The 72,089-nt window shown below is 42.8% G+C and overlaps 1 protein-coding gene across 1 annotated transcript; it reads left to right on the forward strand.

Moving 5' to 3' along the window:
- The first annotated feature begins 22,099 nt into the window (after positions 1–22,099).
- Positions 22,100–34,228, forward strand: Sub1 (SUB1 regulator of transcription). The gene is made up of 5 exons (XM_055601062.1): positions 22,100–22,184; positions 24,304–24,376; positions 26,987–27,109; positions 31,426–31,534; positions 33,897–34,228. The coding sequence occupies exons 2-5, from the start codon at positions 24,305–24,307 to the stop codon at positions 33,974–33,976; spliced, it is 384 nt and encodes a 127-aa protein (XP_055457037.1). The 5' UTR covers positions 22,100–22,184; position 24,304; the 3' UTR covers positions 33,977–34,228.
- The last annotated feature ends 37,861 nt before the right edge of the window (positions 34,229–72,089 follow it).

Consider the following 72,089-nt stretch of genomic DNA (forward strand, 5'->3'; position numbering starts at 1 on the left):
CTGGGAACCGGCAGAGGAGGGGGTGGGGCTTGAGGAGGGGAGAAGCCTGGGCCCGGCACTCTGCATATCCTTTCAGGAGGCAGAGGCAGTAAAGGACCCTGGTTTTTGTTGTTGTTGTTTTGTTTCTCTGTAGCTATCCGTGGGTGCAGGATGCATCAGAAAAAGGGGCCAATCACTTCCTACTTTGTCATGGGCATCCTGTGTCAGAGCATTTAAAGCTACACGACGCCCCATTTCATTCCTGTTTCCCACACCTACAAAACAGCAGCAACTCTAGTTAGTTGGTTTGAAAGACCCCCGCCTCACCCCAAGTTAAACATAGCTATGAAAAACTCTGTAGGCTAGGTGGGGAACTGGAAAATTACTAAGAAACCCCCAGCTGTGTCACCCACTTGGGATATCTGCGGTCAGGCTGCCCCAGTCAAACTAAAAACAGTTTGTGTTAATCACCCTCATGGATATCTGTGAGACTGTTCCAGTTAAGATAAGGGTCCTAAGGAAAACAACAGGTGGCGGGCCAAGTTAAGGGGGTCATCATGACTGTTTGACCACCCAGTTCCTGAAATCTTGGTGTCTCTGCCAAACTTTGACGCAAACCGTGGTCTCATGTAAACGTACCAATCAGCCCCCTGTAACCATGCCTCTCACTTCTGTACCAGCGCTTCTGCTCTAAAACCCTATAAAAACCCCAGCTTTCCACCCTGGGGGGCGCGCAAAGTCCTCCGAGTGACTCTGCTGCCCCGGGTACCCGTGTATCAAAATAAAAGCCTCTTGCTGTTTGCATCCGAATGGCCTCGTTGTTCCTTGGGAGGGGGTCTCTCAGACGGAAGATACCCTCTGGGGATCTTTCAGGTTAGTTGTGTGAAATGATTATGTCTTAGAAATTGATAAAAGCCAGCTTTTCCTTTCATGTGTTCAGGTAAGGCTCAGCCCTTAAAAAATAATTTAACTGATAGCACTGTTGAAATTTCCTAAACGACACAATTTAGACAGGTTGCAGCTGCTGGCATCGTTTTCTGACAAGGAGGGCAGAGTGAAGGAACATCTGCAGGTAAGCTCTGGGGTATGGGGTGGTGCCTGCTATTTTAGAGGTCTCTGTGAGGAGTGTAGCTGGTCTCTCCTATTTCTCACCGATCAGCTTCCATATACTAAAAAAAAGCAGTTGTAATGTGTGTTTGGAGAATGATCTAAGGTAACAGGAACAAAAGGTTGCTGTTCTGTGTCTGGCCAGCTAGAGGAGTTATAACTGTCTCACTCACAGTCATTCTATGATGTTCTGGAAAGTTCCCAGGAGCTGAAGCAATGGCAATTCTCAGAAGCTGTGGTTTGGGTCAAGGACCGCTTCCCTCCAACCCCAGGGGTATTTGGTAATGTTTGGAGACCATTTTGGTCAGTACTGGGGTTGGGGTGTGTGACACTGGCGTCCGGTGAATAAAGCTAAGGATGCCACCAATTATCTTAACACTAGTGGCCCCTACAGCCAAGAGTGACCTTACTCAAAACGCAACAGTGTTGAGGTAGAGGAACCCAGCCCGAGAAAAGCCTGCCATCCTCCAGGCCCCTCTTTCTGTTATAAGAATGGTTAAAAGTCCACACAACAGATCTTGTATGAAGGAGATCTATTGTGGGAAAGGGGGATGTGGGGAGAAAAGGAGAGGGCACCCATGACAGAGGAACAGACAAAGGGAGAGAAACAGAGAGAGGGCCTAAGAAGCCTAAGAGGGGACCTTTTTAATGACACACATCTGACAGAGGCAGGTGATGATGTCAGAGGCTGTTAAGCCCCTAAAAGGCAGACTAGTGGGAACACCTGTACCCTAACTCTTTGTACTCCATGTGTGGAACCTGAGCTTAAAGTAGACTCATCAACCATCTCTGGCTTGTTTTTTTTTTTTTTTTTTTTTTCTTGGGTTTTTGCATCCCTTTTGAAATTTCTTGTCTAGAAGATCCCCAGCCACCGCCGCTGCATTTTAAATGAAGAAGAACAAACATTTCTGTTTAGACATTGGTGCCTTTATTATTTTTTCACATCCTGCTTCATTTCACAACCAAACCAGTGAATGAGTCATGCAGGGGCATCGTTAGGATCAAGGTCTTGCTAGGGTTTGAGGCCTCCTAGCTGCCGCCTCCCTTGGTCTCCAAAGAGCCTTGCTCAGGGAGTACCTTGCAGCAGGGAGAAATCCTGTTGGTTGATGTTATATGTTTAAAAATGATGTCATGCACACAGAAGATTTTATGTGAAAGATGTTTATTTGATGGAGGTGGAGAGAGAAAGGAAAAAGGAGAGAGAGAGAGAGAGAGAGAGAGAGAGAGAGAGAGAGAGAGAAAGAGAGAGAGATGGTGGGGCCCTCAGGAAAGAATGCAAGGCCGAGAGGGAACAAGAGAGGAGAGAGCAAGGAGGGGAGGAGAGTGGGTAGGAGTGACAAACCAGTTATGTCTAAAGCAGCTGGCCCAGCTGTTGTCATAGGACACAGGTAGCGACGGGACATTGTCAGGCCTCTAAAGGCCCCTAAGGGCAGGCCAGTTGAGTTGCTTGCACAACATAGCAGTTGAGGCTCCTTTCCTATCTGCTTAAGGCTCTGGAGCTTCCAGGTCCTGAAAGTTAACTTTTATCAAATGGTGGGAGGCATTTGGCCTTTGAGAGCGCCCCTGGGGGAAGGGTGTCTTGCTCCATTGAAATTGTCTAGACTGAGGAATAAAGGTGCCCACTGAGGTTACAAAGGCGACTCATAAAGTAGGCAGTTAAAATGTCCTTCCTCAGGACTGAGGATGCGGTTTGGTTGGTATAGCACCTGTTTAGCATGTTTAGCCTTGGATTTTGGCCACAGCACCAACCACATAAACTAGGCATCATGGTGTGAGTCTGTAATCCCTGAATCTGGGAGGTTGAGGCAGGAGGACCCTAAGTTCAAAGTCATCCTCAGCTACATTGAAAATTATATGCTAGCCTGAGCTCTACTACATTGTCTTTACAAAAAATCCTTCTTCAGATTGTTCAGCATTGCTACAGTTTGCATCTGAGGAGGTCAGTCCTGTTTGAACGCTGCCGAGGAGCAGTTGACTGGAGACGGGTCTTAGAATTTTATGTCTGCCTCTGGTTCTGGCCTGCATTCTCTGCTCCATGTTTCTGCCATGTGTTCCCACCTGAACAAGCAGAACCATCCTGGTGTCATGCCAGACAACTGAACCCTTCTGAAACTGAGCCAGAATAAACCTTCCCTTCAGCTAGTTGCTTCTATCTAGTGTTTTGTTACAGCTGATGAGGATAACAAATGAACAAACCAACACACACACACACACACACACACACACACACACACACACACACCCCACACACAAAGGCTTAGTATGTCCTTCAAGGAGATGTCATTAATATATGAGTTTCTCAGAACTGGGAATTGGTGAAGAGAAAGAGAGATGGCATGAGCACAGTTTTAGGACAGGGGAGGCCCTCACTCTCAGGGTGCTCCATGCTCCGGTCAGCACGGTCATCAGCTCTGCGGGGCCTTGGGGTCTCTCTTGTCTTACTTGATGCAAGCATCCTGTTCTTGTTGCACCCAGCCCTCATGAAGAACCAGAGTTGTTTTTTTTTTTTTTTTTTTTTTGTCATGGAGTAGGACACAGTAGGATACAAAATGCTTAGATGATTAGACAATGTGTTCAAGCTTATGTGTACTCTTGCATCTCCTTGTCTCACTGTGGAGATAAGTCCTAACCAGCCCACTCTTACTTCAGGGTTGTTTCCCTAGTACTCTCTGCTGTTGTGTTGTTTTCCTAGTTCCAGACAGTTTATTTTCCTTTATCTGACTGTCTGCACAGTGTTTCTCTGCCCTCCAGATCTCTATGGTTCTCACTCCCTTTTTTCTTGTCCTTAATAATGCAATAAGTCAAATAATATTCATGTAATTCAGTTAAATGTTGGACATGGTGAGATTTTTCCTGACTTAGCCAAAAGGACCCTAAAAATATAATCACAAATATATATAATCTTTTTTTCCCCTTAAATGTGTGTGTGGAGGCCAGAAGAATGTGACAGATTTCCTGGAGATGGATTAACAGGTGGTTGTCAGTCACTCAACATGAGTGCTGGGGAACTGAATGCATCTGGTCCTCTGCAAAAGCAGCAAGCCTTCTTCACCAGCTCCACGGAAATCTTTAAAAGAGAAGGGCTATGGTGGTTTGGATGAGAATGGACCGCACATGCTCATATAACTGCACACTTAGCCCCCAGTTGGTGAACTCTTTGGGAAAGCTTAGAAGGATTAGGAAGTGTTGCCTTGTTGGAAGAAGTGTGTCACAGAGGGCTGGCTTTGAGGCTTCATAGCAACAAGAAGTAAGCTTCTGTGTGGAGCCACAAAGAACTTGGGTTACATTTGATGTAATGCCTGGAACTACTTGCCCTAACTAATAGACCAGAGCTTTTGAACTCCACTGCACTCTTTCACTGTTACCTACTGGTCATGTAAATCTAAATAGACAATACACCAGAATACTGGAATCAAAATAGAAATCAGTAACCTCCTTACACTTAAAGTTTAAAGGTATAAGAGCTAGTTGGGAACAAGCCAAAGCTAAGGCCAAGCTTTCATAATTAATAATTTAAAAAAATTCTCCATGTCATTATTCAAGACCCAAAAAAAGTCCAACACAGGGGTCTTTTTTGAGACTGGTATCCAATCAAAGACCATGCATGAAGATAATCTAGAACTCCTACTCAGATGTAGCCCTTAGCTGCTTGAGTGTCCAAGTGGATTCCCTAGTAATGGGAACAGGCACTGTCTGACATGAACTCAGTGGCTGACTCTAATCACCTCCCCCTGAGTGGGTGGGGGTAGGGGACAGCCTTACCAGGCCACAGAGGAAGACAATGCAGCCAGTCCTGATGAGACCTGATAGGCTAGGGTCAGAGGGAAGGGGAGGAGGACCTGCCCTATCAGTGGACTTGGGGAGGAGCATGGGAGGAGAAGAGGGAGGAAGAGTGGGAGGGGATGAGGGAGGGGGCTACAGCTGGGATACAAAGTGAATAAACTGTAATAAAAAATAAACAAGTAGAAAAATAATTGGTGCCCAAATATCAGAGTAGACATGTCAACAAATGTCTCTCACAGGGATTTGAACCCATGCCTCCTGACTGAGTCAGTATGATTAACTCCAGGGTATGCTGACTCCTAAAAACATTATGTAGTCTAAAAACTATACATTTAAGCTAATACATCACAAGAAGAATACAGTTTCTTCTTCTTATGCCATGTTGACACAAACTTTATACCTCTAAATGGCATGAATTAATTGCCTGGTGTTCTAGTTTGCGTTTCTGTTGCTGTGATCGAACAGTGACCAGAAGTAACTTGAGGAAGGACGAATTTATTTCATCTTACCCTTCTAGGTGTCTGGATATTGGATCCAGATACAAAATATGTAGATTTTGACTCATGATCTTTTCTTTAATTATTCCAGCTCTTTCTGTTTGTGTCACCTCTGCTTTTGTCGTCAACTCTTCCTCTGTCTTTGTCTCTGTTATTGTTCTATTATTGTGAAGAGACACCAAGGCATCTCTTATAAAAGAAGGCATTTAACTGAGAGGCTTGGTTGCAGTTTCAAAGCACTAGTCCATTACCATCATGGCAGAAAGAAGCTAGGCATGTGTAGCTCAGAGCTACACAGTCTGACCTCTGCAATGGAGAAAATGGACACACATTCCCAGTTAGGTGGAGCCATAAGAAAGGGGTGATACTTGAGCTGGGTATGATGGTGAAAACTTCTGTAATCACAGTGCTTCAGAGGGAGAGGCAAGACGACCTTAAGTTTGAGGATAGCTTGGGCTACATACTAAGACTGTTTCAAAAAACCCAAAATATCCTGCCTGGTGGGTCAGGCTTGTATTCTCAGTTACTCGAAGAGCGGAGGCCAGCGGACTGCAGATTCGAGGTTTACTTGGGAGAGGTCTGGGGTTTACATAGAGAGTTCAGGGGTAGCTTGGGTTCTTAGTGAGATCTTGTCTCAAAACAAACAAACAAATGGTGTATGTGTGGAGCCAATTTAGCTCAGTGGCAAAACTTGTGAGAGGTTGCAGGTTCAGTCCCTACTGTCAAACCAACCAGCCAGGTAGCCAATTAACCAAACAACCACCCAGGTGGCTAACTAACCAACCGACCGACCGACCAACCTACAAACTGATGACATTTGACCACAAAACCACTGTAAAATGGCAGATTCATATGATTTGATTTAGTCTCACAGGTGTGATTTTGAGCAAGGGGCTCTGTAAATCTGTCCCTCATCTTTAAGTAAGGCCGCAGGCCTCTCTTAAGAGAGTCAGAGAATATCTTCAAAACTCGGGACCAAGTCTGACACATAGTAAATGACTCAAAAGGGCTAGCTTCAAATTATTATTATTATTATTTTAATCCACAGCCTAGTACAGATTCCTGGCACATACTAGCCACTTTTAAATTATCTTCTTGTTAAAATATAGGCCTATGTCTCATAGAGCATACGTTCAGCCTCTTAAATAGTACGTGATTTGGAGGGTTTTAGTAGGTTTACACAATTGTGTCACTACACAATGGATCTGGCCCAGTTTTCCTTGCTGGGGAAAGAAACTTCACATCTGTTGGCAGTCTCTTTGCTTTTGTCTCCAAATGGCTGGTACAGTACCTTTCCAGGTCAGTGAGCCTCAGGAGTTACTGACTTTACCTTACAGAGTTAAAGAAACAGTTCCTGTTTACTCAGTGTGCACTTTCTACACCGTAACGAGAAAGACACCACCACCAGCAGCAGCAGCAGCACTATTGCTGATAAAGACACTGGCATCATCGTGTCCCAAGCCTGTGGTTTGCCTCTGTAGGAGAATTTGAAGCAAAGTTGGGCAAGGGTGGCTGTTGCCTCCGCATTCTTGCATGCACTTCTTCCTCGCTGAATGAGCAGAAGCTGAGCCAATGCTCAGGGAATTGCCTCGAAAGCACCTTTATTGTATTAACCTTTTGATTTTAGAAACTTTTATAAATAGTGTTATTTTGGTCACGCACCAACGAGGGTGAGTCAAAGTGAAAACGGCCTAGTTCTCCTTCTTAGCTAAGAGGGCCCATTTTTCACACCTGCCAGACTGCACAGGGTGTGTCATCTGGGATGATGACGTTTGTTGAGGTTCAGTCACAGTAGAAGGAGGAAATGCTTTTTTAACTATTGTAAATCCCCATCCCCCTCAGAGGAAAATCTGTTATTTTTCCTTACATTCCCTTAGCAATCTTTTCCCCTGACATTCTACTTTTTTCACTTTCACTTCTTTTAGTGTTTTAAGAGTTACTTTTATTATTGTAGGTGTGTGTCTGTGTGCGGATGCTTGAGTGTAGATGTCTGTGGCAGCCAGAGGACGGAACTGGATCTGCAGGGCTGGAGTTATAGTGGATTCTTGTGAGCCGCCTGAGGTGGGGGCTGGGAACTGAATTCTGGTACTTTGAAAAAGAGGCAAATACTCCTAACCATTGAGCAATCTCTCCAGCCCCCCTTTTAAAAAAACAGAAAAACATGAACTGCATGTGGAAGTCAGCATCGGTTCACCTCCTTTCGTGTGGGTTGGGCTGAACTCAGGTTGTCAGCCATAGTGGCAAATGCTTTTAACACTGAACCATCTCACTGGCCCTAATTTAATTAAGTGTTTACTTTTTATTTATTTTTTTTTAATTTTATTTGTTTAGTTTTTATTTTTTTATTTTTCTTTATTAATTACACTTTACTCACTTTGTATTCCCCCGTCCTCCCATCCCAATCCCTCCCTTCCTTTACCCTCTGCCTGCATGCCCCTCCCCAAGTCCACTGATAGGGGAGGACTTCTTTTCCTGCCTTCTGATCCTAGCCAATTAGGTTTCATCAGGAGGGGCTGCATTGTCTTCTTCTGTGGCCTGATAATGCTGCTTCCCCCTCAGGGGGAGGTAATTAAAGAGCAGGCCAATCAGTTCATGTCAGAGACAGTCCCTGTTCCTATCACAATGGAACCCATTTGGACACTGAACTGCCATGGGCTACATCTGTGCAGGGGTCTTGGGTTATCTCCATGCACAGTCCTTGGTTGGAATAGCAGTCTCAGGAAAGACCCCTGTGCTCAGATTTTTTTGGTTCTGTTGCTCTCCTTGTGGAGTTCTTGTCCTCTCCAGATCTTACTGTTTCCCTAAGATTCCCTGCACTCTGCTCAAAGGTTGCCCATAAGTCTCAGTATCTACATTGATAGTCTGCAGGGCAGACATTTTCAGAGGTCCTCTGTGTCAGGCTCCTGACTTGTTCCCTCTTTTCTCCTTCTTCTGATGTCCAGCCTCTTTGCCTTTCTGAATAAGGATTGAACATTTTAGCAAGAGTCCTCCCTCTTGATTAGTTTCTTTAGGTGTACAGATTTTAGTAGGTTTATCCTATATTACATGTCTATATGAGTGAGTATATACCATGTGCATCTTTCTGCTTCTGGGATAGCTCACTCAGGATCATCTCTTCCAGATCCCACCATTTACCTGCAAATTTCATGATTTCCTTGTTTTTTATTGCTGAGTAATATTCCATTGTGTAGATATACCACAATTTGTGCATCCATTCCTCCACTGAGGGGCATCTGGGCTGTTTCCAGCTTCTGGCTATTACAAATAAGGCTGCATGTTTACTGTTTATTGAAACGTATTGTCACTAGGTAGCCCTAACTATCATGGAATCTGGTATGTAGACCTGGTGGCCTTGAGTTTGTAGAGATCTGCTTGATTTTGCCCCCACCCCCTCCAAGCGCTGGGATTAAAGGCAGGCATGCACCACCATGCCTAATCTTTAATTTAAATTTTAAATAATTAAAAATTCTTAAATTGGCATACAAAATATCATACAGCCTTTTCAAACAATGTATGTTTTAGTAGCTTCTCTCTCTAGCCCCTCCCCCTCCCTACCACCCCTATTCCCCAGATAACCTCCTTCTGCCCCTTCTTCTTTTATGTTCTGTGTGTCCACCCTTCATTCTACCTCATCACCTATTTTTTTACTCTCTTGGTCTCCTTTACGGCTTTGGATTTTACCATAATTTACACACACACACACACACACACACACACACGTGTGTGTGTGTGTGTGTGTGTGTGTGTGTGTGCATGAGCTAGATGCTGCATATGGGAGAGAACATGTGGCTTTTGAATTTTTGATTTTGAGCAGTATTTTGCTTTATATTATACTTTGTAAATCTACCCACTTTCCTGCAAATTTCATTTTTTTTCTCTATAGATGAAGAAATTTCCATTGTGATTCTGTACCTCCATCAATTGATGGGTATCAAGACTGGTTCCATTTCCTTGCTATTTCTTTTTTTTTTTTTTAACTCTATGAATGATTTTAAGCCTTTGTATATTTCTTTTTTTAATTAAATTTTTAATTTTTATATTAATTACAGTTTATTCACTTTGTATCCCAGCTGTAGCCTTCTCTCTCATTCCCTCCCAATCCCTCCTTCCCTCTTCTCCTCCCAACCCCCTCTCCAAGTCCACTGATAGGGGAAATCCTCCTCCCTTCTATCTGACCCTAGTTTATCAGGTCTCATCAGGACTGGCTGCATTGTCCTCCTCTGTGGCCTGGCAAGGCTGCCCCCCCCAGGGGGTGGGTCAAAGAGCCCGACACTGAGTTTATGTCAGAGACAGTCCCTGTTCACCTTAATAAGGAACCCACATGGATGCTGAGCTGCCATGGGCTACATCTGAGCAGGGGTTCTAGGTTATATCTTGGTTGGAGTATCAGTCTCAGAAAAGACCCCTGTGCCCAGATATTTTGGTTCTGTTCCTCTCCTTGTGGAGCTCCTGCCCTCTCCAGGTCCCACTATCTCCCCCTTCTTTCATATGATTCCCTGTACTCTGCCCAAAGTTTGGTTATGAGTCTCAGCATCTGCTTTGATACATTGCTGGGTAGAGTCTTTCAGAGGCCCTGTGTGGTAGGCTCCTGTCCTGTTTCCTGTTTTCTTCCTCTTCCAATGTCCATCCCATTTGTCTTTCTGAGTGAGGATTGATCATCTTACTCAGGGACCTCCTTCTTGCTTAGCTTCTTTAGGCGTACAGATTTTAGTATGTTTATCCTGTATTATAGGTCTAGTATCCACTTATAACTGAATGTATACCGTGTGTGTCTTTCTGCTTCTGGGATACCTCACTCAGGATAATCTTTCCTAGATCCCACCATTTCCCTGAAAATTTCATGATTTCCTTGTTTTCATTGCTGAGTAGTATTCCATTGTGTAAATGTACCACAATTTCTGTATTCCTTCTCAATTGAGGGACATCCGGGTTGTAGAGCAGAAATAAGCCCAGATGTCAAGTATGTGTCTGGTAAGGATATGGAGTCCTTGGGTAGATGCCCAAGAGCTGTACAGGGTATCAGATGATAGCTCTATTTTTACTTTTTTTGAGAAAGCTCCATACTAATTTCCATAGTAGTTATACTATTTTGCACTCATACCACTGGCGAGAGCTCCTTTGGTTCCTCTTTCTCCACATCCTTACCAGTGTTTGTGATCACATTTCTTGATAATAGCCGTTCCCATTGGGATGAGGTGGTATCTTAAAGTAGTTTAAGTTTTCTTTTTGTTTGTTTATTTTTTTTAAAGATTATTATTAGATCTTTTGAAGAAATGTCATCATGGAAATTAAACCAGTTTAGTCTTGACATTACTCTGCATGGTTGATGGTTTCAAAATGCTAATAGCTACGGGGACGGTTCATTGCTCTTGATTTTGAAATAGCCCCATTCTCTTTTGAACCAGCTGTGGCCACAGGGGCACTGCTCTAGCCCTTGCCTTCTTTCTGCCCTCTTTCTAGCCTTTGAAAGTATGAGCAGCTGTCTACTGAGAAGGAGGAACAACAGTATTGTCTGCAGTTTCTTTCTTTGGACAACAGAATGTATTGTCATTTCAAGGTCCTGCATCTTTTTTAAGTCTTGACATTCAAGCAGCTATAGCCAAGGAACAGGGATGTTTATTCAAAGTGTTACCTGAAGAGCAGAGCTTGCTAAAGAGAGAGGCACCAGTGTGCGTGTCTGTCTTGGTTCATTAATCACACTAAAACTGCAAAACGGAAAGTGATAAAGAATGCTGCTTCAAAGCGACAAACACGTTTACTGAAAACAGAGCAGAGCGTTCAAAATGTGATCAAATGGCATTATAGCCTTGACCTGGCTGTTCCTTCCTTCCATAATTTGAGTTGAGCTTCCCATTCAGCTGTTTAGAGCTCTTAGGATCCCAGAGGTATTGTTGCCCAACTGTAGTCTATTTGGATGTGTTAGTATAGGTGTCACTCAGGTGTATTTCTGGTCAATGAATTTGCAGGGCCTATAGCAGTACATCAAGTTGTTATTTAAGCTGAAACCATGATGGTGTTGGCCATTATTCAGTCACTATTGCAGATCCCGTTCTTGTCCTTGCTGGAGGCATGACTGCCCAGTTCTAGCTTAGCCTTGGGTCCCAGCTAAAGAGGGGTGAACTCAGGTTGGGTTTTTTTCAGCCGGTTCCACCGGTACAAGCATTGCAGTATGGTATGCGGGTTAAATATCAAGAACAGTGAAAATTTAACCCACGTAATAAATACTACATACAAACCTTCTTCCTACTGTTCTTTTTGAAAGGTTGTGCATTTATTTAGACACCATTCCCATGTTTGAACAGTCAAAAAAATGTTAGTGGGTCAATTAGTGGTCCTCATAACTTCATCATTTTATGAATGTCATCACTCACATTACTTATCTGATTTCTGGAAAACACGTTAGTGCTTTACAAGTAGTAAGTAGCCTCAGAAGTTCCACATTTCTTGTTTCAGGGACTTATAAAAGATGATGCTTCAAGCCAGTTACATTCTCAAAGAAGGGTTCTAGAAATTAACCCTGACCAATGTCAGAATCACTGTGGTGATTGTTCAGCCTCCAAGATGACTCTTGAAGGAGAAAGCACTTTCAGGTGTGAGTTATGGCATATTTACTAGAAACTAATTACCCTATTTTATAGCACATTAAATAAAGCAGGTGTTGCTCATAGGAGACGGGCACTCTTTGCCCACTCAAAATGGTATACACAGTATTTGCTGTGATAAAGTGCATTCTTCTATAAAAAGTGATACTGTATTTCTAAGAGAAGTTGGAACTAAGAAAGGCTTTGGTACCAAGTTCACAAAGGTCACCTTAGGAAGAAAACGCTCAGCAGTTTGAGATCTAAATGCTTCCCTAATATAGTTTCTGTTACTCCTTGCATATGACCTTCATACAACACAAGCTTATTTGTAATTACTTGCGAAAGGAGCACTGAACCTTAGGAATGATAAATTTTCTATAGTGCACTATGAAAGTTATGATTTAAGAGCAGATTAAATAGGAGTCTGTAGCAGCTTGTTTGAGACAATTTTATTAAGCGATGTGTGGTCTGCCTATTGGGGAGCAAAGAGATTTTCTTTTTCCTCTCCTTACTTCTCTCAAAACTGTCTTCCTTAGATCCAGATGACGAGCATTGCCTATAGCAGCTGGCAGAGTGTTGCATGAGCTTTTCTAGGGGAAATGATCGTTACTTTCCCCCAGATATGGTACCAAAGGAATGATTCCACTCAAATGTAGATTGATGAACCCACAGGTGAAATTATGGTGACTAATAGGGCAAGGAGGTTTAGCATGGTGAGGGTTTATTTTCAGGAACATGGGACTTCTGAGTGCTTAGACCACTGAAGAAAATGTCTTCCCGATCTCCTGGTAATCACAAACTATCAACATCCTCAGGGGGGCAGGGCGAGTGGGTGGGGTGAAGCCTCTTTTTCCCATCTCCCAGCAACTGTTAAGTGCCTGTGAAACCTTTGGGCTCTACAGTGGCGCATGAATGTGCTCAGTTCTGTTCAGTTCCTGCGCTGGTAATCACACCTTTGAGGAGTTTAAAAGGGCGATGGTCATGTCATGCCCAGAGGACAGTGTTTCACAGTGCAGAGCAAGTGTTGCTGTCTTGGTTTTTGATTGCTGCCGACTTTCTGGCATGGAAATAGCCTATCAAACCTGAACCTATACAACACTAGGTGAACATATAGCGCTTGCTGGATGCTCCTTCCTCTGTGTCAGGTTGTAATTTTCTAGTGTCTCGGTAGATAAGACAGAGAAGTGTGGTGGTTTGGATGAGAATGTCCTCTGTAGGCTCATGTGTTTACACACTCAATCCCCAGTTGGTGGCGCTATTTGAGAAGGCTGAGGAGGTGCAGCCTTGGAGGAGAAAATAGGCTATTGGAGGCAGGCCTCATGCCCTTTCCAGTTTGACCGCTGTTTCACACTGATTAGGAGATGAATTCTCAGCTTCTTGCTCTGGCTACCTAATTATCTCCCAAAGCCTTCCTTCTAATATCACTGGCTGGGATTTTAATGACTGAGAGGGCATAAACATTCAATCCGCAACAACTCTCTCAGTTGTACCCTCTTTCTTCCCAGTTCTTCAGAATGGCTGACTGGAGGATGCCCAGGGATCCCTTTCATTTGTCTTTTTTTCTTCTTCTGAATGATCCAGGTGACCCCATCCTGAGTGTCTCCACGACCCCCAGACATCCAGAGATGCCACATCCTTTCAGATACAACAGATCCTTTGGTGCTACCATTCCTTGTACTCTGTGACCTTCGGTATCCTTGCTAAGTTTTCCCCAAGGTTTTCGGGAGGAACTTACACTCCTCCAGTCCATTTGTGCTGAGATCTGCTTTTCTGCTTTGGTCTGGAGGCTGAAGGGGAGGCTGCTGAGCTTCATCTGTGTGCACTGAGGTTCCTGGCAGAAACACTGCTCTTCTCCCTACATTGCTCACATCTTCCTCTTTGTGCACAGCTGGTATGACTCCTTGCTACAAAGCTAAACTCTCAGAAATTGTGACTACCTTGAGTTTTTCTACGACTGTGATTAACAATCACTGTTTTAGTTAGTGTTGGAAATTTATTATTAGCTAATTTCGGGTCAAGCTCATGACTCTTTCCCTTCTTTTTTCCCTTCTAAATCCTGCATCTAGAGATGGGCAGACTGCCATGATGTCAGAGTATTAGGTGTGTTCACTTTGTGTCCTTGCTGTTCTTAAGAGTGCAGGTCATGAGAGAGCCATCGTGGGTTAGTGTGGAAAGAAGCACATGGCGGGTACGGATGGAGGAAGACGCTCAGATGAGAGAATAATGCTTCATGTTCTGGCTGCTGAAGTTCTGTTTTCTTCAGTGGGTGAAAACAGTGCCCGCATGGCAAATCCAGTAGCTCACAGAGTCCTGAGAAGTACCAGTTAGCTGGAAAATGATTCCTGCATAAACAACTATATTGACGTTGAGCCAGAGGTCAAATGCTGGAAACTTGGGGGCAATTGTTTGCTCTTCATATGCATCTATTTCTTCATTTGTAAAGTAAGCTAGCAAGCACACGTCTGTCATTTTGCAACTATAAGAACAAGTGTTTATGTGAAACACTTGATTCCTATTATTTTGAAAAAAATTATATTTGTCCTTATTCCATTATTCATTTACAAAAGTCCATCTGTAATAACCCCTTATATTTAAGTCCACATACTAACCCAAGAATAAATTAAAGGACATGTATTTTTAGGTTGAATGAAATCTGCTAAGGCTAAGAACACAGAAACTATAGAGGCCATAAACTGTATTAAATAAAAATCAATTTGAAGTATTAAAAAAACAACAACAACAACAAACAACAACGCATGTTGCATTACTTCTTGGCTTTTTGGCTAAAATCAAGCAAAAAGTGCATGTCGCCTGGTTTCTTGTATTTTTCTTCACACTGGCACTTATTCAGGTGCCTTTATTCTGCCCACTCTATGCAGGTTGGTGAGGTCTTGATTTGACTGTAAAGCCTTCTTTGTACTCCTTGCAAGGTTCTGGGTCTCAGTGAACCCGCCCAGTCCTTCTACCCCACAGACACATTCCTACCTGCAGTCTTTAGGTACAGAGGCCCTCTGCAAGCCTGAGGAGCTGTAGAACAAAGCATTGGCTTGCTTTGCTCTCAGACCCCTGAATGAGATTATGTCAAACTGAATCACTTGAGGAAATATAACTTTAAAAATGGTTATTTGATTTGTCTTTCCTTTCAAGCAGAAAGCCATATGATTCTTTTGGGAGAGATATTTTTCACATATCAAGGTCTGAAAATAGCCTCCATCACTGGAGACTAGTAATTGGGGTTATAGTGATTTGAATAAATGAATCTTTGAAGCCGCTCTTATCTTTCACTAGCTCTGTATCTCCCACCACAGGTATTTCTTAGAAATATCCCCAGAATTAATGATTCTAGTTCAAACAGCCATTCTCCATTATTCCTCAACAATTTTCTTTGTCTAAGAGCAGCATGCTTTGACCATTTCTTCTGATATCACTGTCTTGTAGAGCCCCCGGTACATGTAAATTGAATAAAAACTTTTATGTTTTTCTCTTGTTAATCAGATTCAGTATTAATTGGGTCCCTAGATCCAGCCACAAAGCCTGCCTGAGAATCAATAGAGGTTGGAGGGGAACTCTCTTCTCTAATCCCCAAACTGTCTTTGGACTCAAGGTTTCTTCCTCCTGTGAGCCGTTCTGTGTAAACAGAGTGTGCTACTTTTCAAAGCTATGGAGAGGAATCTTCCCTTCTGACCCTTTCACAGTATCAGGAACTTCTAAGAGGAGTGGGGGTGGGGACTAAGAACATTTTAAGTTTATCATTTATGCCTGAAATTCTAATAGCTTAAGGATCCAAAGCTGACTCCTGTGCTCTATTGTAACATGCTAACAAAATAGTACGGGGAGGGTAAGGCTCAGAAAGCAGTGGCAGGCAGAGAGAGTGCTTCACGCTGTTGGCTAGAGCAGCCTCTTAACTGTGGTCAGGGTCTGGGCTAAGGGCTTCTATGTTCTTACCCTCTTATTTGAGGCATTAAGATAAAAGTGAACACAAATAAGTAAAATAAATAAAGTAAAATAACATGGAATGTGCAAAGTAACAAAGAAACTTTTCAAAAATGAAGTGATACTGCAGTTTAGAAAGAAATACTCTGTCAAGAGTGACAGCAGGATGTGGGAGTGAGAATACTCCTTATCGTTTGAGGCTTCCTTTCAGCTGTTTAAAAAAGGAGGAGTTTGGTTACTGGGCATGACTTGGGTGATTTCCTATTTTGATCAACACTTTTCAAGTTGCACAACCTTTTATCTACTGAGCAAGTCCTGACCTGTAATATATCTGATTTTATTTATGCTCATGCTCCAGTATGACTATGGATAAGCTATGGATAAGATGGTAAGTAGAAGGCTCTCTCTAAAAGTTCACTTAGAAGACGGTTTTTCTTATTGTGCGTGAATGCAAAAGCAGTCCAGACCCTCCTATCGAGATGTGGTAGAAGCACAATTGAATAGAATATGGGTAAGTTTGATGGTTGTGAAGGGGAAGAGAAACGTATTCCATGGCTCAGAGTGAGGGTGTGCATGCTAAGTGCTGCGGGAGTCTCTTCTAAAAATTTATTGTTTGTGTTCGGGTGTTTCACTGTTTTCAAAAATGAAGTGGTACTACAGTTTAGAAAGAAATGCTCTGTCAAGAGTGACAGCATGGGTGAGGATACTCACAATCTGGTGTGTGTGTATGGTGTATGGGTGTATGTGTGTATGTGTACCATATGCATTCAGTACCTATGGAGGCTGAAAGAGGGCCTTACATCTTTTGGAACTGGAGTTACAAATGTTTGTAGCCACCATAGGGGTGCTGGGAATCAAACCTGAGTCCTCTGGAAGAGCAGTCAGTACTCTTAACTGCTGAGTCATCTCTCCAGCCCACAGGTGGGAGTCTAAGTTGCCAGGCTAATGGAGATGAGCATGTGCCTAGGGCATATAAGAGACTTAGGCTGTCAAATGCACTATTATAAGCAAGTGCATAGTCCAAGCAAGGTGGAGTTCCCAGGATGCTAAGCTACTCCTTATGCCTGCCTACTCAGAAAGAGTTCTTTTTTAATTTTTTAAAAATGTATTACAATTTATTCACTTTGTACCCCTTCTCTCATTCCCTCCCAATCCCACTCTCCCTCCCTATCTTCTCCCATGCCCCTCTTCAAGTCCACTGATAGGGGAGGACCTCCTCCCCTTCTATCTGATCCTGGTCTATCAGGTCTCATCAGGACTAGCTGCATTGTTTCCTCTGTGGCCTGGTAAGGCTGCTTCCCCCTCAGGGGAAGGTGATCAAAGAGCCAGCCACTGAGTTCATGTCAGAGACAGCCTCTGTTCCCAATATGAGGGTACCCACTTGGAGACTGAGCTGCCATGGGCTACATCTGTGGAGGGGTTCTAGTTTATCTCCATGAGTGGTCTTTCGTTGGAGTATCAGTCTCAGAAAAGACCTCTGTGACCAGATATTTTGGTTCTGTTGCTCTCCTTGTGGAGCTGCTGTCCCCTCCAGGTCTTTCTATCTCCTCATCCCCATTCTTTCATAAGATTCCGTGCATTCTGCCCAAAGTTTGGCTATGAGTCTCAGCATCTGCTTTAATACCCTGCTTGGTAAAGTCTCATAGAGTTCTTTTATGAGACCTCTACTCACATGAAAGAAGAAACAAGAATCTTGGGTTATGCCACAGAAAAAGAGTTAAGGACAAGTGGATATGAAGCAAACTTAGAGCTTCTTAATAAAAGGTGGACCTAGAGAGGTGGTTCAGCAGTTATGTCCTCTGTTCTTGCAGAGGACCCAAGTTCAGCTCCCAGCATCCATGTTGGGTAGCTTACAACTGATATCTGTTGGAATTCCAGCTCTGATACCTCTGGCCTCTACAACTACCTGTGCTCATGTACTCACACATTTCTACCTGCCCATGGGCATAGTTAAAAATAAAATAAATCCTAAAAAAATAAGGGGCGGTGTTTAGAGTGGAGAGATGGCCCAGTGTTTAAGAACACTCACTGCTCTTTCAGAAGAGCAGGCTTGGATTCCAGCATCCCAGTGGTGGCTCACAATTGTTTGTAACTCCAGTACCAGGGGAATCAAATGCCATCTTCTGGCCTGAAGTGGTTTTAAACTCACAGTAATCCCCCTGCTTCAACTTCCTAAGTGACGGGATTACAAACATGTATCACCATACTTAGAAATTTTAGGTGTTATTGACATAAGTTATAAATATGAGGCAGGTGGCTTTCGAAGTTACATATTTCAAGGACTTTAAAATATTAAGGGCTAGAGAATTGGTTGGGGATATAATCAGGTACATCTTTTGCAGAGGAACAGAGCTTGATTCTCAGCACCGACAATGGGTAGCTTCAACTCTACCTGTCACTCCAGCTCCAACAGATCATCTCTAACCTCATCTGGCATTTTTGATGTCAGTGTTAATTTGTGTGTGTGTGTTGTATGTGTGAGTACACACTTGTGTGCATGTGTGCTCACTGTGTGTGTCTGTGTAAGAGCTGGAGGTTGTTTTTGGATGGCTTCCTCTATTTCTCTTCATCTTGGTTTTTTTGAGAAAGGGTCTTTTGGTGAACATGGAGCTCTCACTCAGCCCGTCTGGTTGGTGTGACACCAGGCACTTTTCTATCTACCCTCCACATCCTCTGGTGCTCCTCCCTTGTGCTAATGTTTCAGATGAGAGAGGCCATGCCCAGCTGTGGGTGCTGGGGACCCTAACCAAAGGCCCCAGACGTACACACTAAGTGCTCTGCCCACTGAACCGTCTCCCCAGCCCCGTCAGGGTTAAGATTAGATGCTTCACAAGATATATCTTAAAGAACCTGTTTGCATTGTTGTCTGCACCTAATTTTTTTATAAGTCAAGTAGTTCTGAAAAGATTCAGAGAGGGATGCTCACACAAGACTATGACTCAGTCTACTCTTCTGGGTGCCTTTCGCTCCCTTAACATACACCGTTCCATCCATCTATTCTATCTTCCCAGCTCCCCACAGAGCACAGCATTCCTCTTCTGTGAGCGTGGAATGAGAATGGGCAGGAGTCAAAGGAATGGTCACTCCTTATGTAGAAGACTCAGATTTTTTTTCTTTTCTTTTTTCTTTTTTTTTGAGACCGGTTTCTTTGTGTAGCTCTGGAAGTCCTGGAACTCACTCTGTAGACCAGGCTGGCCTGGAATTCACAGAGATCCACCTGCCTCTGCCCTCTGAGCTCTGAGATTAAAGGTGTGCACCACCCCTGCCCCCCTTACTCCCCCAGGTTTTACTCCCACCCTTGAACTCACAGAGATCCACCTGCCTCTGCCCTCTGAGCTCTGGGATTAAGAGCTCAGATTATTGAGACTCCTGCCTCCCTTACTCCCTCAGGTTTTACTATCACCCTTGCTTTGCCTTGTCTGGCGCGTTTGGTCTGCAACAGGGCCTCTCCTCTGGAGTGGTTCTCCTTCCCTTTTCTTTCTATCTGGCTCTAATTCCCTTTTGTCCCACATTCTAAATCCCAAAGGTGCTAACTGCTAAGTAATGTTGCCTTAGATTTACAGAACCCAAAATGATGACTTTAATCATCTCCTCCCCCCTTTAGTCTTCAGTTCTGTCAGTTGCTATAAAATTTAACTTGAAGAAAAGTAGTTAAGCTGAGATCAGGCTGGCCTCATTTGAGCCCTCTTTAGCCTCTACAGTTGCTACAATTATAGTCTCCGTGACAGGTTACATTCCAATTTTTAACACCTTTGGTTTTTTGTTTGTTTGTTTGTTTTAATGTTTATTGGTCTTTACCGTGTAAAAGCACAAATTGTAAGTGAAACTTTGTATCTGCGTATTTCTGTGTAAGCAGAGTCTAAACCAAGATATTTCAGCACCAGGCAGATTCCTCCATATTGCCCCCAGTGACCTCCAAGTCAACCTACCCATATGCTTGCCTATGTTTAGAGCTTCACGGGCACGGAATCCTCCCTTGTTTCGTTTTTCGACAGTGTTGCTCCAGTTGACCCTGCGCTCAGTAGGGGTGGTCTGGGGCCCTTCCTTAGGTTGAGTAGGTAGCAGTGTGAGTCAGCTCAGGGTTTGAATCACGTGTTAACTTTTGTAGCTGTGTGACATGGAGTTAACGGTCATTTCAACTCTTGAAAATGTTAGGAGGATCAATGTCTGTGAAATGCCTCATGTAAATCTTTCGATAAACGGAACTCTGTATTCATCTTTGGCTACAGTAGGAAGTTGTTGGGTCTGAGGGTCGCGCATATAATGAGGAACAGACCACCAAAGTCTAAGTAAATCAGAATGCAACTTTATTCACGTCAATCGGCTAGGGTCTGAGCCCAGGCAACAGCTGTAACTGCGGCCCTGAGGGGACAGGGCAGCCTCCTTTTAAAGCAAAAAAGCCATGGACTGGTGTTAGGATACGGTTAGAAGAGAACGTATTCTCCAAATTGATGGGTCTGTCTTTGGGCACCGGCCGGTTCAGGATGTGGTAACAGGTTAAAGTCGCGCCTCTGCATTTGTGATAGCGGGCGACCAGCACTTGCGATAGCGAGGAGCTCATGGGAAGGGAACGGCATCCATTCCAGCCTATGTATTTTTTATATTAACTTAATGAGTCAGCGCAGGTTTTTCCTGTAACTGGGAGGAATCGAGGGTAGAAGGCTCCCAGCAAAACAGGAGTGGCATGGAGATACTCTGACTCCTCTCAGAAATGATCAAATCTTAATCTTAATAAGCTTGTGGTTATTTTGCTGGTCGAATGGTTTTCTGTTAGACAAAGGGATGACGATTCAGTTCAGTTCCCAGTTTTCGATCTACAGTACTTAGCACCTGTTATTTCTAGGGTGGTTACCATGTCCATGGTAAACACCAAGTCCATGGTAAACTCTGGAGGAGAAAGCTGCAGAAAGAAAGGGAATACAGAACAGGCCTGGGAAAAAGATAGCACTCAAGGACACACCCTGGACCTCTTCTAACAGGCTCTACATCTTACTTTTTACCACCTAGTAATCATGCCATCATATATGACTATATCAGGCCATTAATTCACAGATTAGGGCAGAGCCCTCAAAATTCTGAAAAGGCCAGGAGCCTACCACAGAGGGCCTCTGAAAGGCTCTGCCCTGCAGGGTATTGAGGCTGATGATGTGACTCATAGCCAAACTTTGGGCAGAATGCAGGGAATCTTATGAAAGAAGGGGGAGATGAAAAAGACCTGGAGAGGGCAGGAGCTCCACAAGGAGAGCAACAGATCCAAAAAGTCTGGGCACAGGGGTCTTTTCTGAAACTGATATTCCAACCAAGGATCATTCATGGAGATAACCTAGAACCCCTGCACCGAGGTAGCTCATGGCAGTTCGGTGTCCAAGTTGGTTCCATAGTAATGGGAACAGGGACTGTCTCTGACAGGAACTGATTGGCCTGCTCTTTGATCACCTTCCCCTGAGGGGGGAGCAGCCTTACCAGGCCACAGAGGAAGACAATGCAGCTAGTCCTGATGAGACCTGATAGACAAGGATCAGAAAGAAGGGGAGGAGGATCTCCCCTATCAGTGGACTAGGGGAGGGGCATGGGTGGGGAAAAGGAGGGAAGGTGGGATTGGGAGAGGAGGAGAGAGGAGGGAACTATGGGGGGGTACAAAGTGAATAAACTAATTAATAAAAATAAAAAAAAGATTCTGAAAAGGCTATCAGCTGACAACCAAGTCCCCAATAAATGAGCCCACAGGGGCATTTGATGGTCAAACCACAATTACTTTGCATCCCCAGAACTTCATTTTAGAAATAAAAGTTTCCATGGCTCAGGACATCTGCAAGATTTCTTGGACTATTTGGAATTAAACAGAGCGCTTCCCTGGCTTGCTTCCTTTAGATTTTTAGCAGCCTGGGTCAGATATTAAAGGTGGAACAGGAGGATCATTTGTGGGCAAGTGGGTCGGCACATTGTTTTTTCTCCGTATAGCTGCTTCATTTCAGTACAGCATTTGGACAGCAAGCGCAAAGCTTCGTGCTTGGTCATTCATGTTTCATTTGCACCTCATTCTCTTTCAGGGCAGGGTCCAAGCAGTGTAGCATCTCACTGTGGCGCCATCTCCCTTTTAGGAGCATCCATTTCAGGATCTGTGGCGGTCCCTTTAAGGCCCTGGAAAGGGCCGGTTGTCGGTTGGGTGGCGAGGCCACGCCCCGTCACGTGTCCTTTCTGCCATGGGGCGGGGCCAGAGCCTCTAAGTTGCCGTCACTTCCGGCTCTCTGTCAGTCCGGAGCGAGCGAGCGAGCTAGCGGCTGTTGGACGGCAGGAGCGTAGCGTAAGTGCGCGGGCCACCGGGCCCCACTCCTCGAGGCCGCGGCCGGGCCGACCCCAGGTTCTCCGCCGGGGGGCCGCGGCCCCTTCCCTCCCCTCGCCCGCCACGGCTGCGAGAACCGGCAGCCCCAGCGGGCCTCCGCTCTCGTCCCTGCCCCCGCGCCGCGGGCCTCATGTGGCGGCCGCTCCGGGAGCCGAGCCGAGCGGAGGCGGTGGGCGCGTGCGGCCGGGCGAGGAGCGGGCGAGGGCCGCGCGGCCCTCGGACAATGTGGCGCGGCTCCGGGCGGAGGCGCTCTCGGCCTCGGCCTCGGGGCCGTGCTCCCCGACCCCCAGCCCCGACCCCCAGGCTCGGGAAGGTACCGGGGCGCCGCGGCCCCGCCGGATTGAGGGGCGGGGGCCGCGCCTCGGCGAGCACGGCCGGGCTCCCGGGAGAGGATAAGATGGCGCTGGCGCAAGGCCCTCCTCTCCCGAACGCCCTCGGCGCCCCACGCCCCCTTCCTGAGCGCGGCCCTCGCCCCAGCCCCGGGGCTTTCTGGAGCTGCCTGGCCGGGACCCCCACCGCGCCCCGCGCCTTCTCACCCCCTAGTAGTGCCTCGCGCTCTGGGATGTCTTCACCTCTCCTCCCCCACGAAAGTCTCCGAGCGATCCGAGTAAACTCTACGGTCACCCCTTTAGCTACCATTTGCTCGATTACGAAGCTCTCCTCCCCACCCCCAAAGAAACCGCCCCAGGAAAAGCCTCATTAGAGTTAAAAGTCAAAATCCAGGGAAATGTCTGGCTTAAGTTACCATGACATTGTTTTCTTATTGGGCAGGTTTAGGTTAGATAATGATGTGGTTGTTTGAAATAATTTTAGTTCCCTAGACAGCTCTTCTTAATGGAGGATAGATATGGCTGGTTGTTTGCAAGAGAAAAATTGTTTATGTTCAAGTTAATTCTCTCTTAAAGACAGGTTTTAGGTAGTTGCGTGTGAACTGCTAGCATGGAAAACTAACTTGATTTCTGAGATTAGGTTGTGAAATAAGAGGAAAAGCAAATGAAACTGGTTATGAGCCTTGTGTTTATTATCTTTGCTGGACTAACCATTTGTGCTCCTTCCTGGCTTCATTTGAATAATGGTCAGGCTTTGGATAGCCCAGTTTTGCCTTGACCTCTTATTTTGGAACATGGAACTCCAGTTTGGTCTGTAGAGAGCTGGGTTTTATATATATATAAATATATATATATATATATATTTACGTGGGAGGGGGAAATTGAAGTCTTTAACATTTACAGAGTGTTTATTAGGCCCTTTAAGCCATACAGAACTTAATAGTTTATTGAAATGGAGAGGGCAAAAGATAGTTCCGTAAGTTTTAGCTTTTTGCTACCTTGGTATTAACCACCATCTTGAAAAGGAGTTCGGACATGCCTTAGGATTCACTGAAACTTGGGTTACCTGAGATGGTCTGCCCTTTATTTTCTGCTTGGGCACTAAGTGAACAGCAAACGCTGTGCTGCGTGCCTGTCTGCTGAGTTTTGCCCGACACATGAAGCCTTCAAATTTTACTTACATCCGAAAGAAGAAAATCATTGCAAAATGCTGAGAATGGTGCATAACATTTGAGAACTCTTGATTGTTGCCTGTTATTTTGATAGTGTGGTCACAAAGTAAAAATTAGTGTATACAAAGCAGGTAAAGGATGATGTATAAGCGCAAAATTAATTAGGTTTCATACTTTCCTAGACAAGCTGTTTTATGTTGGATCTTGTCCTCTCATGATAAGATCATGATTTTAATTTTTTGATTTTAAAATAATTGTTCTCAGCTGTTTTATTGCAGTCTACCCCATAAGCTTTATAACCTCTAAAATCAATTCTTAAAAAGACCCATTGACTTGGAGAAAAGCGAAGGAATGTGCACATGGCTTTTGTTTCTTTGTCCTAACTGGGTTCAGAATATTTGGCTGTGCTTGTTATTTGCTATCTAGACCTGTGTTCAGTTAAACGATTCCAGTACCGTGAAAGGCAGAATGAGCCATGGGACTTCTGGTTGTTTTTTTTTTTTTTTTGACTGGGGAGAGAGCTAATATGAAGGTAAATTATTCATGTAAATTATTCATGTAATGTCATTTTTCTTTCAGAATGCCTAAATCAAAGGAACTTGTTTCTTCAAGCTCTTCAGGCAGTGATTCTGACAGCGAAGTTGAAAAAAAGGTGACTCTTACTATACTGAATACTTTTATTGTACAAAATTTGTGGTTCTTTAATTCCTGTAATGTCAACATCCAGTTTTAAAGTGAAAGTCCTGTTAGTCTTTTTAGATAGGTTTTGCCACGTATCCCAGACTACCTTCAACCACCTCAGATTTCTCTGAGGGCTGGGATTGTGCTACCAATGCTAAGATCAGAATGTAAGAAAGAGAATCAGCAAGAATATTTTTGTAAGGGAAAATGGCAAGTGGACGTTTGAATAGAATATTAGATTCTAGACTCATTAAATCAGACTTAAGTTGTCTTTGTGCTATATTTGGGCTTCAGCCTGGGGGTCCCAGTGCACCCCATGCAAGTATTCATCACTGAGCTAGATCTCTGTCCTCTTTACTTTTCATTTTTGATAAGGTCTCCATAAGTTGTCTGGCTGACCTTGGACTCTTATCCCTCAGCCTCAATGGTAGAGGCCCATCTCAGACTAAATAAGCCCTCCATTGCACACCTTTAACAAAGTCACAGCAATGCTTCCTTAGAATCAGGCCGAAGACACTACTTGCTGTTCATTTTTAATCTGTGTCATTCAAAAATCTGCCATGTAGGCTGCTGAGGTGGCTCAGTCATTAAACCTGACAACCTAAGTTTGGTCCCTTCTACATGCTTGGAGAAGAGAATCACCTCCACCTAGTTTGCCCTCTGACCTCATGTACCCACATACAAACATAACAAATACTACATACACAAAGAAACAGTAATAAGTAAAATTTCCAAAAATCTGTCTAACCTGTGGGTAGTAAGTTGCTATTGGGCCGCATGACTGAAGTTTTGAATGAAAACATTCATTTGGACAGCTTTTTCAGTCATTTTTCCTTCTTCCCCAAATTACTGAATGTTAGTTTTAGTACATTTTAAGTTTAAAGTTACTTGCTTTTAGTAAAAAGACATCTAGCATAGCAAACACAAAATTACCCATCTTGTCAGAATAAGCTTTTTCTGCATTAGGTGACAGCTGTTTTGCCAACTTCATTCCTCTTAGTTGGTCACGCCAGTGAAATGTAACGGAGCAAGTCATCTGTGGTTAAGACTTCATTCACATCCTAGAAGTTGAACAGATTGTATTCACCAGTATTTGTTAACTTGCTTTGTGGAAAATAAGTAATAGGCCTGTGGTTCACAAACTTTAACAGCAGTAGGCAGGGCTGATGGGGTAGCTTCAGCTGGCAGAGTGCTGGCCTAGCACTCCGGAGGCCCTGGCTTTGATGCCCAGCACTGCACAGTGGAGGTAGAAGCTGGAGGACCATCAGTTCAAGGTCACCTGGGATACTGGGGACCCTGTTTTATTATTTATTTACTTTTTAAAGCAACCCTTCTCCCTTTTCCACCTCTTGCCCTTTCTTTTCATTTTCTGTTTTTTAAAATTTTAAAGCTATTTTTCTTCTTTGTACTGCCTAACAAAAGAGAGCTCTTTATAGGAAAATCAGGGAAAGTTGAAGCCTATAAATGTAAAGATAGAATATAGTATCATTTATAATGTTAAATAAAGCTTCAAACATCATACATAGCTGTACATGAAGAAATCTTTTTAGAACTTGTATCAGTGTCATTTATAATGAGGTTATTTGCTGGGCATGTACCAGTCCTGAGAATTACCTTCTGCTTGCTGAACTGAATTTTGTTTGTATTTTGTCTCACATGGTACTATTAATCCTGTAAGCATTTACATTGTATTCATGTTTTTTATTTGCATAGCTTATTTATGTGTATTCTAAACCTAGCTTCATCAAATTTAATACAGTAAGTTTAGTAATATTAAAATAGTTTGTACTTGTTCACTAAGAAGGAATGTGTCTGCCCTCTACTGTTTGGGCTGGAACTTTTTTTAAACCATTAGCTCATTTTGAGAATGAGACTATATATGCTTTTAAGCTAGTGCTGCTTCTAAAATATTAGGAGGTTGAGTGCTAGTCTTAAGTTACTGTATCTTCAGTATTCTTTGTGTTGAAGTTTTTGAGTTGTTGATTTTCATAAAATACTAGCTGGCATAAAATAATAACTTCATTTACCTAAGCATGCCCCCCACCTTAGTCAGGGTTTCATAATTAGCCCTGGATGGCCTGGAACTTACTATGTAGTCCAGCCTGAAAGCATTCATTCTTGAAAACAGTTCAGATTCCTTTTGGAATAGACAAGGAGTTAATAAATATTCATGGCTTAGTCATAGATATGTTGCTTTTGTTGGTTTGTGTTTTGAGACAGTCTCCGTGTATAGCGAGGCCGATCTTGATCTTCAGTTTTCATGCTTCAACCTTAGTCAGGGTGACAGGGCGTACCACTGTACTTTGTTTTTGTTTTTGAAATGAAAAAAGGAAAGCTTTTAGTAGGATTTTGGTTTCTAAAAGTTTATTTAAAACTTACATTCCACTACCCTCCCTTCTTCCAAAGAAGTATTGTATGATCTCTAGTCTACAAGTTCATCCCCCCTCCCCTGCCAGATAGGGTTTTTAATGTGCATATTTTTCTTTTAATAAATCAATACACTTTTTGGCTCCTTAACTCTTTAAAATAATTAAGTCTTTTGAATTTGACATGTGTGTATTTTTTTTTTTTTTTTTTTAAGTTAAAGAGGAAAAAGCAGGTTGTTCCAGATAAACCTGTGAAGAAGCAAAAACCTGGTGAGACTTCTAGAGCTCTGGCATCTTCCAAGCAGAGTAGCAGCAGCAGAGATGACAACATGTTTCAGGTAAGGCTGGATTGCATTCAGTCCAGTGGAACAGAGCCTTGAACTGAAGAGCACTAGAAAGTCTTGATATGATAGCACATCACAGTCTCTGTTGTAATCCTCTTGACTAGTGATGTTTATTAACAAACAAGTAGGAAGTGAAGGCAGTTTGTTCAATTCTGGGCTTCTAATAAAGTCTAGAAGTCTGTAGATTTGTTATATTTAAACAATGCAAATCTGAATGTTACAGAAATCCAAAAGATTTAGAACTATACATTTGGGAAGCAAATTGGGTAGGTTGGTTGAGTGTTTGACTGGAAAGTTTTAAGTTTGACAGTATTTGGGAGAAATGGCCTAACTTAGGCTTCAAAAGAAACAGAAGGCTGGGGGTATAGTATATATGTAAAGTGCTTGCGTAGCGTGTTTAGGTCTTGAATATGGGCTTAAGAAAAGGAGAGTGAGTTGAATAAAGTGAGAAATGAAAACACAGGAAAAGGGCTAGTTTTGCATCTTGAGTTTATTATGTGTTTTCAGTAACTCAGTATTTGCTTTACTGTTTAAGAATGATCTATGAGACGAAGCATGTGAGTAAATGATGCTGGGAGATTGCTGTGGTAGTAGACTTCAATCTGTATTCATAAGGAAGAGATAGTGATGATTAAAAAGCTGGTAATGAAAAATGGACCAGAGGACAGAAGCTGTGGAGTTAGGAGGTAGACCTGATAGTGAATGTGATCCCTTGAGGAGGGGCTTCTGGTAGCACAGGGACGTCTTGGCTGGGAATCATTCTTGTTGGCGACTGCATATGCTCCAGTAAATAGCCAACCATGAAAGAAAGGGTAAACCAAAGTGAGGATGCAGATGACAGCTGATGAGAAGTTTTCATGGACCATGGGAGAAGAAAGAGGATTTACATTGAGATAAGATGGTGAAAGAAAACTAAAAGTAGTGGAAGCAAGAACTAGACAAAACATAGATTAATTATTTAGTTACAAGTTTAAATCCTGTGACTTCACTGTAGTTTAGGGGCAAACGTTAATTTGATAGCAAATAGGCTTCACATAGGTGAAGGTATGTACTGAGGAATTAAAAAATTCTAGTATTGTTTTGAACGAATATTAAATTGGATGCTTGCACTGTTCTGTGTTCCATTCAGGGTTTGCCAGGTTCTGTAATCCACGTGGAATGTGGTCTGTAACCTCACGGAATTTAAGGGGACCACAAACGCACACATGCACAATAAAGATTACAATAAGGCCTGAGAAGTAGTGGGCAGGTTATTTGAGAGAGTAGGTGTGAGAACCTCATTAAAGAAGTGGCATCTGAAGCTTAAGATGTGAAGGTTAAGTGCGCTGTGCAAAGTGTGTGGACAAAGGAAGCATTTTCAAGAACAGGTAATGGAGTTAATATCTTGAAGTGGAAAAGAGCTGGAGTTATGTATGAGTTATAGAGCTTTTGTGGTTGAAGCCTGTATAGTTTTGCTGAGTATCAGGGGTCTATTTGGTGAAGAGAATGAAGGGCAAGTCTTCCAGGGCCGTTTGAATTTTACTCTTAGGTACAAGAAGAAACTGGGAGCAGGATAAATGTAAAATTGGCTGTAGCATTTCTTAGTGTTTGTAAAGAGCTGCTTTGCAATATCCAGTTTCATAGCTAAGTATCTGTCTTAGTTTTTCTTTATCAGCTGTGCTAACTCTGTTTCTGTTTTACTTGTAGAATAACAACACCTCTGGCCTGGTGCATGGTCGGGGAGTCTGAGATGTGGGTTTCGTTATATAGTCCTGGCTGGCCTGGAACTCATTATATAGAGCAGGCTAGATTTGAGTTTTTAGCCATCCTGCTGCTCCTCAAGTGCTGAGAATACAGACATAGGCTACTGTGTCCAGCTAATCTCTGGCCCTTTAACTTGCGTGGGTCTTTTTACATAGGATCTCACATTTCAGGGTAGCTGTGAACTTGCTGCTGTAGCTGAGTGAGGCTTTGACCTTGTGATCTTCCTGCCTCTAGACTTCCCAAGGGTGGGATCACAAGTGTTTTCTTGTCTCTAGATTTTTATCTCTCCTATTCTCTCTAACTTTATAAGGAAACCAGAAACTGGATTTTAAAGTTTCTTTTTTGTTAGAGATTTTTTTTTGGAAAATGGTTTTTTTTTTTTTGTTTTGGTTTTTTTTTTTTTTTTTTTTTTTTTTAGGAGATGATTTTTCTCACTAAGGAAAAAAGAGTTTTGGTTTTTTGTGTGTGTGGTTTTTTTTTTAATTTTTTATTTAATTTTTGTATTTTGAGATGCCTTTCACAGAACCATTGATTGCATAATACTAAAGGAGACCTGCATTTTTATTAGTAATAGTGGCTTCATAACTGTATTAGGAAGATAAAGGATGGGGTTATGGGAAGAGAAAATAATAAGCCCACTGATTTTTATAAAAGTTTTTAAATAGCTGTCTATTTTCTACATTCATTTTTATCAAGAAAATTATATACCACAGATATGTTACTAAAATCTTATATTAAAGGTATCACTAGGTTAATTGTGTACTAAAGAGCCATCTAAATGCTCTTTCTACTGTTATGTTAGTTTTCCTTTGTATTGCTGAGTGATGTCATTATGAATGATTATTTTGTAATCTCTTTTCACCTTGGGCATTTGGCTTCTTTTTGAGTCTTGAGCTTCTAGGAATGAAGGTTTTGTGATTATTCTTAGTACGCTTCTTTATGGATACTTTGGGAGGGGTAAAAATACTTGCTGAATCATAGGTATATATTTGACTTTGTAAGAAACTGTCAGACTATTTTCCAAGTAAGTTGTCTATTTTATTCTATCATTGGCAGTATAGGATTCCAGTTGCTCCACATCCTCGGTGTTATAACATTTTACATAGTCTTTTACATTTTATCCAGATTAGTTTAAAAGGTGTGTATTGGGAACTCAGCGGTTTTATTTTGCATTAATTTTGTGTATTTTTGATAATGTTCTTTGTCTATTTTCACGTGTTTGGAACAGTGTCTTCATTTTTTTTCCTCTTCCTATTAAAAAAAAAAAAAAACCAGACTGATTTACTGAGTTGTAAGGCTGTATTTTGGCTCTAAGCTCTTTGCTTTAATAAGTATAGTGAGTGATCTTTTATTTTAAGCTTAGGAAAAATGGAACCCTTTAAAACGCAGCGTAGTTTAAAAATGAGTTGGGAAGAAACATGCAGAAAACCTAAGAGACATAATGAAATAGATTGGGTGAACATAGTCAGGAGGGAGGCAGGCCTCTGCTGGTTAGAACCTTTGGCAGCCATCAGTCCTCCATCTTGAAGATGAGGTTTGGCATCCTGGGGTTGTGTTCTCTTTTTTCTTCTGCCCCATGACCTTTGTTTTGTTTTGTTTGTTTTTCCATCAGTCATGGTTAACATGGTCTGAAAATTTATTAACGTAGGTATTGTGAAGCTTTTAATTGACAGAGGCTGAATAGTGTCCACTGAATGTGTAAGCCACATTCTGTTTCTGTTTTTATCAAGGATGAACTTTTGGGTTGCTTCTACTTCTTAGCTATTATGACTAGTGCAGTTAAGGACATGGATGTGCAAAAATCTCTTGGGAGACACTACTGCCAGTTTTTTTGGATTTACAGATATGTGCCTCCTCCAGTTTCAGTCAATGACAGGGCACATATATAGTGAGGATACTGTAGGACTGGTACCATGTTGTGTAAAGTGTCTTACTAATGTTCACACAGCAGTCTTCTGAGTACGTATTTCTCAGAAGATACCCAGTCTGTTAACTATTACTACATGAGTGTTATATACCCCAAAGTGGGATTATTGGAACATGTTATGTTTCTGTTTTTGTCAAAGGACATCCATTCTATTTGCTTTAGCAATTGTATTATTTTATTAATATTCATAAATTTAAAAGTGAGGTTGAAACAAGATAGCTCTGGAGGTAGAAATGCTTGTGCAAACATGAGGACATGTCTTTGAATCCTTAGCACCCACATTAGGTGGTTGGATTTGGCTGCAGGTCATCTGTAATCTCAGCACTGGGGACAGAGATGGCAGATCCTGAGTACTCTGTGGCCAGCCAATTTAGCCATAACAGTGAGCTTCTAGTTCAGTGAGAGACCCTCTCAAGGCAAGGCAGAGAATAAGAAAGACAGCGTGAAGCTGAAGCATGAAGTCATTCTCATGCTATCATGATTAGAAAGTGGAGATTTGCTTTGTTTCAGTATGTCTTTTTTAACAGTGATTTCCCCCCCCCCCGCTCTCATTTACAGCTGATTACTTATTTTCCAGGAAGTTGTAAATGTAAATTTGAAACCTGTTTTTATGAGCTTGCTTTCTTTCCCCCTTTGCTAGATTGGAAAGATGAGATACGTCAGTGTTCGGGACTTTAAAGGAAAAGTTCTAATTGATATCAGAGAATATTGGCTGGACTCTGAAGGTGAAATGAAACCAGGGAGAAAAGGTGAGGTTTCATTTCTTCAATTTGATGTCAATGTTGACTGAATGCTTACCTTAAATTGTTACAGGTGTACAGACAGGTTAAATGGTTGACCTTACTCACTTGTACTTACTTGATTCTTTTATAATCGATTTGTCATGACCTAGGAAAACAACAGCCTAATGTCGCTTTAAATTGATTGCTAACTTACTTTACCTTTCTTTTTGATTTTATATCAGTTCTGGGGCAGATTAGGTACTACTTGGGAAACTCTAAAATGAGAAACAGAAAAATCCTTGGTTTAGTGTTTCCTTTGGATTAGCTCCAACAGGATATTCTTTAATACAGAATCTTTGAATTTCTTTGTCCTCTTACTGTTGGTGCTTCACCCCATCCTAAGCCTCTTAGCATGTTGAAACATTTTATTCTGTCACCAGTAAGCTAGAAGACATTTGCTAAGCCAGCTTGTATTTAGTGACCTTTCTTGTGACCAAATACTAGACAAAATCAGTTTAAGGGAGGAAGGTTTATTTTGGTTCAGTCTGGAGGCATAAGGCACTGGGCACATTGGGGCCCCTGTCAGGAAGTGAAGAGACCAGCGTGTTGATGCTGCACTTGGTTTCCCCCTTTTATCACATCCTGGGCCTGAGTGGGATGGTGCCATATTCAGGGGGTGTCTTCCTCCTTCATTTTAACCTGTCTGCAGGCACCCTCCTCACACAGTCACAGAGGTGTATTCACGATGGTTCTAAATCCATTAAATTGATAGGCAAGATTAACTGTTAACTTCTCACTCGGGAACAACGAGGTGAGACTCATAGACAAAGGCATAAGCAGAAGGGGGACTGTCGGGGAAGAGCGGGTCATTAACAGTAGTACTAGAGAGGGGAGAGGGGAGTGGAGGGAGAACATGATCAAAATACATTAGATACATGTGCAAAAATGTCATGGGGAAACTGTTGTGTATGATTATGCTAATAACTTAAAAAATTACCTACTATACAATCTAAAATTTATGGAGTTACATGATGATGAAAAGCCGCTTTCTTGGGCCAGTAAGGTACCGTAAGGACCCATGAGGGAGTAGGAGGGAATGGGTACTGCCTAAAGTGTTGTAAACACTGTGGCCCAGCTAGGCCCACCCATGTACACATGTGTGTACTCATTAAGGAAGTGTGACATCTGTTTGCTTGTTTGTTCTGTGTTTTTTGTTTGTTTGTTTGTTTGTTATTGTTTTGAGACAGGGTTTCTCTGAGTTGCCCTGTCTGGCCTGAAATTCAGAGATCTGCCTGCCTCTGCCTTCTAGGAGTTGGGATTAAAGGCATGTGCCATCACTGCCTGGCTGTGAGACAGATTTTTAGTAAAAGGAAAAAAATACGCTTCCTTCTCTTCCTGTTGTTAAAGATGGCACTTGTTTCGTGCAGGTTTGGAGTTTGTTTTAAAAACTTCCATTTTTATGTTTGCTGTTGAATTCCTGTCTGAGTTTTCATTCAGGATTTTCTGAAGTGGCTAATGCTAGATTTTATTCTTGTAAACATTTATTTGAAGGAATTCAGTTAGCCTCAAAGCCTTTCTACAATGTGCTCATTATATTCTCATTTGAAATTTTATGTTCTCCTTAGCAGTTTTCTAAAAAAATACATTAGTTGTGTTAGGTGTTAGGCTAAGGTGTCATATAACCTGATTTAATATATTATAACCACCTTTTGATGTCTAAGTCTCATTGATTAAGAAATTGAGCCTAGAAAGTGCAGCAAGTGATGGTGAGACTGGTTTTGCTTCTGATAGCATGATTCCAGAGTGTAATTGCACCTATAGCTGAATTCTGCATTCTGCCATGTCCCTCATGAGTCACTTTCTAGGGAGTTTCCCAAAGTGGAATGGATGCTTATGGGAGAACTCAGCACAGAGCGGAACAACTTGAATTTTGGTGAAAATATTGAACAAATGTTGGAAGAGACAGGATATAATAATGCCAATGTCTTATGCCAAATCTGGATCCTGACTTTTTGACTGCCTGCCTATATTGTAAAATGTTGTCAAGTTATCATTAGTCTTATTGGTCAAGATAGGCATTATGTAGATGCGTTGTTGGAAGTTAAACTGAATACAGAATTGAATCTGTGACTAGCAAATATGAGGTGTTAGTATCTCATTATAGCTCTCACAAAACCTCAATGTTCTAGTATTGTGCCATTCAAAATGGCAGTTTGGGGGCTGGTGAGATAGCTGTGTGACAGAGGGTGCATGTGGCATGTGTGAGGTCTGGGTCTGTCCTCAGCACTAAAAATTCACAAAATGGCAGTTTGATACAAATATTTGGAAATACCAAAATCTCCTAGAAGGCTTAATTTTTTTTAACTTGTATTTCTTAAACTTTGTTTAGGTATTGCTTTGAGCATGGAGCAATGGAGCCAGCTGAAGGAACAGATCTCTGACATAGATGATGCAATAAGAAAGCTGTAAAGTCTGAGCCATATCAAACCTGTACTGTTATAGTTGTTTTAATCTGTCTTTTTACATTGGCTTTTGTTTTCTAAATGTTGTTTTCCAAGCTGTTGTATATTTGGATTGCAGAACAATTTGTAAGGTGAATACTTTGTTTTAAATGTGCATTATTAAAATGTTCTAAGTGAAGCTAATTGTCAACTTTATTAAAGAGGATTGCTTTGTGCTCCCTACCTAGTGTAAAATAAAATCAGATCATTACAATCTTAACTGTTGTAGCCTTTTTTGATCAAAAAAAAAAAGTTACTGTTTAAGGCCAAAAGAACAACCTCTGTAGGCACTTTGTTGACTTGGCCTTTATATTTAGAAGGATTTGTATCGCATTGAGCTTCTTAGAGGATTGCTTTGTGAAATGCACACTCAATCTTTTTTCCCACCAGGTTTGTTGAATTTTCCTCCCCAGTACTTCTCCAACCACAGTACTTTTCCTTCACTTTCCTTAGTAACTTAGTTCATTGTCAAGTTTTAATCACTCTTTACGCAGATACAGTATGCTGATTTGGAAAGTCAAACTGTCAATATTGTCTTCTAAGTCTACTGTGTTAAATATTAGCAGATACCTGTGTGGTAACATGGCTTGTATGAGAACTCGCAAGTGTATGTCATTCATAGTGTTCTGTGCAGGTGTTTCTTAATCTACAGAACATAGTGACTTTGATGTCTGATGAGCTTTTACTTAGTAAACATTCATGCTGGGATGATGTCAAGTCAGATATTAAACTAGATTAGACTTTAGTAAAAATTGTGAAACTTGCTGGCCTACTATTATATTCTAATAATGAGTGTGGATTATATGTAGTCAGACATGTCACTGAGCTTTAATCTAAGAGTTATGTGGCCAGTTTTTAGAATTGGCTGTTTTATAGTTAATCTGGACAAGAGACTTGTAGACTTCATCTTAACTAAGTTTGACAGAAATGTTCATTGGTTTTCATTTTAACCAACTCACTCTGTAGACCAGTCTGGCATCAAACTCAGAGCCTCCCGAATGCTTCGATCAAAGGTGTGTGTGCCATCACTGCCTGGCTTTAGGTAACTGAGTATGTTAGTGCAAATTGAGAAAGAAATCTCACTTTTTATTTCTCTTTTGATAGGTACCAACATGTTCAAGGTACTCCCTTTATGTTGCATTTCATTAATATAATTAGCTTTGTGAAGTAGTCCTTACTTGCCATTTAGAGAAAGGGTAGTAAGAACGTAAAACTTTGGTTTTGGTGTAGTGAAGAGGGAAAGAGAGTAGGTAAAATTTCCTAGGCCATGAATTCAGAGGACATGTATGTATTTCAGCTATCTGCTTTGTGGAGATGGTGCTGTCACCTGTTGCCTAGGCATTACTAGCATAATAAAATCTCCATGTGAAAAGCTTTCTCTGGCATCATTTGTTAGGTTGGTAGCTAAATTCATTCACTAATGTTACAGAGTTAGGTATTATACCAGAGTTGTTATTTTTCTATGTGTGTGTAGAAAGGAGAGTTAGGCTAAAAGTAGAGACTTAACTCAGACTGAAAAGAAAGGAGGGTACAGTCCATCTGTTTTGCGTTCAGACTCTTCTCCTCAGTAACTGTCTTAGTTTCTTTTCTGTTGCTGTGGTGAAGTGCCCTGACAAAGGCAGCTTAAGGGAGATAGGGTTTATTCTGACACAGTTCCATGTCAACAGTCCATTGTCGCAAAGTCACAATAACAGGAGCTCCAGACCTCTGGACACACTGCGTCTGTAGTCAGGAAGCCGAGAGGAGTGATTGCATGCTCAGCTCCCTCTCCTTGTCATTTAATCTTAGCTCATGGACTGGTGCTGTTCACAGCGGGCAGGTCTTTCCACCTCAAAGGAGTAAGATAGTTCTCTAGACATAGTTAAGAGGCCCATCTTCCAGGTGATTGTGACAACACTAACCATAGTTTTCTCCCAGGAAGAAGGCTGGACATTTTGAGGCATGAGTAGCTTATGAGTGATGCTAAAATAATTATAATTGCCCTCAGGTTTTGCCCTTTACTATGATCTACAGCAAGGGTTTTCCTCTTTGTCTTTTAGAGGAAAAGCAGCCTTTGGCCAATTTTCACAATCACTGAAATCTGAAATAGAAAAACTATTTTGTTTTGCTTCACAAATACCTAAAAACTTGGGAAATACTACCTCATTACCTAGTCAAGATGCTGTGATAAGCAATCTGTTCTGCAGAATATCTTGGAGACAGCAACTTAGGGATAACTATGGAAGAAATGCATCCTGGTCTGGCTACAAAGGGAAGGAGGAGGAACTGAACATTTATGTAAGTGTGCCTGACAGGAATGTCAGCACAGTGCTTGCCATAAAAGCTTGAATATCTTAAGAACTGTTGAGTTATATTTAGGTATCTCTTCTGAATTTCTTTGTGGTTCACCTTTAATGGAAAGTAATGTAGTGAAACACTTTTTTTTTTTTTTTAAGAAAAGCATTTTTCCAGATAAACTGTAGTGAACATGCATATAGTGATAAGTATATAATTCTGTAACTGTGGAATGCCTGTATGCTTTGTTTGATACATCTTCCATGGAGGTGTCAATGAACCTAATACTCCACCTGTGAATATTTTAAATGTTGAAATAAAAACAAGAAATGTACCCTCTGTGTTATCCCATTTTCACACTCCTAAAGATGAATGAGTAATTTTATCTGTTGAATGGGTTTTAATAGCAAATAATCTTTCTCTGTGAAGGCTCTAGAGTCTGGATTAGCTTCAGAGTGTTAAATCTGAAAACCTCTGGGACTTGGTGTGGGCCTAATTTTGCTACCACTGATCCAAATGGGAAAAAATGCAAATGACAAGGTCTATACAGACAGCATTAAGTTTTCATCCTGAAAATGCTTTGCAGTCTGATGCCTTGCCATGTCTCTTAACCATTGTTCTTTTTCTGTGAAGAAATACCAGGACTAAGTCAACTTTTATAAAAAACAGCATTTAAATGGGGGCTTGCTTACAGTTTCAGAGATTTAGTTTCTATCTTCCAGGCAGAGAGCATGGCAGACACGGTGCTGGAGAAGTAGCCGAGAGTTCTACATCTAGATCTGTAGGCGGCCGGAGAAAAGACACTGGGTCTGGTTGGTCTTTTGAAACCTCAAAGCCCACCCTTAGTGACACTTCCAACACATGACCAAGAATTCAAATATATAAGCCCATGGGAGCCATTCACATGCAAACTACCACAGTATTTTCATTTATAAAATCTGTTTCATTCTTGTCAAATTGTATTTTGTAGTTATATAGAGAGCTCATTTGCCTGTTTATGAACTTGAAAGGGACAAACCCATGGAGAAAAACTTAGGACTTTTTTATTTTTTGAGACAGGGTTTCTCTGTGTAGCCTTGGCTGTCTTGGACAAACTAAGGACCTTTAACATGAAATTAAGTGTCCAGTAAAAAGTTTAAAAAAAAGTACTTGAAATTTCTGTAGTAAGGGTCAAAGAATAGAATAAAGGGGATTTTACAAATGTTGAAATTAAAGGGTTTTTTTTTTTTTATGCCTGCTCTAGCTCCCAATTAATGAGATGGAGACCTGTTATATTTATTAATAAGCTTCACGCACCATAACTGGGCAGATACTGATCTAAGCGGTCTGTGCTATCTTTGTGTTCATGACAACTCCCCCATGGTGACCCCTCCCCGTCTATCTGGGACCCACAGACAGGGAAAGGAAGTCCTGCCTACTCTCTCTTCTGTCCAGTCACTGGATCTTCAGCTTCTTTATTAACCAAAAGATAGTTTTAACAATTTTTATACAACATTGAGACCGGAGATTTCTCAATAGTGACGACAATACCAGAATCTATTAGAATTTACCTCACTGCAGTTAACAATCTAACAGTCAAATATGCAAAGATGCATTGTAATTCAATGTGACTGAAAGTCACCTCTACAAACATGGGATATGTTATATGTGATTATTTACTACATAACAGTCTGTTGATGTCCATTAGGTAAGTGTTGTAGATGGCGATTAATTACTATTGATATGTCTTTTAGTAAAGCTGCAGTTAATCCCAAACAGCTGTTTAACCAAATCACCACACAGAGACTAGGATTTATTTTAGTTAACCTAGAACACAATGCTGGGCAATAGATACTCCATCCTAAACCTCCAGTCCCACAGTTTCATACCATTCAGATTCACCATTACACTTGCTTTTAGTGATATCTTAGGTCTGGTTCATTTCTCCACGTCATTCCAAGATCACTCCTCCAGCCTCTGCTCTCCAGCTTCTCTCCTGCTGCTTCTCTTCCTCTGCCCTCCTATTCCTTCCTCTCCTCCCACTCTGAACAAGGATGTCCCACCCTATCCTCTCCATTGCTCAACATTGTGGTTGGTTGTTTTAATTGACATTTTAGAGAACAAATGGTGGCATGTTTACACAAACGAGACAGGTAATGCATAGACTAAGTATCACAATGCAATGATTAAAACCAGATAGAGTGGGGGAGAGAAATCAGCATTTGAATGAACAAGGGTAAGGTGTACACATTCCAAAAGAACATTATACCCACAAGTAAGTATCTTCCCACATGCGTCTTTGCTCCAGCCCTCCTGCTTTACATAAATTCCTCAGAGTTCATAGTCTCTAGAATTGCTCTTACACTCATGTCAGTCTTTGAGTAATAGTGACCTGGCCCTGCTTGTTTCTGTTTTACTTATAGGCTTCTTAGAGTTGCAGGCTAGAGTTTAGGTTATTTTCTTCTAACCTGAATTAAGAATTGAGAATTAACTGGCACAGAAAATGTCTGAATTGGGGACAAAGTTTTATTGCCAACCAGTGTAGACTATTGAGGTTGAGTGGGTCCCAGAGCTAGAAAACCACTGACATGGAGAGCTAGGTTTTTGTTTGGTTTCAAGTACCTACTCCTGGTGACTCATTTTCTCTTCTTCATTGACCTTATGGTGTTCATGTGTTCCTTCTGGCTTGGTGCTGGGTTTCACATTGCTGATACAGTCCTCCATTTTTTTGTTTGTGGAAGCAGCTGCAATAGGGTCCCCTTTCTCAGGGCACATGTACACAGACTAGTGCTTATTAGAAAGGGTCCCCAAGCCTGCTTTATTGTGTAACAGGAGGGAGAAATTGCAGGTGAAAAGGGAAATAGCCTGTTTTCTGTATCGGCTTGCCCTTTTCCATGGCTTCCAGCAGATTTCTTTCCTGGATAACTTACTGTAATTAGGTGATGATATACATCATTTCTTTTATCCAATTCTGACAAAAATGTTCTTACCTCTGAACCTCAGTTAGATGGATACAATAATTTTCTTGTTTCAGAAAAACTGGACCAAATACTAATACCATCAAAAACTAGAACATATCTAAAATTGTATGTGGTGATGTTAGTGTGTCCCTATGGTGCTAGGAAGTTGCAGTTTTATCTAGCCTATTGAAGATAGAGTCAGCTTTTGGCTTAGTTTTATTTTGTTTCCTATTGCTGTGATAAAATACCCTGACAGAAACAACTTAAGGGAGAAAGGGCTGTTTGTTTATTTATTTATTTATTTATTTATTTATTTATTTATTTATGGCTTAGAGTCCATCACAGTGGGGAAGATATGGCAGGTAGAGAAGGCATGGGGCAGGAGTGGCGATCTGGCTGATCACATTGCTTCTAGTGGCAAGCAGCAGAGCAAGATCAGCAAGTGTGGCCAGACCAGTGGTGAGGGAAGCTTAGGTGGGGAGAATGTAGGGCAGTAGAGGGATTTGGGGGGGAGGGATAACACTAAGGATGTTTGAGAAAGCCATTTGGAAACACTGACTTCTAAATGTACAAATACATCTATATCTATCTGTCCATCTATCTGTCATTCCGTATGTATCTACCTATGTATCTATGTATCTGTCTGTCTATAATCAAGAGTTTAATTGGAGCTACCTTACATAGGTTGACAAAAAGTCCAGTGTCAAGTATGCGATTCCTCCCCTTGAGTTGTTGGTCAGGGGTGTCCCAAATTCTCTCCACCCCTCCCCCACCATCAAAAAAAAGATACCGCTCAGACCCCATTGCTGAAGACATCACATTCTTTGGTAGCAGGATGTGGGGAAATCAGGTTTATATTGACCGTGAAGATGTCTGCAGGCCAACTTTGATAGCACCAGCAGGTGCAGTGTAGGCTGCTGGGGGAGAAAAAGCAACAGTTTTACTGCACTGTGAGTTCTGTGAGCTACTACAGTGACTGGTGTGCCAAGATAACGGCCATAGGTGCAGCAATGACAGATGTCGCGGCTTTCTGATTGGAGTTAAGGCCCAGTGCGCAGGAAAAAATGTACCTGATTCTGTAAATCCGGCCAAGAACTAATGGCTAGGAAGTTCATAGTCCCTAGTAGTGCATGTACTACTGCTATGTTACTAAAGGGTCATGGTATCAAAATATCTTCTAAATTTGCTTCTCCATACCTATAACTTAGTGCAGCTTTGTTCTCGGAGAATCTTTGTGCTGTCAACACAGGTTAATGCAGAAACTCATAACAATACAGAGTGTCTGTGGCATGCTTGGCCACAGATGGGACGTCCATCCAACACCCCCCCCCCCCCATCCTTCCACCAAGGCTCAGGGATCATCCTGGAAGAGGAGGCAGAAAGATTGTAAGAACTTCAAGTTAGGGAAGACCTAAGAGTGAGGGAGCACCTTGGTGAAAGTGTCTTGTGGTCTGGACAGAAGCATTGTACTTGGGAACTCAGCAGCCTGTCTATGATGAAGCCAGGCAGTGTCTCAGGACAGGGTAGGGGGGCTCATTTGTCTTCCTCCAGTAGCTGAGGAACAGTTAGTGGTTTCTGGGAGAGGGAGAGTCAGTTCTCTTTAAGGATACAACCCCGATAATTTGACCATGCTCCCCGTTATGGCTTGACACCCCTAAGCAATCAGGTGAGCACAAACTGGTCGAGGTGGGTCATAAAATAAATGGAGACATGAAGTCAGGAGTGGGAGTGGGTCTGGGAGGAGTTGGGGTGGAAGGTTATGACATAATAAAAATGTCTTGAAAATGAAAACCTCAAAGCCCCCTCTCAGTTGACATACTTATTCCAGCAAGGATCTACCTCCTAAAGGTTCCATAACCTCCTTAATCAGTGCCACCAGGGACCAAGTGGTCAAACATATGAGCCTATGGGAGACATTTCACCTTCAAACCACAACAGTTTTATTTCCCAAAAAGGCATGTTTCTATAAGGATGTTAAAAGAAACCCTTAAATACTCTGCTCAGCTACCCCATTCAAATTTTGTCTATTTTTCCAATGTCTAGCAAAAGCTTCCATTCCAGGGTCAGGGATCATTTGATTATGCCTTTTGGTTTATTCTGACAGGTCTCAGGTTTTTCCTTGACTTTTAGAACTGTCATTTCTGAGATTCCTTAAAGTGAAGATCACTGGGGCTGATGACAAGTGGGGAAAGGTGGAGTTTGTTCAAAAGAGGGAGAAAGAGCATGGTTGGAACATTAGGCTGTGAAGTTCGGCATGGGATGGTGGCCCATGCGTAGGACATAGAAGAATGTGGGGGAAGGGTGGGCATCTGAGAGGGGAATGAGCCTTGCCTTCTTTTATCACATGCTTACACCGAGTCAGCTACTTTCATGTTCCTCCCCTCTTGTGTTTTCTTGGTGTGACTACAGAAGGGCCACCTAGAACATCAGCTCATTTTTATACCCCAGGTTTGAAAGCACCTCCTGGGGTTCAAGTTTGTACTAAAAACAATTTCAGAAGCCCTAAGGCTTTCTTCAGAGCTCTTAGTAACAAAGGATTTTTGTTATCCAGGCATCCATAACCAGATTCATGTTTTACCTGTGACTCATTTCTGCTGCTTTTGAATATGAGAAGTGGCTTCTTGTTCATTCTACAGCCATTAATTATTAGGCAGAGGAGGCTCTTAGAGAAACAATTGGTAATTTCAACACATTTGAGCCCTTCATAGTGCTACTTGGAATAGAAGCCACTCTCATCAGAAAAGAACCCCGGAAAGGTTGATGGGCACACACATTAAAAATAAGTCTAAAATTGGTTCTAAGCCTGGGTTTGCTAATTAATTTTTCTATTTATGTATTTATTTTCTGAGTCAGGATCTCACTATAGCCCTAACTGGCCCGGAACTCACCATGTAGACCTGGTAGAATGAGCAGGAATCCTCTTGTCTCTGCCTCTGGGTTGTTGGGATTGAAAGCATGCATCACCGTGCCGGTTCACAGCTTTGTCTTCTTTTCTTTTCAAACTCTAGCAATAACTGGGAGTGTGTGGGAAGTCACACTTTAAGAATGCCTAGGACAGCTTCCTTAGTTATAGAAAAGAAGTTCAACTAGACTGGCTTGACTTTTTTTAAATTTTAGAATCATTACCACATTTATATGACTTACCCCTTACTGTAAACCACCCTGTGGAGAGCCTGGTGCACAGAAAACACGGGCCAAGAGCCCCCATTTACTGAGTGCCAGGGTGGAGAATCATAGATAGTAGCAGCTTTTAGGAATTAATTTTTCCATTTAAATTTTATTGTTCTATGAGAAAGGAAGGAGCTAGACAACATTTCGTACATGAAGAAGTTGAGGTTTCCAGAGAATAGCTGAACTCTTAATTCCAAAACCTTAAGCCCATATATACTTCCGTCCTTGTGTGGCAGGATTCTCCGTTTATTGATTTAGCGATGGACTTTATTGACTCACCCTTGCCCTAGTTTTCATTGTCTGGCATCATGAGCTAGGATTAGCATCTGACCCAGTGAATCTTGCTGGGTTTCTTAAATCCATCTCTCATCTCCCCAGAGCAGCAGAAACAGCAGCTGTCCACACTTCCAGCTAGCTCAGGCGAGCCCTTGCTGATCCATTAGACCAGTGGTTCTTCACCTGTGGGTTGTGACCCCTTGGGAGGTCATAAATCAGATTCACATTACACTTCATAACAGTAGCAAAATTACGGTTAGGAAGCTCAATGACATAATTTTATAGTTGGGGGTCAGTACAACATGAGGAACTGCATCAAAGGTTCACAGAAGTAGAAAGGTTGAGACCCACTGCTCTAGACTAAACTAGGAAAAGTGAATCGCACTAGTCAGGTTTCATACCTGGTCAGAGCTAATGAAGTAGGAAGAGGAACTGTGCCTGGGCATAAGGGCTGTGGTTTCCTTTTGTCCTGGTCTCTGCTGGTTGCCAGGCACCCTGTGCATTGTGCGTGCAGAGGCTTAACCATTAATGAAGTTATGCTGGGGAAAAGAAGAAAAATACAAAATCTCTGACCTTGTTTCCTTTCTTTCCACCTTTACACAAATGGTAGTGACTCCATCATTGGGTTTGGACTCAGGGGCTCTTCTCTTGCCTTCTGGAATCCTTTCAGATTCCCTCTTACTCATTCATACCTGGCCAACTGCCCAGGATGTGCATGGCAGCACAGTTTTGGCAGCTTCCTCTGCCTTGGCCAGTGTAGAGCTCTGAGAGGAGAGGGAGAGGCATAAATGCGGGCATTTGTGCCTCTGGCTTCCATCCTCCCTTCATACTCGCCTTTACTCGCTGTGGGTCTCACAGAATGGGGACCTCTTGAGTTTCCAACTTATTTTCTTTAGCCAACCCTTTGTCTGTTCTTTTGGGCCTGAAATATTGAGTAGGCCTACTGACTTTTATGTTGTTTAACAGTCTTCATGGTCTCCGTTAAGCCTTCTCCATTAGTGAGGTAAAGACAGGACTTGTTAGGAAACATAATTATCAAGGTCGATTTTTGTTTTTGTTTTTAAACAGGATCTCACTATGTAGTCCTGGCTGGTCTGAAACTTGCTATATAGACCAGGCTGGCCTCAAACTCACAGAGATTCACTTGCCTCTGCCTCCCGAGTGCTGGGATTAGTGTCTGCCAATCATTGAGCTTTGAGGTCCTTCTTAGGATGGCAGACTGGAGAAACAGAGGAGCTAGGCTGACATGGTTGAAGGGCTGAGGACCAGGGCTAGTGGGAAAGCTTTTGGTCTGAGGCTGAAGGGCTGAGACCTAGAGTTCTGGTGTCCAAGGCAAGCAAAGATGGTGTTCAGCTTTGAGAGAGGAGAGAGAGAGGAGAGAGGACAGGGTGGGGGGGAACAGAACATTTTTTTGTGTAGGGCCTACCCTGTTTGGGAAAGAGCGTCTTCCTTCTCTTCTGGAAATGCTGTCATATTTAACTAGCTAAGTGAGTTTCCCTAAATCTAGTCAAGTTGACACAGCAACCACAACTTGTTAGACCCAGGAGCTGTGATAAATAGGGCTGATTAAATTGTTAGACTCTTCATTGGAATAAAGCTATTCAAGGAAAGAAAAAAAAAAAAGATGGTCACATACATAGAAATAAGAGCCAGGAACCTTTGTGACATCTCTGAATTTTCTCCCAGTGTTTGCAGAGCAGTCCTGGGACGGACAAGGTCAGGGTTGGCTGTCAGGGCGAACAGCCTGTAAGGGCTCCCCAGGTTTCTTCTGTTAAAGTGAGGGCAATGGGTGGAGGGAAGATGGCTGCATTTGGGCTGGGAAGCTTAAACCTCCAGATTTTCCTGGACTTAACCTACAGAAACAACCGTCATGTTTTCCCTTCCCCCTCCCTTAAGTTAGACTTATCCCAGCAACTCTCTTTTCAGGAGTCTCCACCAGAGACTCTGTAATGAAAGAAGGACCTTAGTCTGCACTGAGGAATCTTGGGAGTTTTCTGAGTGTAGTGCCTCTACTATGGACATAATATCACAGATGACCTTTCTCACTCTTAGTGTTCTGTTTCTTTTTGAGACAGATTCTCATATAGCCCGGGCTGGACTTGAACTTGCTACAGAGGTGGACCTTAAACTTCTGCCTTCTGCCTCTACTTCCAGAGTATTGGGATTATAGATATGGGCTGTCATGTGCTGCTGGGGATTGAACCTGGGGCTTTGTGTATGTTGGGTAAGCACTCTACCAACTAAACTATTACACTTCCAAACCCCTAACCCTTACGCTTCAATTTACTAGCCGCTTGAACTGGTTTTTGTTTGTTTGTTTGCTTTTGTATTTTTGTTTCTTTTTGAGACAGGGTTTCTCTGTTTAGCCTTGGCTGTCCTGGGCTCACTTTGTAGACCTGCGCCCAAACTCACAGAGATGCCTTCCTTAGTGCTGGGATCACAGGCGTGTGCCACCACACCCGGCTCCACTTGAACGGTTTTTCTTTTTCACTTTGGGCTTGGTTTTATCTCCATAAATTTCAAATCTATGAGAAATTTGAACAAATGGTATAGGATGCATATTCTTCATATTCTTCACTCATTTCACAATCTTTTTTTTTTTTTTGAGACAGGGTTTTACTGTGTAGCTGTCTTGGAACTCACTCTGTAGACCAGTCTGGCCCTGAACTCAGAAATCTGCTTGTCTCTGCCTCCTGAGTGCTGAGATTAGTGGCATGCATCACCACTGCCTGGCTTATTTCACATTTTTTTTGTCTTGCTGTTTGAAATTAAGTTGTAGAAATATATATGCATACATGTATGCTTAGATGTTCTTACTTACACAGTTTGGAGGCAAAGTGCTTTCCCCAAACCGTCTGTGGTGGTTTGAATGGGAATGGCTCCATTGGCTTATGTGTTTGAATACTTGGTCTCAGTTGGTGGAACTTTTTGGGAAGGATTAGGGGACATGGCCTTACAGGAAGCTTTGAGAGCAGGCTTTGAGAGTTTAGAAGCCCAGGCCAGTCTTATTCTCTCTGCCTCGGCTAGCTAGCTTTTGAGAGGTTCCCCATGCAGCCCGGAGTGGCCTCACATTCACAAGCCTCCTGTTCAGTCACACAAGTGCTGAGATTGCAGGTTTTCCTGTCTCTGTCTTTACTTCATTATTAGTTTATGATGAAGTGTACAGTTTGGGGATAGCCAATGGAAGGGTTGGGGGAGCATCTTTGCCTTCCCTGAGGGCTCCCTGCTCCTGACACATTTACACAGGCCTGGAGCTACCCTACTTAGTGCATTTTTATGGAGTGCTTTAGCTTCTTTTCCTGTTAATGTGACTAGACACCCTGACAAAAGTAACTTGAGGGAGAAAGGGCTTGTTTTAAGGTACAGTTGGCAGAGGTGTTCCTACCACGTTTAACTCAAGCTTAGTGGCAAACAAGGTAGACGTTAGTGAAATATGGAAGTCTGAGTCTGAGCAAGCCTGAAATAAGGCCAGAACAGATACACAGGCTAGAAATCAGACTCCTGATCCCAGTGCCCGGCTGGAAACCTTAATACACAAGGTGATGTCACTTGGATATAGGCAGATTTCATTCTTTTTCCTGTCAGGTGCAGAAGTCTTTCATAGAGGAAGAATCCACTGAAGAGATCTTGAAGAGTTATAAAGGTATCAGGATGAGGAAATACTATCCACTCTTCAGCTGGGCTCCTCAGAACTGGAGTCTCCAGTCCTGACTGAAAAATTTGGATTCTTCGTTTGTGCTTTTTCTGTAGATCCAATAGATGTTTAAACATAGGTGTGTCCTGTGTTTCGGAAAGCTACCTGTAGCGGTTTTTTTCTTAACTCTACTTTATTTGGCGTGTTTAGGCCTCTACTGCCTTTTCATTAGCCCCCCAACCTTAAGTAGAGAGAGAAAAGGTTAGTGGGGAGAGGGGACCCAGACCCCTTTACTGTTCCTGGCTCAAGGAGTTCTTTTAGGGCTCGATAGCAATCTTTGCCAACTGCGGACGCAGTTAGCAGTCTCTTCCACGCTGCTGCACCCTGAAGCATTTCTGTCTGTCTGTCTGTCTGCTCCAAACCGCCACACTGTCTTTGGTCTCTCCAAACTTCTAGATACCACACGCCAACACCGAACTCCACACTGAACGCCATCATCACCTCTTTTTCATCCTCCTATTTATACTTGCAGAGTCCTAGACCACTCTCTCCATTCAGCACGTGGAAGGCGGTTACCACCTGGCAAAGTCGCACCCCACACGTGACAATTAACAGGTGTGGACAGACTACAGTAGCCCAACTAAAATCCCACACTGGGGATTCAAGTAAAAACATATTTACATAACATACAAAGAAACCAAAACTTCCATTTCAGTCCTGTGAGTGGTTGCTGAGGGAGTTACAAGTGTTATGAGCTATGTATTAATACTGTGTACCAGGAGTTTCTTGCAGGCTCTGGATCACAGGAAAGCTCATGCAAGGCATCGGGAAAGTTCCTGCTTTGAGTGCTCTGAAGAGGCCTGCAGGCAGCAGGGAGAGACAGTCCTTCACCTCCACCTAGTGGCGGCCACGGGAATGGCATGCTGACCAGACCGGTCAAACTGGTGAAAGATTTATTTCCAATCAGCTCTGCAACAGAACTTTTGTTTAAATACAACAAAAATTATATGACAAACAAAATAAAGTATAATTTTTATTATTAAATTCAGCAAACTGTGACATTTCAATAGATAAAACTTCAATAAAAAAGACAAGGAAAAAGAAAATCGTGTTCGCGTCGTTTTTAAAACCGGAGAGTTGGGATATGATGGCCACTTCATCATATTAAAATGCTCTAATGTAATTTTGAACAAATGCCATAAATATAAATACTGCTTTACTGTAGAAAATGAACTCATTTCTTTTAAAAAGTTATCTAATTTAGCTGAGTTTGGTGGTACCTGTAATCCCTAAATTTAGGAAGCCAGGAAGATCAGCCTGGGTTACATAGTAAGTTCCAGGCTAGCCTTAGCTACAAGAGCAAGTTATTATTTAAAAAACTGGGAAAAGAGCCACTGTACATTAGATTTATGACCTTGTTACTCATGGTGCTAATGTATAGCTTAGGTTTTGAAAAGATTACTATGTAGCAGAGAAATTGACTCACAGGGTACATTAATGAGAGCTGAAAATACTTTAAGGACATCATAGCAAAGAGCATTCATTCTAAAATCTTATGTAGAATGAAGCAAGATAACATTTTCTTTTTTTAAAAATGATTTATTCGGTTTTATTTTCTATGCATTAGTATGAAGGAGTCAGAGCGCTTGGAATCAGCATTAACAGACAGTTCTGAGCTGCCATGTGGGTGCTGGGAATTGAACCCAGGTCCTTTGGAAGAGCAGACAGTGCTCTTAACCACTGAGCCATCTCCCCAGCCCACAAGATAACATTTTCATAAGCTATCTCTAATCCTAGATTAGTCAATTTGAATAACTTTCCCTATACTTTAATAAAGTTTATCTGTTGATGGTAGAAGTAATGAATTCCAGATTTGTCTCCACTTTTGCTGATGGATAATAAAATCCCCACCCTCGTAGACAGTTCTGAAGGGCTGTTTTTAAGTGATAGTCAATATTGTTTTTATCCAGAATACATCTTGTCTACAAGCTCTAACTTGTTTTGGTTCTTAGATATTTACCACTGAAAAAATATGTAGTGTGAAACTCTTAAAATAATTGAAATTCTGAAGCTGTCAGGAAGATCAGTGAAAAGATGAAAAGATAGGAAAAGATGGAAAAAGAGGAACGCCGGGGGCCACACTCGTGAAATCTCAGCAATCTGACTGCCTAAACATGCTGACTTGGATGGGGTGCGGCATGTGGCCTACAAGAACAACTCTGGCCACGACGGAATGCTGAGAGCACGAGAAATGCTCGTCTCCAGGGGAGAGCGCAGCAACTGCCAACATCCAGCCCTGACGACATGCGTCCACGTCCTCTCACACAGACGCAGCAGCCTGTAGTTCTGGATTTCGGGATAGGCATGTACACATAAGTGAAAGTAAAGATAGTTAATTAAAAGGGGCCACCGATCTGAAAGAGCAAGGAGGGGCATGTGGGAAGGCTTGGAGGGAGGAAAGGGAAGGGAGAAATGATGTAATTAGATTATAATCTCAAAAAATTAAAGAAATAAAAGGATACAGCTGTTCGTTCACTTCCTTAAAAAGTGTGAAAGGGCTTCCTAGGCTAAGAGTTTATTCCAGACACTCACCAGACCTCTGCACAGTAACTGTGGCACTGCAGCCCACAACTGTAGCTGGACGATCAGGTGGTATAACATTGCATGGGAAGTGAACATTCTACACTTCAAAGAATGGGATTTTATTTTATTCACAGGGTTTTTTTAATGTCACGAATGCACTGTGAAGTTGGCACTTCCTCAGTGAAAGAGGTGGTGGATCACATTGGTTTACCAGATGAAATCCCAGAAGAAAATGCTGTACAGCAGCATTGATTTTTCAGTGGTTCAGAAAGACTCCAGTGAAAGGTGTGATGTTGAAAGTTGGAAGATCAGAGTAAAGGCAGATGGAATCTACAATCACATATTTTTACTCATCAAAGTCTGTGGTAAAATATAATTGAAGCCAGGTGCGGTGACCCACACCTGTAATCCCAGCTCTCTGGGAAGTAGACTCAGGCAGATCTCTGTGAGTTCGAGACCAGCCTGGTCTACAAATTGAGTCCAGGACAGCCAGAACTACACAGAGAAACCCTGCCTCGAAAAAACAAAAACCCATCAATCAATCAATCAATAAATAAATGTATTTTCTCTCATACATATGGACCTTGGTTTCCTATTCCTCCACTGCTCCTAGTCTCTCTCCTTACCTCTCCTCTCTCCCAGATCCTCTCTTCAGAAAAGAGCAAGCCTCCCAGGGATATCCACCTTACACAACATAATGAGTTATAATAAGATTAGGCACAAACCTCATATCAAGACTGGATGAGGTAACCCAGTAGGAGGAAGACAAATTGCCAAAATCTTACATCTGCTATTTTGGTTATAAACATTAGTAATAAAAAGATAAAATTATCAAGCAATAAAAAAATTACTTTCCAAATTTAGCTGGTAGTGTAAAACAATTAACTTTCCTAACAACTAAAATTAGCATCAAAATAATAAGTTTGAATTGGCAATACAAACAAACAAATGAAACTATTTATATTGCAACTGCCGCTGCTGTCTCTCTGCTCAGCTCAACCTGATGAGTGTGACATTACCATAGCTACTCAACAGATCCCATGTGCCCGCTGATGTTTCTAGGCGCCTCTCTCATTTCCTATACTTTCTGAACCAGTAACATACATACTGGTCTGCACTGGCATGAGGAACATCTTCTCTTCTTACGTTTGGGAATTTAGGAGATGATCTTGGAGCAGGTCAGCATCAAAAACAGTTGTTACTGAAAACTGGCTTTCCAAGCCCTGGGGAGGCTGAGCCACAGCACGGCAAGTTTGGAGCCAAGGCTGGCATAGTGTGCTTCTGCTTGCCTTCCCTCAAACTGGAAGACCCCAAACCCGCTTCAGGAAAATACAGACAGAAGTGTGGCCGAAACGTTTTAGAACGTACCCGCTTGTTTATTTTTAGTTTCTTAAATATTTTAGTAATCTTTAATGTTTTGATTTACAGAATGAAAGTTTATGTGTATTTTAGGCATTTTAATACAAAGTGTACAAGATAGTGATTAAATTATTATTAATATTACTCGTAGTCTTATTTACTAATTATGTTTTGTTTTTAGGTAGGGGTCTCCTGTAACTCAGGCTGGCCTAAAACTTGTTATGTAGTTGAGGATGCTCTTGAACTCCTAATCCTCTTTTCTCCACCTCCAAGGCCGAGTATACATATCTATGCACTGAAAGTACTGTTTTATGAAGTGCTGGGCAACAAATCCAGGGTTTTGTGCATGCTGGGCTCGCACTCCACCAATGGCGCTCCACACCAATTCCAAGAAAGTTTGACTTTGCAACCTAAAAGGCTTTCCCCCCTGTTATCATGACAGTATGGTATAATAGCTCTATCTACAGTGTAAAAGAAAAACACATCCATTCTGTTACACTGTCCCCTTTCTTGGGACTTCTGAGAATGCCAGCAAGTAAATGTTTCTCAAATACTGATTCAAACAGCTTTGCTTTTCCAGCAGCGGCCCTGTGAGTCATTGGGGACCACCAAGAAGGCTTACCTGGTAGCTCTTATGCTTTTGGAGGTTAGCTCCCTGTCCTAGTCGGTGTGCTGTTGCCGTGAAGAAACACCATAACTGCAGCGATAAAGGAAAACATTTAACTGGGGCTGGCTCACAGTTTCAGAGGTTCAGTATCGTCATGGCAGGAAGCGCGGTGGCACACAGGCAGACACGGTGCTGGAAAAGGAGCTGAGAGTTCTACCCGCGGATTGGTGGCAGCAGAAGTGAGTGCCATACTGGACCTGGCTTGAGCGTCCGAGACCTCAAAGCCCACCCCCAGTGACACACTTCCTCCAATATTGAGTTCTTTGGGTTTGTGGAACAGAGGGTGAGATAGCTAGAGCAGCTGAGTGTATGCAAGAGAATACAGCGTTGGGTAAGGGATGTAAGGTGGGGAGAGACGACAGTGCATATTTGAGGGAGGGTTGATGACGGATACTGGAAACATGGGAATGCCAGCGGGTTGGAGTTCTCTGTGAAATAAAGAATTGGAGCAAGACTTTGGGTAAGTAAGCTAGAGGGATGTTTCAAGTGGATGGCAGTATAGTATGGGGCTTTGATTTTATATTTCAGAGGGGGTTAAGAGGAGGCAGAGAAAAATCTGCTTGAGATGGGCAGGCTATGGGAAGGAGAGACTGGAACGCCGAAGAGCAGGTTATCTGATACATGAGAAGATGACCAGCAGGTTGAACAGTGACAGAAATGTGGGAATTTAGTGAGAAGTCACTCTGCCGGCACAAACGTCAAGTCATTTGCTTAAAAAGACTTAAGGTTTTGGAAATAATTTTAATTATTCATACTCTAGTTTTTAAATCACGTATTTGGGTTGTGTGTGTGTGTGTGCAGTGTGCCATGGGGAACACGTGGAAGGCAGAGAACAAGGTTGGGAAGCAAGCTCAGGTCCCTGCTTGGCAGTGGTCACCTTTCCCTGCTGAGCCATCTCGTCAGCTTCAGACTTTCAAATGCCAGGTCTTGGCTGGAGGGCTGGCTCAGCTGTTAAGAGCACCATGGCTCTTGCAGAGGACCTGGGTTCAATTCCCAGTAACCATACACTGGCTTGCAGCCACTGTAACTCCAGTCCCAGGGGATCTGAAGCCCTCTTCTGACCTTTGACGGCCCTCTTCTGACATCACACACACACACACACACACACACACACACACACACCCCTATACATGCAGAGGCTTGGGAGGTTGAGGCAGGAGAACCACACGTTCAAATCCGGACTGCTACTGTGTTAGTTCAAGGACAGGTCAAGCAAAAAAAAAAAAAAAAAAAAGAAAAAGGGTACAAGAGGGCTAGGGTATAGTTCAGTGGTAGAGTGCTTGCCTGGCATGCAGGAGGTCTTGGCTACATCCTGGGGGCTTGTACAACTGGTGTGACCCAGGGGAAGAGGAGTGAGGCTTGGTGACACTGATGATCTGACCTTGTTCCTCAGGGTGTGGCTCAGGACCCAAAAGCACCTGCCCTCCCTGGGAGCTCATTAGAAATAAAGATTTCAAAGATGGGTGTGGTGGCACACACTTTTGGATGGATCTCTGTGAGTTCGAGGCAAGCCTGGTCTACAAATAGAATATGAGGACAGCCAGGACGATTACCCAGAGAAACCCTGTCTTGACTCTAGGCTTCCTCGAGCAGGATCTGTGTGTTCAACAAGATCACCAGGTCACCTGTGAATGCCGCAAAGCTTGTCAGCACTGTCTAGAAAACTTTGAGCAGACAGTTTAGGATGCAGCTGGGGGGGTGTCATGGATGTCAATTTCCTTTTGCAAAGCATGCAAGTCACAGTGGTGCCCCACGGCTGAGCAAACGGAGGTATGCGCTGGCTCACTGATTCTCTCCCAGTGGGACTACAGACAGTGATTTAGACAGATGGGATCTAGTGAACTCATGGCCAGGATGACTGGACTTTACTGATGAGACGGCCCAGTTCACTCTTGTGGCTGACTCAACACACCTTTTCTTTTTTTGTTTTTAATTAAAAATATGATTTAAAAATAATATGATTGTGTATGTATGTCCTATGTGATGCCCAAGAAGGCTGGAAAAGGGTGTTAACCTTTAGAACTGGAGTTGTAGATGGTTGTGAGCCACCATGTAGATGCTGGGAACTGAACCCTGGCCCTCTGCAAGACAGACAGTGCTCTAAACCACTGAGCACTCTCTCTAGCTCTCATCATTTGACCTTTATAAAGAAATGGTCATTTGTTCTGCAAGATGTCACTGTGTGTGTGTGTACTTGTGAGATGTGTTTCCTTCAAGTTACAGGCAGACCCACCTCTGAATGGATCTCCTGAGTGCTGAGATTAAAGGTGTGAGACACCATGCCCATCCCACACAGACATTCTTTGAATAGTGTGTCCTAGCTAGGTTCATGCCAACTTTAGACAAGCTGGAGTCATCTGAAAGGAGGGAACCTCGATGGAGAACGTGCCTGCATACCGTTCAGCTGTCAGGCATTTTCTTACTTAGTGACTGACGGGAGGGCCCTGCCTGTGGTGTTTCAGGTTGCGCCATGTTGCGTGATTGAGCCAGTAAGCAGCACCCCTCCATGGCTTCTGCATCAGCTCCTGCCTCCAGGACCCTGCCCTGTTTGAGTTCCTGCCCTGACATCCTTTAATGATGAACAGTGCTGTGGAAGTGGAATAAGCCTTCGCTCCCAGGTTCCTTTGGTCATGGTGTTTTATCATAGCAGGAGTAACCCTAACTTGGACATGGTGAATTGTTAATAAGACGAACTCAAACTGTGTCGCTGTTCTACCGATGACTTTTCTGCTGCCGGGTTGAAATGCCATGGCCAAGGCAGCCTGTAGAAGGGAAACTATTTGGACTTACTGTCCGTAAAGGGTTAGAGTCCATGCTGAGGAGCAGAGGCGTGACAAGCAGCAGGCGCGGTAGCAGGAACAGGAAGCTAAGGGCTTACATTTTGAACCTCAAGCAGGAAGCAAACGGAGGAATCTGGGAGTGGCTTTAGTCTTTAAACTCTCAACGCTAGCCTCTGTGACATACTTCCTCCAGCAAGGCCATACTTCCTAAGCCTCTCACACTGCACCGCCAACTGGGGACCAAATATTCAAACACCTTAGGCTACGGGACACACCTCATTCAAGCCAATACAAGCCTTATGCCAAGTTGCCCAAACAGAACCCGTGCTCTAGAGCAGTGGTTTTCAAACTTCCGGGAGTGAGGACTCACCTGAGGTCACAGGAAAACAGGTGTATGCATTAGGATTCACAGCTAGCAAAATTACAGTTAAGAAGCAGCAATGAAAATAATTTTATGGTTAGGGGTCACCACAACGTGAGGAACTGTGTTAAAGGGCGGTGGCACCAGGAAGTTGCGAACCACTGTCCTAGAGGATCTTAGGCCATACTTTCCTCTCTAGCAAGGATGAGACGGTGTGTGCTAGTTGGCTTTTTATCTCTGTAAGGAAATATCTGAGAACCTTCTTAAAGGGAGGAAAGAGTTTAGCTCCCGGTTACAGAGTTTTCAGTCCGTGGTTGGCTGGCTCGTAGCCTCTGAGCCCAGGGCGAAGCAACAAGCCTGTGGAGGAGCAGATGCTCATTTCCTGGCTTCCAGGAAGCAGGCAGAGAGGAAGGACCGGGCATGAGATGCTCCTCAAAGGCTCGGCCTCAGCGAGCTGCTTCTGCCGCGCAGGCTGGGTTTCCTAAGAGATGGTTCAGTAGTGGCTGGAGCAGCAAGCGGCCGGCACATCCTCAGCACGGAGCGCAGAGAGCATACAGGAGGCAGGGGAGGCTTTTCACTGTGGAGACCGACCCCTAGGTTACACACTTCCTACAACATATCCCAAACACCGCCGCCAGCCGGGGCAGAAGAGTAAAATGACTGACCCTGTGGGTCACATCCGGACAACACTGGAGGTTTCCTTACACTCCTGTCTTCTAAATGTCCTGCTTCTATTTGTGGCCACCGTTTTTCTTTACACTGAGGAACACTTAAGTATTAAAAACAGGCTAAAAAATAGAATTTCCTTATCTGTTTGAAGAACACGTACGATTTTTTTTTCTGTGCTTTCTTTGCTTTTTAACAAATTTTGTTTTAGTGGTAGTAGTTGGAAAGAAATAAATTTATAATTTAAACAAAATTATAGAAACTAAGTGTAATCAAATAGCATATATATATATATATATATATATATATATATATATATATATATTCTTTTTTTTTGCCAGAAGGTGGTAGCAAAGCTACAGTCAGACCTTGAATAAAATTTTTAAGTGTCACCACTCAGTGGAAAACCATGCCAAACCAAACCAAATGAAAAGAGAAATCAAGAACAAAGTAGACAAACAATGGACTATCATCTGTTTATTTTACTCATAGTTTCATTAAGTCATGTTTTAATAATTCAGCATTTTGTTTTTAAAAGCTATAAAATAAGCATAATTCTTACCTCCTAAACATAATAAAATGAGTGCACATTATTTTGAGTTGAAGAGTTACTTTTTTTCAAGACAAGGTTTCGCTATGTAACCATAGCTGTCCTGGAACATGCTCTGTAGACCAGGCTGGCCTCCCTCTCAGAGATCTGCCTGCCTCTGCCTCCTGGCTGCTGGGATTAAACGTGTGGGCCACCACTGGCCTTTGGGTCAGAGGCTTTTTTGACTTAAATTTTTTATTGTCCTTATTTAATGTGTGCGTGTATGAGAGGGAGAGAGGGAGAGAGGGCAAGCATGTGTGTTCATGCCACAGCAAGTGTGCAGAAGTCAGAAGACAGTTTACGGAAGCCGGTTCTCTCCTTCCACAAGGTGGGTCTTGGCAAGTGCTTTTCCTGCTGAGCCACATCTCTGGTCCCATAAGCAAAATGGTTTTACTGAATTAATTACTTTGTGCTGTGAGAGTTTATTTGGAGGTTTTATCAGGGGAGGAAACTACTGTATGCCCTTGGCCTTCCTCTGCTGGGGAAGGTGCGGCCAGCAGGGTGGCTTTGGGAGGGACACACATGTGAGGGAGGATGGGGCCTCAGCCTAGCCAGTCAGATTAGTCAAGTCACCCTGGCAATCAACAGTGTGACAGATGTCACAGCCAGATCACTCTCACACCCTACTTAATTACTAGGAAACAGCCTCCCACCCAAGCTATGAACGAAAGGTGCATAAAAATGGCCCAAAACATTTTATTTTACTTTTAAAGATTTATTTATTTTATGTAGATGAACGCTTTACCATCTGCATGTACACCTGCATGCCAGAAGAGGGCATCAGATCTCTGCATAGATGGCTGTGAGCCATGATGTAGTTGCTGGGTGTTGAACTCAGGACCTCTGGAAGAACAGACAGTGCTCTTAACCTCTGAGCCATCTCTCTAGCCCCTGGCCCAAAACATTTTTTTTGGGGGGCCCCAAAACATTTTAAATAATAGAGTTGAAGTCATTTTTAGTTTCTTCTTAATGAGTACTTTCAGCTAAGCAGTAAATGATAAAACCACACTGAATCATGTTAATGAAGACACACTCAATCTGGCTAGATTTGTGGGTTTTTTTGTTGTTGTGTTTTTTGTTTTTGTTTTGAGACAGGATTTCTCTGTGCATCCTGGCTGTCCTGGAGCTTACTGTGTAGGCCAGGCTGGCCTGGAACTCAGAGATCTGCCTGCCTCTGCCTCCCCGAGTTCTGGGACTTACAGGAATGAGCCACCACACCCGGCCATGATCAATTGTCTTATGATCCTGTGATTGGCATATGGGGATCCTAACCTGCCTGATGTCACCGCTTGCCCTGCTGACTCTGTGTAACCCTGAACCTCAGCCCTGGCTGACATCACCAATATACACTTACTTCCTGTCCGTCAAGCTCTTTCACAGGGTCACGTTGTTTTCTCTGCATAAGACAGCGAAGGTGCTAGCTGTGACAGATCGGGTTGTGTGTCACTGGATGCAGCAACCTTCGTGGTAACATTCCCGGGGCTTCACCTCAGGTTCAGATGAAGTCCTCCATCCTAGGAGCCGCTGGCCATGGTACTGGCAGGAAGTCAAATACACTGGGCTCAGGCCACACCAAACTCGGTGCTATGGGCCTCCAGCTCTGCCTTTCCTTTTACTGGTTGTCCTCCTCTTACCACAGCACCAGACTCAAATGTGTTGATGTATTGGATTTCTGGCCCATTAGCTGGTCCATGAGGTCACCATGGCAGGAGCTGACAGCATCGTAGCCAGTGGTGTGAGCACTTGCTGATCTATACTTTACACTGGCTTTCTTCAGTGTAGGTCAGCTGTGAGATGGTCCAACCTGGGCTCCCATGGGTCACATTCGGATCAGGCGGGAGAGCTCAGCACACAGATTTCACTGAAGAATCATGTCCCGGGTGTTCATGGATCTCCCAGTTGCCATTTTCCTCCTTCCAGACACTGAGTTCCTAGTCACAGGAGCCTGGTGATTCCTGAATATTGTTAGTCATAGAATGGACTCAGACTATTTTACACACAGCTTTCTTATGACCCTTACAGTTGGCTTTGAGAATCTGCTCACCACTTGGGCACACTATAAAAATCTGAGGCTTATCTGAGGGGCAGGCCACTAGAGTCCATTTGGGCACCATGCTCCAAGGGGCAGGCAGCAGACATTCTCACGGGAGCTGTCTACAGTGTTGGTTAGACACTAGAGCTAATGGTGGCCACTAGGCCTTTGATATGGCAGCTCCAAGCTGTTCCCCAACAACTCTCCTCTGGCCTCAGACTCACTGAGGCAAAGGCTCTTTGTTAAGCTAAACTTTCCTTCAGCAGTACTTTCTGCCTAAGAGACAAAGATGGAATTAATGGTCAACTAAAAAATTCGTTGTGTTCTGTAAGTTCTCACAATGGTGCGACACTTGGTGTCAAATCATTCAATGTATTTTCCAGAAGGGAAGACACTGAGGTTAAAGATCAAAATGGTCTCTACTGACATTGTCATGACTGATATGAGAAATACTGGGCTAAAGAGAAGAGAAAACCCTGAGAAAATGCTCCCGTTTTCTCTCTTGTTCAGATTTTTCAGAATTCCTTTACCTCCTGTCAGCCACCTAGTGCAACGTCCTCTCCTTCCCTCCCTCCTTTTTTTAAAAAAAATTATTTATTCATTCACTTTACATCCTGATTTGCAGCCACCTCTCAGTTGCCCTCACATGCCTCTCCCCTTTATTCTCCTTTCTCCTTCTCCTCATGGAAGCAGGATGTTCCCCATAGCGACCAACTGCCCTGGCACATTAAGTCATGCAGGAATGGGCTCATCCTCTTTCACTGAGGCCAGACAAGGCAGCCCTGTGAGGGGAACAGGATCTAAAGGGAGGCATCAAAGTCAGAGACAGCCTCCACTCCAGCTGCTGGCAGAGCCACATAAGGACTAAGCTGCACACCTGCTGCCTATGTGCAGGGGCCCTTGGACCAGGCCGTGAATGCTCTTTGGTTGGTGAGTCAGTCTCCACAAGCCCCCATGGGTCCAGGTTAGCTAACTCTGTAGGTCTTCTTGTGGAATCCTTGGCTCCTCTGGCTCCCTCAATTGTTTCCCCAACTATTTTATAGGATTCCCCTAACTCTGTCTAATGTTTGGCTGTGGGTCTCTGCATCTGTTTCCATCAGCTTCTGGGTAAAGCCTCTCAGAGGAGTTATGCTAGGCCCCCGTCTATAAGCATAGCAAAATTATCATTAATAGTGTCAGGGATTGGTTCGCTCCCATGAGATCTTCCCTTTTTCTTTACTGAGCTGACTGTATACCAGGCTATGCTTGAGATTCTGAAATAACTGCGACCAAGACAAATAAGGATCCTGCTTTATCTTCTAGGATATGCTAGGGTGTGACGTTACCTAGAAGAACTCTCTGAGATGGTAGAAGTCAAGTCTATAAACTCTGGGCAGTAATCATGATTATTTACTGTGCTGTTTAGTAGAGTACCCCTCAGTAAGGGCCTCAGTTCATCTCACTGTTGGTAGCACTGGACTCGGGAGGTTTCTGCTAGCTTTAAAATTCTGTAATTCTGTTTCCACAGAATAAAATTCCATAAATTCCTCTGGCACAGAGCTTCAATGTCCAGCGTCCCACTGGCTTTAGTGTCAGAACATTTCATGAAAATACTCAGAAAATAAGCCATAGTCCATGGCACAATTTCTAGTAGGTGCAGAGGGCACCTGAAACAAGGAGGTATGCCTCAAGGAGGCTCCAGTCTTAAGGGTGCCTCTCTGTATATGAATTCTCAGCCAAGCCCTGGGAGTATCTTGAGGGTAGGATAAAATCACTCACAATCAGACACAGGATACTGCACGTACTTGAGATCTGAGTTGCAGGGATGACCTGAGCGTTTGGATGGGAAGGTATGGTTCGAGGGTTTACACTGCAAGGTGAGAGCCCAATGACTACCTCAGAATCTAAGACCTGCCACTGTCACCGGACTAATGCGGAGCAAAATCTAACAAAAACCTACCTTATAATGTGATATTGAGTGGGTCATGTAAATCATTGAATAGTAAACTGAAAATGAAAACCGGTCACGGAAGTATACGTGAAAAACAGTTCTGGTTAAATCCCGTGTCCTCACCACCAGCACAAGCGGGACCGCGGAAGACAAGCGGCTGACTAAACCAGCTCGCCGTGCGATGCTACCTGCTCTATGCCCACATTCAAGCCCTGGGTTAGAATTTGGTACTCGCTTAGTAAGATCCTCAACAGGAGGTTCTGACTGCGTTTTAGAAGAAAGACCGGACACCAGACAAAGAGCAGCTCGGTAGAGGTACACGCACCGCCCAGCTTTGGGTGGAGTCTGGAGCAATCTGCCTTTGATTATTTGTCCTTGCTAAGCACCCTGTGTCTGTGTTCTCCGTTATGATGCTTCTGGAGGGTCCCTGCTTTTCATGGGTGTCCTAAGTAGACCCTGTGTTCTCTCAAGAAAATCCCCAAAGTCAATCTGTCCCTCCTCCATAGAGACTTCTTTTTTGTCCTTTATCTCTCAAGGACCTTCTCTGCTTTCTAGGATGGCCCATGGAGCACTTACGGTCACATTTTGCTGTGCCAAGGGAAGAGTAACCAATGCCTCAAATGTTCTAGAAATTTTTGTGCTTTGCCACAGATGTCCCTCTCAGTGATTTGAAGACAAGATGGCCAGCCTTGGAGAAGATGCCTAAAGACTTGTTGCTTTTTGTCTTCTCTGGAATGTTAAGGTGAAAATGATTTCCTAGTGATTGTCGCTGGCCATTGTGAGCAAAGGAGGAAAAAGAGTGAAGGGTTTTGAATCATTTGGCCTGGTCTCTTCACACAGCAAGAGAGGATGTGTCTGCACTGGAGGAACCACTTCAAAAACATCTAAATCAAGACACCACTTTTGATTTCAAGGAAAATGATAGTGGACCGGCATTTGCATGTAGTTAACATGTATATTTTTCCTTTTTTTTTTTTTTTAATGTACATTGATGTTCTGCCTGCATGTGTGTCTGTGAGCATGTCGGAATCCCTGGAGCTGGAATTACAGACGGTGTGAGCTGCCATGTGGGTGCTGGAATTGAACCCAGGTCCTTTGGAAGAAGAGTTAGTGCTCTGGGGTTACAGATGTATGTGATCATATCCAGTTCTCTTTTGTGAGTGCTGAAGATTGAAACTCGGGTGTTCATGCTTCTGTGGTAGGCAATTTTTCAAGCCATTGCCCCCCAGACCCTATCTGTAAAGCATTTTAATGGCATTAATATTATATAGTAAATTATAATTCCGCTCTCCTAATCTAACAACATTGGAGCCCCGAGACAGCTCATATAGGCAGCTCATATGCCCCTAAATTTTGTGGGTCAAACCACTTTACCTTTGGAATTTGCTTTCATGAAAAAAAAAATTAGGGAATTGGAGGAATGTTAGCTGCAGGAGGCCCGAGTCTGCGTTTGAGTTTCCAGAAACAGGCAGTCTGTCTAAATAAAGACATTGTGGTAATGGAAGAAACAAAACCCCAATCGTCAACAACAACAGAAAAGTCAAGAGTCTTTTCTGCAGATTTAAAGTCAACGTCCCAGGGCATTCAAAATGGCAGGTAGCAACGGCAGAGTAAGGCCTCAAGCGTGGAGGTGCCTCAATTGAAGGCAACCATTTCCCTCAGTGGTCCGAGCCACACTATGCCACCATCCACCTGAAGAAAAGTAAAATCATTTTTGAGATCTAAAGCACCCAGATACTAGGTGCTCACCAAGCTTTCACTGCAAAACTTCAGAATCGAAGCACAGCAAAATACTGAGGTGAAAGAGCTTTTATTGAAAGGGACGCATGGAAAGGAAGTGATTAAATTACAGAGACATGACTCATTGTAACGAATAAACATCCATCCTGCTGTCCTATAGAGTTCAGGAAGCCACCCACCTCAAGTGTTCCATCTTTTTCGAGATTGCCCAGCATGAAGAAGCCCCGGATTAGACCCCCAGCACGGCCCACACAGGGCATGGAGGCGCATGTGTGCAATTCTGCCTTGGGGAGGTAGAGGCAGGAGGGTCAAGACATTCAAGGCTGTTAACAGCGGCAGAGGATTTGAGGCTACCCTGGGCTACATGAAATCCTGTCTCAAGCAAACAAACAGAAAAGAATAACTTAGCACTGAGAAATTTCTCTGTCTTCAAGTTTTTAACTATTATTTTTATAGTTATTAAAACCTTATTAAAAAGAACTTGCAAATGAGAGTGTCACAAACCCAAATTAATCAGGTCCAAAGTCCGTACCTCACAATGAACTTCTATATCATTTTATCACCATATAGTATTTATCTATTTGTTCAAATAGTTTAAGAAAAACGGTGTATTTGCATTTTGAATTCCAGAATTATGTCTTAGTTGTGACTAAGATGTTCTGCTGATTGTCTTAAAATTGTTGTTCTTGTAATTTTTTGACATGATGCCAAGAATGTTGGGGAAAAAAAAAAAAGAAACAGATTGAGAAACTTGAATCAAACCAAGGCAAGCATCAGCGAATTTCATCTGAATGCAAAAGGAACTTGCAGTGTTCATCAGCTGTTGCAACAGTCTGGATTTCTATTTTGTTAAATCTCATTGCAATAGCCAACATTTGCGGAGTGACCGTTGTGAGGCCTCAGCTCCCACGCTGGCATATAGGGAGGGGTAAATTCAACATTCTCATTCTTAACGGTTACAAGGCTGAACATCAGAAATAGAGCCACGAGCATTTTCTTCTGAGCTGCTGCCTGAGCTGACAAATGATGAACGAAGGCTGTGTTTCAGGTAACGTGTTAGGCATTTGCGGCTCATTTCAGGCTACAAACTGAAATAGCTTCTTGAGCAATGTTGTAAAGTCCCATCAATGTGTTTGCAGACACAAGAACTAAATTCTTTCTCAGAATACTGATATTTCTTGGAAAAGGAAATGCCGTTAAGCCACAAAAATACTGTCACCTTTTGATCCTAGGATCTCTCTCTCCCTCTCTGTAGATTTACTGTATAAACTGTACTTTGCTCGTGCCATCATGGAAGATGAGACAAATGCTCTAAAGAAAGCTGTATTTTATGTTTGTTTTCAGACAGTGATCGAAGAGGCCGGGAAGCAGACACACCCCTGTCTCTTCAAACAATCAAACATATGTCCCTGTGCCCCTAGATAAGTGTAGCCCTCACCCCTTGTCAAGGAAACTGCTCTTTGCAACAGATGGGAAACTGCAGTCAATCAAAATCCAGAGCTCTGGAGCTCAGTACCCAAGAACGCAGCCGCAAAACACTCCACTCTGTGAGCCCAGGGAAGATTGCGGAAGAAGGGGCAGAAAGATTGTAAGAGCCAGAATATCAGGGATTTTGCTGTGAGATCATGTCTCCCAGAAATAGCAGAAGCTACACCCATAGAGTCTCATCAACATAACTGCCCAAATGTGAGATGAACAAGGATGATACCAATGAACATGCCAAACTGAAGGGAGAGAAACCCAGGAGCCTCAACCTTATAATATAAGGATCTATACACAACTGAAGAAGGCTGGGAAGGGAAGAACATGCCAACTGGTTGTCATGTTCTTCCCTTCCCAGCCTTCTTCAGTTGTGTATAGATGGCAGATAGTGGCAGATAGTGAGCCCAGAAAACATACATACAGGTAGCATAATATGGACTGGACAGGTTATATTTAGAAATATGTCTGTATACACACATGTATGTGATACACATAGATGTGCATCTAATAACAAGTAGTAAAGAAACAGGCTATGAATGTGAAGTGAGGGATGGTGTATGTGGGAGAGTTGGAAGGGAGGAAAGGAAAGGGAGAAATGTAATTATGTTACAATGTCATAAATTAAAGAAGGAATAAATCGGGCTGGAGAGATGGCTCAGAGGTTAAGAACACTGGCTGTTCTTCCAAAGGTCCTGAGTTCAATTCCCAGTAACCACATGGTGGCTCTCGACTATCTATAGTGAGATCTGGTATCCTCTTCTGGTGTGCAGGCACACATGCAGGCAGAATGCTAAAAAAAAACAATAAGGAAATCTTAAAAAAAGGAATAAATCTCATTAAAAAGTGTTTTATTTCCATTATTCCAACTTGGACATAATGATAGTCATGAGAAAAACTTCCTCAACCCAATGATGTCTTGGGACTAAAACAAGCCGGTCCATTATCCAGTCTACCCTTCATTCATTAAGGAACATGTGTGTACACAGCAGGGTACCACACAGGTCCTGAAGGATGTAGAAGTGGCATGTTCTAACCTTGCCTCCTCCTACTTTCTGAAGGTCTCCAGTCATGGCCTTCACTGGGTCGAGGAGTTCCCTGAGGGGCCATTGTGGGTGATTTAACTTAGTGGATTATGGGAGAAGGATGGCTGTGTTACGTAACCAATTTGAACTGAAGCTGGTTGTGTGTGTACTAGAATATGAGTTACTGGGCTAGTCATAGACCTTTGAGGTAAGATGTGAATGGGGAAAGTATGGCTGTATGGGGTGTGTGTGTGTGTGTGTGGCTTGCTTGTGCTTACAAGTACAAATGCAGAGGAATCTAAAAGGCAGGTGGAATCAACTAGAAAAGGAAAACCTCAAGCTGAGTATGGTGGGGACTTATTAAGGCCCTACTATGGTGCTACAACCTTCTGAAGGACTATGGGACTTCATCATGTTAGGGAGTTAATTTCCATTCTCTCTCACACTCTACAAGCTTTCTAATTTCTGCCATTTTCCACTGCTGTTAATTTATTTCATCTTTTTGCCCACCCACAGAGAACCCTTTCTCTTATTTAGCATACCTTTGAGTCACTAAGATTTAGCTCTCTGAGTATCATCTTTAGGTGACTATGTCTAACATAGGTGTTAGCAAGAGTCAAGGACTCAATAAGCCTTCGGGTAAGGAGCTTCGTGTTTCCTTTCATGGATTAACTCCCTTCTTGGTTGGCTTTATAAGGCCTAAAGCCTGTGCGTAGTGTGTACTTAAGGCAGTCTTGTAGCCGTCTCTCCATTTCAGGTGTGACGTCATTGCCAGGCTCTGTGGTGACCGGCCTTCGGTGGCCTCTTGCTGCAGCACATTGCTTCACGCACTAAGAAGCCACAGTTGCCCTTCAAGCTGGAGTCAATGGCATAGAATGGTATCTAACCCTGGCCTGTTGCCCTCTGGACTCAGAACTTAAGTTGTGGCCAAAATCTTAGCTCCGAAGATGGAGACAGGATCAGGTACCACATGGTCCCAAGCTCAGGAGCCAGTCTGGATGTGTCCTGTCACTTGATAGCAGACAGACACTCCTCATGAGCTACTCAGGACTCCAGGCGCCAGGAAGTAAGTTGAGGTCAGGGAGTTTGTTTTATCTACTGATTTGGAAAAATATTTAGCCTCCCTGGAACCGGGATGTACATTCCGTGAGCCTGAAGCCATGAAATTTGGCAAGTCCCATATCAGATGCCTAATACTGTTATACAACGCAGTCTAATTTAGATTGTAAGGCTGCCAGAGGGACCCAAGGCTCCCCCTAGGACCAAAAGTCCCCTCTGACATCTTTGGGCCCAGCAATCAATTGCAATTAATAGTAACCATAAGAATGATATCCACCTCCCAGATTTGACCTAAAGGTCAAGGCAGACAACTTTGCATAATTAGACATTAGTATTTAGCCCACAGGGACCTGGGCTGACTTGTGCAATGATCTGGCCATTCTACAAATAAAAACAAAGGTGTCTGACATGCTGCATGAGTCTGAAAGCCTCCCAAGCTATGCTCTTTTCCCGTCGGCCCTGCCTATTAGAAAACAAAAGTGAGCTTTCTTGTAACCTTTTACATTTCTCAGATAATTTATTCCAAAAAAATCGCTTTAATTCTGCCACTTAATTCTGCATGGTGTGTGTGTATGTTGGAGGACAAGCTTTTGAAGCTATGACAATTGAACAACACACCCTTCAAATGCTCAGTGATAACCACGCATATTTGTATGCGAGCAAAGCTCTTGAAAGAGCATAACATGTCTCAAAGTCAAACAGGACTCTTCAGTTTTCTTATCTGGATGCTCCATCCACTACGGCAAAATATGCTCTCTGGAAAGCTACTTGTGTAGATTATGGAGAGGTCACAAAAAGAAAGACAGCTGCAGTTAACTACTTTGGAGTTGCTTCGTGGAATAAAATTGCATTCACTTTTGAACAGGCTTTTCAGAGCCTTTGAGTGTTAATATTTTAATGTGACTCTCGAAGAGGGAACAATGTATAAATTAAAATGCAGTAAATAGCTAAATGTTGCCCAAACTTGGCCAATATTGAAACTTTTTTTTTTGTTTGTTTGTTTCATTTCAAGAATTTCATGGGGTTTAGGAATTCAGGGAAACAACTATGTCTCTCAGGACTCTTCAGGTCACAAATGACAGAGGCCAACTACTAGCTCAGGCAAAACGCGGAAGCTATTTGCTCTGGGACCTGAATCAAAAGCAGGACAAGGGTAGGGATAGCCTTGTGGACAACTAGAAGAACTTCTATTCATAGAATACTTTTATTTGTTCCATTTATTTAACGTGTGCTGAGGGGCTGCAAGCTGTGACAGCCACATGGAGGCCAGAGGACAAAGTGCTGGAGTCAGTTTTCTCCTTCCAGCGTGAGACCTGTGACTCTGAGGGCTTGAATTCAGGTCTTCCAGCGTGGTGGAAAGCACCGCCACTTGGCGGGATATCTGGTCTGCCCTATGATTTGTTATTTAATGCAAGATGACCCTGTGTCAGGAATTGTTTGGATGCTTTGTATGCGTGGGTTCATTTCATCCTAGCACCTCTATAAGCTAAATGCTACTGTAACCTCCTCTTTACAAACGGGAAACTCAGTTCCAGAGAAGGCAAGCTCCCCATGCTCACCTATTAATTTGTACTTGCAAGTGCCTTGCTTCTCATGGGACTTAAATGCTGTCAAAGTTCATTTTCCTGCTATGGCGCTTTGGCCTTTGGTGTACTTTATTCTCTTCGTCAAGGTTTACTCATGAGATTAGAGACCTGGCTGTCTTCAATTTGCTCTCTCACCTCCTTCAGGAGAGGTCACCTCTTCCGATTTCTATGGAACACGTTCTGACAACAGGCTGCCCTGTGTTTTAGGTCATGTGTCCAATCTTGGGCTAATTTCCAGGTTGGGACTGAGGCAAGCATACCAATCAGCTCGACTCATTGTGCCTTGAACATGGGGGTCCCTATGATTAGCCACATTCATTACATCAACATGGTCATGGTCTGTGGAGAACAGTTATTTAAGAAGGAAGGTGTGTTCAAGATAGGATGTCTGGGGTACTAATACTCTAAACTCTAACCTTCCCTGGGATCTTTTTTTTAAAATTAATTCATTTATTTTACATCCCTCTCTCTCCCCAACCCCTCCCTCTCACTTCAGCTTCCTGCCATCCTCTCTTCCTCTCTTTCTCCTCAGAAAAGCTCAGAAAAATGGAGGCCTTCCATGGATATCAACCTGCTTTGTCATACCGAGTTGTAGTAGGACTAAATTCCTCTTCCCCTAGACAAGGAGACCAGGTTAGGGAGAAAGGGATCCCAAGGCAGGCAACAGAGCCAGGTACAGCTCCTGCTCCTGCTCCTGTTGTTAGGAGTCGCACAGGAAGACTGAGCTATATATCTGTTACATATGTGAAGAGGGCCTATGTCCATCCCAAGTTTGCTCTCTGTTTGGTGGTCAGTCGCTGTGGGCTTCTATGGACTCAGGTTAGTTGGTTCTGTGTTTTCTTGTAGTGTCCTTGACCTCTCTGCCTCCTTCAATCCTTCGTCCACTCTTCCGTAGGTTCCCCAAGCTCTGCCTAATGTTTGGCTGTTTGGGTTTCTGCATCTGTTTGCATAAGTTGCTGGGTAAAGCCTCTCAGATGACAGTTATGCTATATCTGGAAGTATATCTGAATATCGCTAATTGTGGGCTCATTCTCATAGCATGGATCTCTCTCAAGCTGGGCCAGTCATTGATTGGCCATTCCCTTAAATTCCGTTCCATCTTTATCCCCCTGCATGTCTAGTTGGCAGGAGAAATTGTGGGCCTAAGGTTTTGTGGCTGGCTTGGTGTCCTAGTCCCTCCATTGGAAGTCTTTTCTGATTACAAGACCTGACCATGTCAGGCTTCACATCCCCCATTGCTAGGAGTCTTAGCCAGGGTCACCCTCATAGATTCCTAAAGAGGGACTTTCTTTGGACCACTAGCTCTCAAATAATGACATGGAAACCTTTTATTAATGATTAATGCTTGGCTTTATCTTAGGCTTGTTCACGACTCGTTCCTACTTAAATTAACTCATATTAATCTACATTCTACCACATGGCTTGTTACCTCTTCTCAGTACTGGGACCTGTTTTTTACTCTGTGTCTGGCTGGTGGCACCTCAGATTCTTTCCCCAAGTTCTTGTCTCTGCTGCAGGTCCTGCCTCTTTCTTCTGCCTTTGCTATTGGTCATTCAGCTCTTTATTAAACCACTCAGAAGGTGAGGTGTTTACAAAATATGCAGCCAAAGAACAACAATACCAAAGTTCTTTGATCTATAATCAGATCTCTGCCCCTACGAAAACCAGCATTTGAGTAATTCAAAGACAACCAAGATAACCCCAACCTAGATGCCTGGGAGTTTCCACTTTCTTAGATTTCTAGCTTGTCCCAGAGACACTCAGGCCCACAGTGATTGTAGTTCTCTCTTCCCATTCTCTCTCTGTCCTTCCCCAATTGAGTCCCTTCTGCTCCCCTCCCCACCCTCTCCTCCACTGGTTCCCACCTTCCGTCCACTCCCAATGTCTATCGTGTTTTCTCTTCTCAGTGATATTCAAGCATCCCCACTCGGGGCCTCTTTGTTACTTAGCTTCTTTGGGTCTATGGATTGTAACATGGTTATTCTAACATCTGTTAGTTTCATTATTTCGGTTTAGTTTTTGTCTGGATGACCTGTCTATTGATGAGAATGAGGTGTTAAAGTCTCTCACTATTAATGCATGGGGTTCAATGTATAATTTAAGCTTTAGTAATGTTTCTTTTAAGAATGTGGTTACCTTTGCTTTTGGGGCATAGATATTCAGAACTGAAATGTCATTTTGGTGGACTTTTCCTTTGGTGAGTATAAAGTGTCCTTTCTCATCTCTTTTAATTTTGGCTGAACCTCTATTTAATTAGATTTTTATAATGGCTACTGCAGCTTGCTTCTTGGGTCCATTTGCTTGGAAAATCCTTTTCTAGCTCTTTAATCTGAGGTAATTTCTATCTTCGTTGCTGAGGCGTGTTGTTTGTATGTAGCAGAATGATGGATCCTGCTTTCATATCCACTCTGTTAGCCTGTGTTGTTTTTTAAAATTGGGAATTGAGTCCATTGATGTTGAGAGATATTAATGACCAATAATGATTGATTCCTGTAATTTTGGTGTTGTTAATGGTAGTGTGTATGATTTCCTTCTTTTTGCTTTTGCTTTTGTGAAATTATTTATTTCTTGTGTTTTCTTAGGTGTAGTTATCCTTTTTGTGTTGGCATTTTCCTTCTAGTATCCTCTGTAGGGCTTAGTGGAAAAATATTGCTTAAATTTGGTTTTGTCATGGAATAGCTTGTTTTCTCCATCTATTGTGATTGAAATTTTGCTGGATGTAATAGCCTGGGCTGGGATCTCTGGTCTCTTAGGGTCTACATGATATCTGCTCTGGCTCTTCTGGCATTTAAAGTTTCTGTTGAGAAGTCTGGTGTAATTCTAATAAGTCTGCCTTTATATGTTACTTGGCCCTTATCCTTTGTGGCTTTTAATAGTCTTTCTTTGTTCTATACATTTAAAGTTTTGATTATTATGTGGTGGGAGGATTTTTTGTTGTTGTTTTTTGTTACAATCTATTTGGTGTTCCATAAGCTTCTTGTACATTTAGGCATCTCTTTCTTTAGGTTAGGGAAATTTCTTCTATGAATTTGTTGAAGATATTTTCTGGGCTTTTGAGCTGGGAATCTTTTCTTTCTCATATTCCTTTTATTCTTAGATTTAGTCTTTTCATCGTGTCCTAGATTTTCTGGATGTTTCATATCAGGAGCTTTTTAGATTTAACATTTTTTTTGACTGGTGTTTTGTTATCTTCTATTGTATCTTCTATACCTGAGATTCTCTCGTCCATCTTTTGTAATCTGTTGGTGATGCTTGCATCTGTAATTCTTGTTCTCTTACCTAGTTTTTCCATTTCCAGGATTCCCTCTGTTTGTGTTTTCTTTATTGCTTTTATTTCCATTTTCAGGACTTGAACAGTTTTACTCATTTCCTTCACCTGCTTGATTGTATTTTCCTGTACTTTAAGAGATTTAGTCATTTCCTTTTTAAAGGCCTCTATCATCTTCATCAGATTGGATTTAAGGTCATTTTCTTGGGTTTCAGCTGGGTTAAGATATCCAGGACTTGTAGTAGTATGGCTGGGCTCTGGTGGTGCCATATAGCCCTGTATGTTGTTAATTGTGTTCTTACACTGGCCTTTAGCGATTGGGTTTTGCAGTTACAGGTTTACATGCTGATTTCCGAATTTATCTTTGTTGGATGGGTGCTTTTTTTTAATGTTTTCCCCTTGTTTATGTTTTATCTCCATCTACTGGTCCAAGTGGTCTGGGGTTCTTGTGACTAGTTAGTCTTCAGGACCAGTAGGGTGTCTCCCTTGTGGATTTTGTGGCCTGCCTGGTCTCTGGGGTTCTGGATGCTACTCTTGTCACTGGGGTCCCCAGTACCACTGAGGTCTGGGGTGCCTGGTGTTGGCAGGCTTCCAGAAAAGCAGGCCTGGTTTGGTTGGAAAATGGAGGCCTAGGGATAGGGTCAGGGGTAAGGCTGATGGGTGTGTTTTAGGGGAATGTGGTAGGCAAGGGCTTGGGGCAGGTTCCTCCTTATTTGTCACCGGTGACTGCAGGCTTCCAGGAGTGCAGGCAGAGTTATGGAGTGGGAAATGGAGCACAGGGTATAGGGGCACTTTACTGCCGTTCAAGGTGCTTTGAGGCAATTTGGTGGGCAAGCCCCTGGGGTCTTTTTATTTGTTTGTTGGTTGCTTTTTGTCTTTTTGAAACAGGGTATTGACAGGTTCTGAAAGTCTTTACTCACTTGCTTCTGCTTCTGGAGAATGCTGTGATTGTAATCCTCAGTGTCTGGCTGTCTCTTACGGGGTGCTTTACAGTCAAATTATAAATAATATAAATATAAATATGCATATCTATTTTGCATAAATGTTTGCAGAGCCATGGTTCCTGGCACAGCAATGGGCAGATAATTCACTGTGTCTACCATTTTATTCATGCTACAGAAGATAAAGACCTTCCTAATGCTAGCCATCAGAGAGATGCAAATCAAAACAACCCTGAGATTTCACCTTACACCCATCACAATGGCTAAGATCAAAAACTCAAGTGACAACACATGCTGGAGAGGATGTGGAGAAAGGAGAACCCTCGTACATTGCTGGTGGGAATGCAAACTTGTACAACCACTTTGGAAATCAATCTGGCCCTTTCTTAGACAAATAGGAATAGTGATTCTTCAAGATCAAGCTATATACCACTCCTAGGCATATATCCAAAAGATGCTCAAGTACACAACAAGGACATTTGCTCAACTATGTCTATAGCAGTTTTATTCACAATAGCCAGAACCTGGAAACAACCCAGATGTCCCTCAGTTGAGGAATGGATACAGAAATTGTGGTACTTTTACACAATGGAATACTACTCAACAATTAAAAATGAGGAAATCATGAAATTTTCAGGCAAATGGTGGGACCTAGAAACAATTATCCTGAGTGAGGTATCCCCAAAGCAGAAAGACACACATGGTATACTCACTTATATAGACCTATAAGATAGAATAAATATACTGAAATATATATATATATACCTAAAGAAGATAAACAAGAAAGAGGACTCGGGGTAAGATGACCAATCCTCACTTAGAAAGACAAATGGGATGGACATTGGATGTAGGAGAAAACAAGTAACAGGACAGGAGCCTACAACACAGGGCCTCAGAAAGACTCTACCTAGCAGTGTATCAAAGCAGATATTAAGACTCATAACCAAACCTTCGGCAGAGTGCAGGGAATCATATGAAAGAAGCGGGAGTTAGTAAGACCTGGAGAGAACAGGAGTGCCACAAGGACCAAATATATCAGGGCACAGGGGTCTTTCATGAGACTGTTTCTCCAACCAAGGACCATGCATGGATATAATCTAGAACCTCTGCTTGGATATAGCCCATGGTAGCTCAGTGTCCAAAGGTGTTCTCTAATAAGGGGAACAGGGACTATTCCTGACATGAACTCAACAGCGAGCTTTTCAATCCTCCCTACCTACCCCAAGGGAGGATCAGCCTTGTTAGCCACAGAAGAAGACATTGCAGCCAGTCCTGAAGAGACTTGATAAACTAGGGTCAGATGGAAGGGGAGGAAGTCCTTCCCTATTAGTGGACTTAGAAAGGAGCGGGGAGAAGATGAGGGAGGGTGGGTGGAATTGGGAGGGAAGAAGGGAGGGGGCAACAGCTGGGATACAAAGTAAATAACCTGTGATTAATATAAAAATAAATTTAAAAAGACCTTCCTAATGAATAATGGAGTGCTACTTTTTATACAGGTCTAAGAAGTAAAATGAATTGAAGCCTAGGTCTGAGCAGTCTGTATAAGCTGCACGACACAAAAAGCATGGTCAGTGAAAGGGGTTGCCAGATCCATGTTTGTCATAAAGTAGAGACGTGTTCATGGAGCAGGATGGAGGCCAATATTCAGAGGCCCAGTCCTAGATGAGAGGGCACAGGGACATACAGGCAGAGGTCTGGAGAGATCTTCAGAGGCTGGAGTGA

This window comes from Psammomys obesus, unplaced genomic scaffold (genome assembly GCF_907164565.1).
Source record: "Psammomys obesus unplaced genomic scaffold, mPsaObe1.curated_primary_1811, whole genome shotgun sequence".
NCBI lineage: Eukaryota > Metazoa > Chordata > Mammalia > Rodentia > Muridae > Psammomys > Psammomys obesus.

Coding starts and splice junctions, on each gene's coding strand:
- Sub1 (XM_055601062.1), top strand. CDS start 24,305: ATGCCTAAATCAAAGGAACTTGTTTCTTCAAGCTCTTCAGGCAGTGAT. Junction 24,377..26,986: donor ACAGCGAAGTTGAAAAAAAG/GTGACTCTTACT, acceptor TTTTTTTTTAAG/TTAAAGAGGAAAAAGCAGGT. Junction 31,535..33,896: donor AATGAAACCAGGGAGAAAAG/GTGAGGTTTCAT, acceptor AACTTTGTTTAG/GTATTGCTTTGAGCATGGAG.